Genomic DNA, 69632 nt, shown 5'->3' on the forward strand with positions numbered 1-69632 from the left:
TGTAATGTTAAATTGAACTGTAAAATTAGCTGACCTAAAATTTGAATTTTGATTTTTAGATAATATCACATTAAAAGTTAATAATAAAAAACATGTTATACCTTGTTCAAACAATTTTTAAGCTATTTTTATGTACATACTCAAACCGAGTCTGTGATTTGGCTTTGATTAATGTTTCCGAGGAATCATCCTTTCTCCAGCTCGTTTTACGTGACGACTTATAACAAACTGATACTTACATAACAGCATTTATTTAAATTTCGAATGGTCTTCGAATATGAATAAGAATATTGATACCGAATCAATAATTTCGAATAAAATGCCGTTAATCATTATTTAAAGTCCATCAAATTTTTGTCTTCTTTCTTGTTCTTTGATAATCAGCTATAAATGTGGACCATTTGAATAAACTAATGTAAAATATATCAGCTAACCTAGATTTTGGCAAGTGATCTACGTTTTTGTCCTGTATTGTATAGTAATGACATTTAGACCATTTGATCAGTTTGTAATGTAAAATTGAACTATAATATTTGCTCACCTATATTTTAAAGATGTGGCATACTTCCTTGTCGACCAAATGTACATAATTTAGAAGTATGATTATGATGAAGTATTCGACGGCTTTTTATATTGAGCTTTCACATATTTCACCATGTGCACAAAATCATAATTGAAATTTGAAATCAAATGACCTTAATATTGATCTAGTGACCTACTTTCTTGTTTTATATACAACCATGAAATAAGGATCACGTATATAATATGATTAAAACATACAATTTACATGATGATTGTCTAGTGACCAACTTTTTTCAAAATAATGTAATGAACACTTAATGTCACTGCTTTCACACAAATAACAGTCTATCATCAGACGAGTGTTTTTGGGGAAAATGACTCCTTTGTTTATTTTTTCACCAACATTCACGAGTACACAACATGATCAATGTCAAATTGACAATCATGTTCTTTAGTTCAGGTGCAGTACATAAAATAGCAAAACTTTTTTTTCTTACAAAAAACTTACATTTACAGACATGTTATACTTATCAGAAAACTATCACATGACATAAATGTAGTTTAAGGTCAAATTGACATTCATGTACTCTAGATAAGCAGATGAAGACAGAATCGCTAACGCTAATCACTGCAAATACAAGAATTAAAAGCACACGTACATTTTAAAACACATTATATAGAAACGTTTAGAATTACAAACGTTCATTTCACATAATATGATTTGCTGAGATTTGAAACACTTCACACCAGCATTGACTTCTATTTTCTAAAAGGCAAACCTTATATGAATCATGACATTATAAAGCTATTTAGATATAATGCTAATACGGACCGTTTCTGAAACTTTTATGGTCACAATAATCCACAGTTGTGTTTTAAAGATATAGTGTGTTCTCCCTTATGCCTTAGTCACAAATGACAAACGGGGGCCGGCTGACGTCTATTTTCCCCAAAAAATCGTTATATTCGCCGATGTCTGCCCGCCACAGTGAAAATCGGCGGCAGCTTCTGAAAATTGTGGTCATCGGACGGGCAACTTTGAGTTTTAAGTACTACTTAAAACGGTATCCAGACAAACATTTTGGGTCAATAAGTTGAGAAAGTCATCTTGGGGCGATTCCACGTCGCGTGGCGGCGCACGGTTAATGTTGTTTTTTTTTCATTAGACGATTGTTTTTTATATAAAAACATTGTCCGATTTTTAAGGCAACCGGGTGGACATCGCCCGGGCCCTGTCCGGATATCACCCGGCGCCCGAATAGAAAGTTTGCGAACGAGTATTGCGCGGCTTGTGTGTAGTTTTTTATATTCCGGCGTGAGATGTTTTTAGTTGCCTAAAAATGTATCTGTGATTTCTTTTGGATTTAACATGAACTTTATGGTCGAGCGATAACGTTTTGGCGGATAAGTATTAAGTTCAAGGCAAACAACAGTTGTTGCATTCTTTGCTTGGTCTTCTTTTGTCTGTATCATCTGTTTTCTTTGGTGGCATTTTAACCACTGACAGATATTTAAAGAATATCATCAAATGCCGAGGCTTTACCGCCTGGCGGCCACGCGGCAACCATCCGATCCCTTTATAAACTAAACAGACGCCGTTCGGACATCGAAGGACGACCGCCCGGTGTAAGCATGCTTCTGTTACATTAAAACGGCAAACAATCGGTCGCGATAGGTCAATTTATAACCACGCAATGTATCAGATTAAAAATCACCCGGCGTTTGCGAAAACGTCAATGCCGCCAATCTTGTAAAAATCGTTAGATCGGGCGGCGGCCGTTTTCTGTGTGACCTAGGCATTCATGATAGTCAGAGTTGTGGGCAATGTTTTTCTTTGTAGACATATTTCATTATAAAAAATAATGACATGAATGCCATTATGAAATTACATTTGATTAACATTACATGTATTTCTCATTTGTCACAGTTAGCATTGTAACAAAAATTGATTTAATAAGTTAAGCATACTTGTTTATGTTATCAGTTTTATTCCTTATTTATACAAGTAACATAGCTACATACTTAGATAAGTATGTTTTTTATCTGTTTGATCAGGATTAATATCACTTAATTAGTGTGAATAAAAAAAAACGAAACGACATCACATTAACTGTAGTTGAAACAAATGGCACCTCAGTTGTATATGTAGTAATCTAATTTAGTTCTTGCTTTTTTCAGGACAGAAAAAAGCAGAAGGAATTGGTAAGTTAGACCTTTTTTTAAATCTCCAATTTCAAAAACAATTTTTTATTAAAGAAAATAAGAAAAGGAAAGATGTATGACATATTTACATAAAGTAAAATTTGGTGTTTCTTCTTTTTTTTTACTTAATTTAAGAATCTTAAGAATTTACGAAGAAGAACTAATATTTCATGTATTTTAAATGTTTAACTTTTGTAAGATTACTTGCTAGGATGTGGAAAGTATGTATCTCAATGGCAATCGTTTGTCATAGTCTTTGTTAAAGCAGAGAGCCTCCAGAATCATGCAAATCTTCATGAAAATTTTGAAAATGTATTGACAGTAAATATTGTGAAGTGAATTAATTGTTTGCAGGATTTCGACGCAATCGATACTAACGCTGTCTTGTTCATATCGCCGTGTGCACAAAATTGCCACAAAATATGTAATGTTAATCCAAAGTTTATGTTTGAATATTTTCTTTTAATTTCAGAGGTCAAGAGATCCATATGTAAGTTTGAATATTTTATCTGAATAGGACTTTCTTGACTAAATTAAAATGAGAAAAAGGCAGATTTCGAGGTTACATGTAAGGAAATATATTCAGTCATGATCCCCTTTTTGTTGACAAATGATTATATGGATTTCATATCTGTCAGTTTTGTGCAGGATAAGTCTGGAAGAAAGAAATACAAAAAAGCTTATAAACTTCCTAAAATATTCGAGGTTATCTCATGAGTGTTTTACTTGATCGCACGTTTTTATCTAGTCAATGTTTAAAACTCTACAGGAGTTCAATATTGATACCGAATCAGTAATTTCGAGAAATATGCCGTAAAACATTGTTTTAAGTTCATCAAATTCTTGTCTTCTTTTTTGTTCTTTGATAATCAGCTATAAAATTTGGATTATTTGCATTAATTAATGTAAAATATATCAGTTGACCTAGATTTTGACAAGTGATCTACGTGTTTGTCCTTAGTTGTATAGCCATGACATTTGGACCATTTGATCAGTTTGTAATATAAAATTGAACTGTAAAATTAGCTGACCTAAATTTTGAATTTTGATTTTTAGATAATATCTCCCTAACCGATTTGCTTCTTTAAACATAAATCTGTTGATATTGGCACATTAAAAGTATATGCTACAAAAAATGTTATACCTTTATCAAACAATTTTTGAGCTATTTTTATGTACATACTCAAACCGAGTCTGTGATTTGGCTTTGATTAATGATTTCGAGGATTCATCCTTTCTCCAGCTCGTTTTACGTGAGGACTTATAACAAACTGTTACTTACATAACGGAATTTATTTGAATTTCGAATGGTCTTTGACTATGAATACGAATATTGATACCGAATCAATTATTTCGAATAATATGCCGTTAAACATTATTTAAAGTCCATCAAATTTTTGTTTTCTTTCTTGTTATTTGATAATCAGCTATAAATGTGGACCATTTGAATAAATTAATGTAAAATATATCAGATGACCTAGAATTTGACAAGTGATCTACGTTTTTGTCCTTTATTGTATAGCCATGACATTTAGACCATATGAACAGTTTGTAATGTAAGATTGAACTATAATATTTGCTCACCTATATTTTAAAGATGTGGCATACTTCCTTGTCGACCAAATGCACATATTTAGAAGTATGATTATGATGAAGTATTCTACGACTTTTTTATATTCAGCTTTCACATGTTTCACCATGTGCACAAAATCATAATTGAAATTTGAAATCAAATGACCTTAATATTGATCTAGTGACCTACTTTCTTGTTTAATGCATAACCATGAAATAAGGATCATGTATATAATATGATTAAAACATACAATTTTCATGATGATTGTTTAGTGGCCAACTATTTTCAAAATCATGTAATGAACACTTACTTTCACTGCTTTCACACATACAAATAACAGTCTATCATCAGACGAGCGTTTTTGGGGCAAATGACTCCTTTGTTTACTTTTTCAATATAAACTTTGCCTTTGCCTTGTTGATCTTTATTCCTGTTTTTGTCCGGGACATTATCTGAAAGTACAAGAGGTACCAACAAGAATTAGTAGACAGATAGATCACATTGTGTAGAGGTGCAGTGCATAAGAAAGGAATATCTGCCTTGTCTAATCTTAGAGTTATTGCCCTTTTTCATTTTTTACACATTGAACTTCTTTTTATTATTTTATACACTTTGAACTGTGTCTGGCATATAACTACGAAAGTACAGGACATATCAACACGAACCTTATTATGTCTAAAACCTATCCGGGTTGCATCACCCTGTTCGACTGTCTCGTTATATACTTTCATGTAAAAACGTGGCATATATAGTTTCCTATATTACTTCGACAATACTTCAACGTACACATGTGCTACGAATATCCGCTGTTAAAAAACATTTTTCTTTACCGTCATAAAAGGCTTCTTCTTTGGTCGTCAAAAGCACTGCAATTGTATTTTGCAAGTACACAACATGATCAACGTCAAATTGACAATCATGTACTTTAGTTCATGTGCAGTAGGTAAAATAGCAAAACATTTTTTTCTTACAGAAAACGTACATTTACAGACATGTTATACTTATCAGTAAACTATCCCATGACATAAATGTAGGTCAAATTAACATTCATGTACTCTAGTTAAGCAGAGGAAAACAGAATCGCTAACGCTAATCCCTGCATATACAAGACAATTAAAAGGACACGTACACTTAAAGACACATATAGAAACGTTTAGAATTACAAACGTTCATTTCACATAATATGATTTGCTGAGATTTGGAACACTTCACACCAGCATTGTCTTCTATTTACTAAAAGGCAAACATTATATGAATCATGACATTATAAAGCTATTTAGATATAATGCTAATACGGACCGTTTCTGAAACTTTTAAGGTCACAATAACGCACGGTTAATGTTGTTTTTTTGTTTTTTTTGATTGGACGATTGTTTTTTAAATAAAAAAACATTGTCTGATTTTAAGGCAACCGGGCGGACATCGCCCGGGCCCTGTCCGGATATCATCCGGCGCCCAGTTGAGACAAATGGCACCCTCAGTTGTATATGTAGTAATCTAATTTAGTTCTTGCTTTTTTTTCAGGAAAGACGAAAGCTTAGGGAATTGGTAAGTTAGACTTTACTTTAACTCTCCAATTTCAAAAACACATTTTTTATTAAAGAAAATAAGAAAAGAAAAGATGTATGACATATTTACATTAAGTAAATTTTGGTGTTTCTTTTTTTTCTTTCTTAATTTAAGAATCTTAAGAATTTACGAAAGAGAAATAATATTTCATGTATTTTAAATGTTTAAATTTTGTAAGATTACTTGCTAGGATGTGGAAAGCATGTATCTCAATGGCAAACGTTTGTCATAGTCTTTGTTAAAACAGAGAGCCTCCATTATCATGCAAATCTTCATGAAAATTTTGAAAATGTATTAACAGTAAATATTGTGAAGTACAAAAGACCGTTAGGGCCATTTCGACTTCAGGAATTCCCGATTTCAACTTCATGAATTCACATATTTAACTTCGTGAATTATCGTTTTCAACATACGGAATTCATGAATTCACGATTTCAGCTTCATGAATTCAGGATTTCAACTTCATGAATTCACGATTTCAACTTCATGAATTCACGATTTCAACTTCACGAATTCACGATTTCAACTCCACGAATTCACGATTTCAACTTCATGAATTCACGATTTCAAATTCACAAATTCATTTTCCTGAATTCACGATTTCAACTTCATGAATTAACGATTTTAACTTCATGAATTCACGATTCAAATTCACGAATTCATGATTTCAACTTCATAAATTCACGATTTCAACTCCACGATTTTAACTTCAAGGTATATGCCACGTGATCGTAACGTCATTAGTTGCCATATTGGATAGCTTACAAGTGGCGTGAAAAAATGGTCAGTGATCTTTTACTTATATAAGTTCTAAATATATCATTATTTTCATTATAAACAAGTTAAAAGTATTAATGGGAAAAATCTTCATATTAGTTGGTTTAAAAAGAAAATATATGGGGATCTAGAAACATAAATCTAGCCTATCCTGAATTGGACCCGGGGTCTAAACCAAAAGTTTTTATTTTAAAATACTCGTTAAACTTTACATCAGGGCTCAATCTGCGCATCTGTTTGTCAGAATTTCATTTGCGTGTACAAGATATAATAAAGAAGGTTATTGTATTGTTTCATCTAATTGCAAATACTGGTGCTATCTTTCATCATTATTTCTATGGCGTTGACTGCATTGGCAATAGGAGAACGTTTGTAAATAAAGAAACGATGATGGATTTGAAAGTTCATTATTATTCGGTGCGATATAAATACAACGAGGTATTAGCTTGTGTTCTGTTGATTCATGGAATAAAAGTTAGTTATCGTCACTTAAAAGTCATAATAAAGAAACTAAGTTTTGATAGTCGAACAGTAGAATCGAATAATGAAGATATGTTTTCGGGCAATTCTTGCAGAACTATCTTGGAGTGGTAAATGTTTTGGTTTTAAAGCAATGTACATCGTTCAAAAGGGATAAGATTCATGCGGATGGCAGATCAATAATACATGGAAAGAAGAAAACGGAAGCGGCGTCTGCAGAGAAAGTATTCGTGTCCGGGTCCAGACCGCGTATGGCACATCGATGGATACGATAAAAACCTTTTGGGTTTGCAATTCATGGGGCCGTAGAAAAATACAGCCGTAAAACTCTATGTCTTGAAGGTGAAACCAGTAAAAAAGATCCACAGGTTATTGCAAAATGCTACTTGGACACCATAACCAGCTTATGCGGGATCGTTCAAACAATAATGAGTGCTCGAGGAACTTATAATGTCACTGTCACTGATAAGGACATGATGTGGACCATGCAGCGGAGGGAACTTATGTCACCACTCAGCTGGTTCAACGTCAAGTTTACAATTTGAGATCAAACAAGTTAAATGCTCTTCAGTACTTCTTTTAAAATTTGAAAAATTTCTTCAACCTTGACATAATTGCTCAAATTGATAAGGTGTTATACAAAACTCATACCACTTTGTGCTGACTTTGGGTCAAGGTCACCCTTAATGGTCAAAGGTCTAATATCATCCAATTTTGTGTTTGCTCTGAAAATATTTTGCCTCATCATGGGTTTCCATAAAATTTGGATCATACTTATGCATTGCAATGGGTAGAACCTATGTCACGGCCTTGCAGGCTCAATGTTAACGCAAAGTTTAATTATCAGACAATAACTGTAGAAATAATTTTATTCTGAAGAATTTTTAACTTGATTTTAATGTAAAAGTTAATAAGACAATAGGCAGAACCCATGCCATTTCTGTGCAAAATTAAGGTCACCTTTGAAGTAAATGTTTTCATTTGAAAATATTTTTAAATTCTTTTAGCAAATAAGCTGTGTCAAAAAGATCATATGGGTGTGTCTATTCGTCGCTCCTGTTGCAGCTCCAGATTATAAATGGACTGTCTTCATATTTGCACTCAGCATCTTTTAGGACAAAATATTTATGAAGATCAAACTAACTTTGACTTAACATTCTCACTTTTTTTGCTGTGATTGACAATAAAACTATGTAATTAGTAAATGAACAATATAAATACCTGGACAAAAATGGCATTTCAATATAAAATTGCAATGCATCTGTCTGTGTGTGTGCGTGTGCGTGCCTATGCGTGTGTGCGTGTAAAGTAAGTTTCATAACTCTGACAGTTAAAGTTAGTTAGTTAGTCATTTATATGAATTTTATAGGTTAGAAAATATCACAAAAAATCTACCTAAGTGGCTATAGCTAAGTTATCTATTAATGAATTTGTCTATATACATTGACACAACATTCTTTGAGGATATATATTCAAGTTGACTTACAGTCACCCTGCTTCATAAATAACTTTTTTTCAGGTCAAGTTTTTCTCAAAACATTGATGTGACTTGCTACACGTTTATTATTGTATGTCCTATCCAATATCATTCTGTCTCAGGAACCGGTAGATAAAATTAACATGAACTTGAAATAACAATGCAATGTAACGATGCACTTTTTTTAAGGTTTGTAACTTTGAAAGGTAGGTTAAGTCTATTTGGTCTTTTTAATCAATTTGACGTCAGAAGATAATTGTTTCCTTAGTTATCTGACCTTTTGTTTTTACCAAAATCAAGTTTGGCATATTATTATACTCTTCTTTTATCAAGGCAATAAATTGTAATTATTATTGATTCACTGATACAACACAATAAAATATAGGTTTAGATCAATTTTGACATCAGAAAACTCCATTTTCAAATAGTTCGTAGTAGTGTATGAGAATATGAATCACCTTCAGTGGAAATTTTGAATATGACTTATATTAATTATGTCACATGAATGATTTAATACGTATAAAATTATACTTTAGTATAGACGTATGTACAAAAGTGCATCCTATTGTACAAGATACTTATCTTTAACAATTATTGACTACTTACAAAATTAGAATTTAGAAAAGGACAAATACACTCGTTTTAGACATGTATATTATACTCCTAATAGAGATAGGGTGTACATACTGGTCACCTTGTCCATTCATCTTTCACTCATATTCCGAGACAAAGGGGAAATAATTTAATTTAACTGAAAAAAGATGTAAAGATCACTCTGAGGAATTGCAGTAACCGAGAACCATAACTCTGCTTTGTTTAATTTTTCAAATTGTTTCCCCATTGGTTATGGATTTTTTTTTCAATTTTGTTCAAAGATTTTATTTAATGTTGATGTGCATCAAACATTGTACATATACCTCGTTGATCGTCCTTTAATTATGCCTCTCAGAGTGGGGTCATTTTATATTTGCACTTGTTCGTCCAGCTGTCTGTCCGTCCGTTCAAAAATGTTGTGTCGTCTGTATCTGAAGTACTGAAGGTAAAGTCAAGAAACTTCACAGGAATGTTGATCAGCGTGTGGTGTTGTGCACCCAGGGTTTCAAATGTGGATTAATTTGGAATTGTTAGAGTAATGGCCCCTCACTTAGTCAAGATTTGCAATTTCAACTTGTGTCGCCTTTATATTTATAACTGCTGGAGCTAGAGTTAAAAAAAAAACTTCACATGAATGTTGATCAGCATGTTAAGCTAAACACCTAAGTTTTCACGTGTAGATTTATATATAATTGTTAGAGTTATGGTCCTTGAATTATGTCAAATTTTCAATATCATAATTGTACCGCACATAACTAAAAAAACCTAGAGATAGTCAAAAAACTTTATAGGAATGTTGATGAGCATGTGCACCTAGGTAATACATCAGATTTTTACCTTCACTCTGTTATGACAAGTTTTATTTTCTGAAAATCATTTTTTATCTAATATCCTTTTTACACACATGGCGTCTTTGATTAACTTTAATCTTACTCCATTGGTTCATTTTGTTTTATCCTCTCTTTTAGATCATGCCTGTACACTTGAACAATTGAAGCGTTTATTTATCATTGGGTTTGTCATTTTTATAACAAAATAAAAGAGAGATACATGGAAATAATTTCAGCACTTCAGAAATGTAGTGTCTAGGCATATAATTGCATCTAGAAGCATTGGATGAATGGGGGCATCTGTGTCCTATAGACACATTTCTAGTTTTGTCTTACTTTTTAATGGGTCATTTTGGTCTGAACTTGTACTAATATAGATTTTAACAGTTTATCATACAATCTCAACTTATTCATATCAATGCATTGAAATAAATGACAGATGTTGAGCGATTATATCATCGAGCCGTATTTTTTCTTTAGTTCCTTAATTTGTTATGTTTGTTTTAATTTTCAGGATTTATTCAAACTATTCAAAAATTGTCTTCTTACGTCTGTGAATAACTGTTACCTTCCATGTATATTTAGTGCAGCTGCATTATACAGTGTCCTGTTTTGTGACAGTTATATGACATCTATTGAAATGCAATTTTTTTTCTCCGGAAGTCTTGTGTCACCATTCTGTATTTTTATAGATAAAAATAGCGAGATTTTTGCATTATCGAATGAAAGTTTTTGGCGCCATTCAACGTTAAATGTGTCGCATGCTTAACTAAATCCTTGTGAGAATCAAAATGTAAAAACATTCGCGATTATAAACATTAATTCTCGTATGATTCTTGTTTACAGCACCAGTGACTACAATAAATGTTTTTATTTAAAGAGAATGTATTATATATAGCTACTTATTAGCTATTAACAAGAGCAGTGCACTCGACTATTCTTAGTGCTTGGTAGGAAAATAAGAGTCTGGATGATGTGGAATTTTCTAAGGCCAAATAGGGCCATAGTTCTTTCAAAATCCATATAAGAGTAACGGGTCTTGGATGCAGCACATTGTGCTTCAAAATACGTTTCAATTCTTCCTCTTAGTAGTTTGAGAGAAAACAACTTGGACGCAAATACTTAACCAAAGTGTGACGTCTACACTGACGTCTGAGTGAGTAAAATAGCGCTACCTAATCTTCTAGTCGACCAATTACAAGAGATATAGTCAATCTTAAAACTTGATAGGCGATATTATAACTGCCTCAAACAGGACACCATAGAAACGGATTGAAATTTGTAGCGAGCTTGATAGCGTAATTCGGGAGTTTTAGTTGATAGAAAAACGAATTTAATAAATAAATTTGATGGCCATTTCCAGGAACAAAGCTACTCTTAACTATCGACGAAACAATTGTTTGTTGGATGAAGCTTGTTTACCGTCTGTTATTCTATCAGGATAATACAACAATGATATGACATTTACTGTCGTCCCCCCGCCCCACCACTGAAAATTAGATATAAAACGTAAACGACCATTGTGTTAAGAATGTAAATAAGAAAACTTTACAACTAAGTGGTCCACAACATTTATCCATATAAGATTGACGCAATACATGTTGATCGACATAATCAATTTAAGTTAATATGACACTCTTTTAAATGCATCCATTTAACATTGTTTGTTAGTGAATGAAAGTCCATATTGTCCGGTTAAAATATAGTTATCAGTTTATGTGTTAATTAATTTTAATGTTCTTTACACTAAATCTTCGTATAAGTCGGTTCCCTTTCTTCAAAAGTGTCTTAAATTTACAGATATGAAGAAGGCGGTTTGCTTAGAAAAGCAATTTATCAACGGCTTCGCCTCGAACAACTTGTTGTTTATCCTAGCAAACTGGTTTACGTTTGTAAGAAGACACTTTCGAAGAAAAACTCTTACTGTATCCATTACGAAATTGAAGAAATTGTGAAAAATCCTGAAGGAATGAACTGACCGTTAATTTATAAGCAACCTTCTCACCCAAAACGGGTTTAAAACATCAACAGTTATAAAATATGCATGGGGGAAAAATGTAGTTTCCACGAGGTTCTATAATTGATATTTCTGTAAGCAGCGATCCGATATTATACTAGACCATGCAGCTGCACCAACTATTATATAGAATAGTCAAAAAGAGTGCTCTATTAGAAATAAAAAAGAAATTAAAAATGTTTTGGCAATCGGCTGAAGATTCAAAAATCACAATTTGAACTAAAAATGTAAATAAAAAATAAAGTTTTTATTCAAATCAAATTCAAATGACCTACTATATAATAAGTAATACTTTTACAGTTTCAGTTTGATTTAACACATGCACGTAGATCACGCGTAACAACGCGTTCTTATCAATAATTATTCGTATAATAACAGTATCAGGAAAATCACAGTAAATATTAAATCATATGAAAAAAAATATCAATTAGAAAATCATATTCTGATGACTTAACATGTTTTTATGCCACCGAAGCATCTGCGATGCGGTGGTATATAGCAATTCACCTGTGTGTGTGTGTGTGTGTGTGTGTGTGTGTGTGTGTGTGTGCGTGTGTGTGCGTGTGTGTGTGCGTGTGTGTTTGTGTGTGCGTATTGGTGTGTGTGTTTGTGTGTGTGTTATATAGATTATATAGTGAACTTAAAAACTCTTCTTGTGAAAAACCACTTGTCCAATTTCAACAAAAATTGGCAGGATTGATCTTTGGGCAAAGGGCGTCCAAACTTGTTAAAAAGATTTCATTCAATGCAGAAATCTGGTTGCCATGGCAACCAAAAGGTATTATAAGAATAAATTTAAAAAATCTTCTCGTAAAGACCCAATGGCCTAGAGCTTAGATATTTTGCATAAGGCATTGTCTGGTAGACCTCTAACAAGATTGTTCAAATTATAGCCCTGGGGTCAAAACTGGCCCCGCCCCGGGGTCATTAATTTTCACTATATGTACATATAGTAAAACCTTAAAATACCTTCTTGTAAAGACCAAAAGGCCTAGAGCTTAGATATTTTGCATAAGGCATTGTCTGGTAGACACTTACCAAGATTGTTCAAATTATAGCCCTGGGGTCAAAATCGGCCCCGCCCCGGGGTCAATGATTTTCACTATATGTACATATAGTAAAACCTTAAAATACCCTCTTGTAAAGACCCAAAGGCCTAGAGCTTAGATATTTTGCATAAGGCATTGTCTGGAAGACCTCTACCCAGATTGTTCAAATTATAGCCCTGGGGTTAAAATCGGCCCAGCCCCGGGGGTCATTGATTTTCCTTATATGTATAAGGTAAAAACTTGTAGTAAAAACTTTAAAAAAATTCTTCTAGCAATTGACAAATGCTTGATGTTAGACATTTTGCATGACACATTGTGTAGTAAACCTCTAGCAAATTATAGCCCTGGGGTCAAAATTGCCCCGCCCTGGGAATCATTGATTTTAATAAAAGCATAAAGTAAAAATTAAAAAAAAATCTTATTGTCTGAAGGTACAAGGCTTAGAGCTTTAATATTTGTTAAATTATGTCATCTATAGGTACTCTACCAAAGTTGTTCAAATTTTGCCTCTAGTGTCAAAATTAGCCCCGCCCCGGGGCCATAGGTTTTCCTCATATGTACATAAGTAAAACTTAAAAAAATCATCTTCTCTAAATTTACAAAGGCTAGAGTTAAGATATTTTGCATGAAACATTGTGTAGTGAATCTCTAGCAAGATTGTACAAATTATAGCCCTGGGCTAAAAATTAGCCCCACCCCCAGAGGTCATTGATTTTCACTATGTACATATATTAAAAAAAAAATTAAAAAAATCTTGTCTGAAGGTACAAGGCTTAGAGTCTTGATATTTGGTATATAATATCATTTATGGGTCTTCTACTAGAGTTGTTTTAATTATGCCCCTAGTGTAAAAATTGCCCTGCCCCAGAGGTGATAGTTTTCCTTATCTGTTCAAAGTAAAAACTTGAAAACCTTCTTCTTTGAATTGACAAAGGCTAGAGGTTAAATATATGGCATGAGTTTTTGCCAAGTGAACCTCTACCAAGATTGTTCAAATTATAGCCCTGGGGTCAAAATATGTTCCGCCCCGGGTGTCATTGATTTTCATTTTGTACATATAGTGAAAAAAATAAAAAAAATGTTTTTGTACGAAGGTACAAGGCGTAGAGTTTTGATGTTTGATATATAATATCATTTATAGGTCCTCTCTCAAAGTTGTTCATATTTTTCCCCTGGTGTATAACTTGGCCCTGCCCGGAGGCAGTGATTCTCATTATGTATACATAGTAAAACAAATCTTTTCTGAATTAGAGAAAGCTCTTGCTTAGATATTTGACTTGAAATGTTGTTTGGTGGACCTGTATCAAGATTGTTTTGAATATAACCCTTGGGTCAAAATTTTGCCTTGCCCAAGGGAAGAGTGACCTACTTGTTTGTCCTTTGATGTACAGCAATGAAATTTTGACCATGTGCACAACTTTAGTTGTAAAATTGAAGTTAAGATTTTGATGACGTGACCTACTTTCTTGTCATTTGATGTACAGCTCTGAAATTTTAACCATGCGGTGGCATAGCATTTTTCTCAAATGCAATCTTGTTTTTCTTTAAAAACGTATTGCTAGCAAATTTATGAATTCCAGTGGAATTAAGAGGAAAATATATTTCACTGGTTCTTGTTCAAGTTGTTTTCATCATAACTAATTAAATTGAACCATTTGTATAATTAAGAGAAATATACAGTTTGTAAACTAATGGGTACCATCAACATCTTCTTATCAGCACAAGTACCCTCAAACTATTAGAGTGACCTTGACCTTGGAGGTAGGAACATGTGTCTTACAAAAACACGTCATCGTGATGTTGTCAACATTTGCGCCAAGTTTTTTTAACTCTTCAAAAATGCATGACAAACTTATTGTCCGGATACGAATGTGTGTACCTATAATATCTAATTGTGATAGCGCGAACCTTCAAAATATAAGTGTGACCTTGACCTTTGAAGAAGGGACCTGGTTCTTGGACGCGTCACAACGTTGTAATGTGATAGACATTTGTGCCCAAGTCCCTCAAAACATGACAAAGTTACAGTCTGAACATGATTGTTGTGAAAGTGGGGACGGGACGCACGAACAGACACGAGCCTTAAAAGTAACACATCGTCTGGATGTGGTAGACATTTGTGCCAAGTTATATTAAAATCCCTCCATGCATGACAAGATTACAGTCGGACTTGAATGTTTATCTGCAAACTCTTCTCAGAAAATGAGTACCTTCAAACAATTAGACTATAAGTGTGGCCTTGTGGGTAGGGACATGAGTCTTAGGCGCCACATGTAGTCTTGATGAGGTAGACGTTTATGCCTAGTTATTTTAAAATCCTGCGATGCATGGCAAATGTACAGTCCGGACACGATTGTGTAATTATTAACACTAATTGTGATAAAGTGAAATTTCAAATTGTTAGTGTGACATTAACCTTACAGGTTGGGCCGTGATTCTTGGACGCGACCCATCGTCTTGATGGATGCGGTAGACATTTGTGCCAATTTATTTCAAAATCCCTCAATGTAAGACAAAGTTACAGACCGGACATGATTGTGTGTACTTTTTAACTCTTATTGTGATAATGTGAAACTTCAAAATGTGACCTTGACCGTTGAGAAAGGGACGTTATTCTTGGACGCGAAACATCGTCTTGATGTGGTAGACATTTATGCCTTGTTATTTTAAAATCCTTATATGCATGGCAAAGTTACAGTCCGGACACGAATGTGTGTACCTATGTACCTATAAAATCTAATTGTGATAATGCGAAATTTCAAAACGTTAGCGTGACATTGACCTTTAAGGAAGGGACGAGATTCTTAGACGCGACACATCGTCTTAACGTGGTAGACAGTTGTGCCAAGTTATTTTAAAATCCCCCAATGTAAGGCAAGGTTACAGATCGGACAGGAATATAGGAGGGGCGCACAGACAGACAGAAGATGCGATTTCAATATGCGCCCTTCAGGGGCATAAAAACTTGCATTTTCTTTTACCGTTCAAGAACAGGCTCTTGTATTTTTAGCTCACCTGTCACAAAGTGACAGGGTGAGCTTTTGTGATCGCTTTTCGTCCGGCGTCCGTCCGTCCGGCGTCCGTCCGTCGTCCGTCCGTCCGTCCGTCCGTAAACTTTTACTTTAAATGACATCTCCTCATAAACCAATAAGCCAATTTCATCCAAACTTCACATGAATGTTCCTTTGGTGGTCACCTTTAAAAATTGTTCAAAGAATTTAATTCCATGCAGAACTCTGGTTGCCATGGCAACCGAAAGAAAAAACTTTAAATATCTTCTTTTAAAAAACCATAAGAGCTAGAGCTTAGATATTTTGCATGAAACATCTTCTAGTGAGTGTCTACCAAGTTTGTTCAAATAAAAGCCCTGGGGTTAAAATTGGCCCCGCCCCAGGGGGTCATTGATTTTCCCTATATGCATATAGTAAAAACTTGAAAAATTTTCTTTTAAAGAACCCAAAGAGCTAGAGCTAAGATATTTAGCATGAAACATCTTCTAATGATTGTCTACAAAGTTTGTTCAAATAAAAGCCCTGGGGTCAAAATTGGCCCCGCCCCGGGGGGTCATTGATTTTCCCTATATGCATATAGTAAAAACTTAAAAAATCTTCTTTTAAAGAACTCAAAGAGCTATGGCTAAGATATTGAGCATCAAACATGTTCTAATAGGTGTCTACCAATTTGTTCAAATAAAAGCCCTGGGGTCAAAATTGGCCCTGCCCCAGGGGGTCATTGATTTTCCCTATATGCATATAGTAAAAACTTAAAAAATCTTCTTTTAAAGAACCAAAAGAGTTAGAGCTGAGATATTTAGCATCAAACATGTTCTTATAAGTGTCTACCAAGTTTGTTCAAATAAAAGCCCTGGGGTCAAAATTGGCCCCGCCCCGGGGGGTCATTGATTTTCCCTATATGCATATAGTAAAAACTTAAAAAATCTTCTTTTAAAGAACTCAAAGAGCTATGGCTAAGATATTTAGCATCAAACATGTTCTAATAGGTGTCTACCAAGTTTGTTCAAATAAAAGCCCTGGGGTCAAAATTGGCACCGCCCCGGGGGTCATTGATTTTCCTTATATGTGTATAGCAAAAACTTAAAAAATCTTCTTTGAAAAAACCCAAATAGCTAGAGTTAAGATATTTAGCATGAAACATCTTTTAGTGAGTGTCTACAAAGTTTGTTCAAATAAAAGACCTGGGGTCAAAATTGGCCCCGCCCCGGAGGTCATTGATTTTCTTTATATGTGTATAGCAAAAACTTAAAATCTTCTTTGAAAAAACCCAAATAGCTAGAGTTTAGATATTAAGCATGAAACATCTTCTAGTAAGTGTCTACAAAGTTTGTTCAAATAAAAGCCCTGGGGTCAAAACTGGCCCGGCCCCAGGGGTGTCATTGTTTTAACTATATGTGTATAGTAAAAACTTTAAAAAAATCTTCTTTAAAAAAGCACAATGAGCTAGAGCTTAGATGTTTAGCATGAAACATCTTCTTATGGGTGTCTACCAAGTTTGTGCAAATAAAAGCCCTTGGGTTAAATTGGCCCAGCAACGTTGGGGGGGTTGGGGGGGGGGGGCTATATACAGGTGAGCGACTTCAGGGCCATCATGGCCCTCTTGTTTTAATTTTGGTGTCTATATCATCATTGAAACATTTACTGGAAAATTTACCAATTGTAGACCAATCAACATTAAAGAAAATAAAAACTATTAAACCAGGTAATAATAACGTCTACCATTTTATGCTTCTTAATTAAAAAGACAAATTGGCAAGGCGCAAAAGTCAAATTTTCTATAATATTAAAATTCATTATGTAATATGAACCGAAATTAATGAATAATAAAAGAAAAGTTCAATACAAGCAACGTAATGAACAATTCTATTACGATGAAATGAACAATTATTCTATTACGATGAAATATACATATACTGATTAAAGGCACCCTCTGAACTCCAAACTTCTCTTTTGCTTGAAGTAATTAGATCAAACAACTTCATGAACTCTGGAAGGCAACCCCGCCTGTTCTAATTACTTGAATACAATAAGCAAACGCTGTCTTTGAAAACTATTTCCATCATAGTATAAGTCTGTATGATTTGAACAAATGTATAAAGAAGTCTGCGCATTTCCGTCGAAGCATACTCCACAATGATTCGATCCGTTGATTAGACGTGCTTTTTCAAACGATAACACTTCAGTCCACTGCATGGCCGTCCGTATATTCTAATCTCCTAAGCTGGTTATGGTGTCCAAGTAGTATTTTGCAATAATCTGCGGGTCATTATTACAGAATTTTACGACTGTATCCGTCTACGGCCACATGGATAGCAAACCCAAAAGGTTTTAGTTTATCGTATCGATCGATGTGCCATACGAAGTTTGGACGCGGGCACGAATACTTCCTCCGAAGAAGCCGCTTGCTTTTTCTTCTTTCCATGCCATTTTGATCTGCTATCCATATGAATCTTATCACTGTTGACCGATGTACAGTCAGGCCATATTTCCATATTTCGTAAAGTTGAAATCGTGAATTTGTGAAATTGAAATCGTGAGTTCACGAAGTTTAATTCGTGAAGTTGAAATCGTGAATTCATGAAGTTGAAATCGAGAATTCATGAAGTTGAAATCGTGAATTCATGAAGTTGAAATCGAGAATTCATGAAGTTGAAATCGTGATTTCATGAAGCTGAAATTGTGAATTTGTGAATTCCGTATGTTGAAAACGTGAATTCACGAAGTTTAAAATGTGAATTCTTGAAGATGAAGTCAGGAATTCATGAAGTTGAAATGGCCCTTCCGGTCTTTCGTAGTGGAGTGAATAAACTGCTTGCAGGATTTTGACGCAATCGATACTAACGCTTTCTTGTTCATATCGCCGTATGCACAAAATTGCCACAAAATATGTAATGTTAATCCAAAGTTTATTTTTGAATATTTTTTTTTAATTTCAGAGGTCAAGAGGTCAATATGTAAGTTTGAATATTTTATCTAAATAGGACCTTATGAACTAAATTGAAATGATTAAAAGGCAAATTTCGAGGTCACTTGTAAGGAAATATATTCAGTCATGATCCCCTTTTTGTTGACAAATGATTATATGGATTTCATATCTGTCAGTTTTGTGCAGGATAAGTCTGGAAGAAAGAAATACAAAAAAGCTTACAGACGTCCTAAAATATTCAAGGTTATCTAATGAGTGTTTTACTTGATCGCACGTTTTTATATAGTCAATGTTTAAAATGTAGGTGCTCACATTGGAACCAACGGTAATAATTTCTTTCAACGTTGGAACTCCAATTATTCATATGGTTGTACTCGTAAGTGTCTAATGGTAACTCTTCTTATTTTATTTATTAAATACAAAATTTAAATTATCTAAAACAATATCTGCTTTCCTAGAAATAATAAGAGAAACGTGTTTTTAAATCATCAATCAATTAAAGTTCATATTTGTTAAGTTTATACTAGTCATATTATCATCAAGAAACTACTTTGCATGTGAACTTAAATGACTGACGACATATTTGAGAATGCCTCTGCAACACACATGTTGAATCCCCGGCTTTAAGGCAGCCTTTTAATAACAGCAATGTCAGTAGTACATTATATGGACTGATAAGAACATAAATCTTGCAAAAGATAGAACGCTCGAGAACGATGTTGACGAGCCATGAATTGTTTTATTTAGTAACGTTTTTGGGTGGCTTCGGAAATAATCGAAAATGATAAAGAACGCATATTTACGTTTTTTAAAACTTGGGAATGAACATTAATAGTTTAATCTTGTAATGGCTTCATATGTAAAACTTCATGTGTGATTTCGACTAATGTTACTCATGTACAGACTCAATCAAGACGAGTCTGCAATTCTTATATAATTTTGTTGTGATAAATACTTCCGAGGGATCATTTTCTTTCAAGATTTTTATACTTCACAGGTATTCCAGCGTCCCTAAAATTCCTAAAAAAAAACCTAATTGTTTTCAGTTTGGCTAAAATTCCTAAAAAAATGAAACGTTCTAAGGTAATTCCTAAAAATGCCCAAATTTTTCACTAAAATTCCTATTTTTTATCTTTGTGATAAACAGATCCCGAAACAACCATTTTTCAATCACAACCTTAATTCAAACAAATTGGTGTCTGACTAAAGTGCATAAAATCACATGTTGTATAAATTACTTGAACTCCTGCAGTAATGCTATTATACAGCCTCCGGAATAAGTCTGAAAATCCGGAATTTTCGCAAACTCAACTACCCTTTTTAACATAGTCTCGATACAAAAAGTTAAATCAAACAATAATTTGGATAAAAATAGACGATTATTGACCGATTACACAAAGATAGCGCAATAACTAAACGCTGTGTGAGCGTTCAAAGTGTGACCTCCCATGGGTTTTTTCAATTCTCCCACGGGTTTTTACGTATCCCACTGGGGCTTTAGTGGGGTTGAAACCCCATTTATTAAAGTGGGAGAATAAAACTGTGGGAGGAAAAATATTTTTACATGTGTTGAATATATGATACTTATACTAAACTTATAAGTATTCGAGGAATATATTTAAAGAATTTTGCAATTCTCCCATTGGCTGAACTAACCCATTTAGTAAATGGGAGAAATCTCCCAAAATTAAAATGGTGCGGAAACCTCCCAAAATTAAAACGGGAGAAAACTCCCATGATGAAAATAAATAATTAAATTAACATATTGATAAATCAATATATTAATAAACAAATAAATTAATACACTTATTAATTAATTAAATAAAGAAATCAATAAATAAATAAATTAATCAATAAATTAATAGATTGATAAATTGAGGAATTAATAAATAAATAAATTATTTTTAAAAAAAAAGATTAAATAAATAAATTAATTAATTGGTTTATGTATTTAACTCAGTCATTAATGTTACAAATGTCCAATTAGTCTGATAATGAATTAAAAATATCTGAAATATTATGATTTCGCTTGGATTATTATCTTAAGTTTCATTAACATTAATAGCGACTGTCTTTTTTTTAATCATATAAATATATAAATGTATATTTCTTTCCATTAATTTATAGTATTTGTTCTGTGTAGTTAGTTATTATTTATAGTAGGATATAATTTTTTGATTAGTATGGTATTTTATCGTGTTATTATAATTTTTTTACTAGTCTCTTATAATTCAATGATTGAATGGTCATGTACTTTTCTGTGTTTTATGTTTTCTTATGAATTTTATTTGTGTATGTGCATGAATGAGACTTAAATAAATAAATATTATTATACATTGTAGAAATACTAAAAAATTGTTTAAACAGTATAACAGTCAATTTAATTAGTTAATTCTAAATAAATAAATTCATTCATTCATTCATTCATTCAATTAATTATAAATATATAAATAAATAGAAAAATAAATAATTAAATAAAAAAAATCAATAAATAAATTAATAGATTGATAAATTGATGAATTAATAAATAAATATTTTTATAATAAAGTGATTAAATAAATAAATTAATTAATTGTATGACAGTCAACTGTACAGTAAATTCGGGCGGTGTGTGGTCAGTGCAGTCCTAATTACTAATGAGATCAATTATCTTTTTTTAACCCTTCATGATGGGGCTTTTTCTTAACAGCATACTTATAAGAGAGACACACACACACAAAAAAGGAAAAAAACACGGTTTAAAAGAATAATAAAAAATGAAAAAAGAAGAACAAAAGGATGTTGATCATTTGAAAATGAATAGTTCATATATAATTATGTAACTTAACAAATTATATATACATGTACGCCGTAAATTGCATAGTTTGTAAAAGAAATAAGAGCGTTTAGGATGTTTTTCGTCTGCTTCATTGATCTCTTTCTTTCTTTGTTTACAATCCAGTTGAATAATTGAATGGCTATTTGTGTAAAAAGTGGCGTATTTGAAAATCGTGTAGGCACGTTTATTTAGAGCACTTAAATAACAAATCATTTTTACATAAATTTAACTTGTACAACACGCCAAAAGAAACAAAACAGCATATATGTTAATGTATTAGCGAGGAAAAGAAATACACATAAGTAAACTGACATGAAGGTTAAGAAAATAAGGTAGTGATTAACCTATGTCATCAATTAATATGGAGGCAGAAACTACCGATTACTTATTTATTTATTATTTATTTTTTATATATTATCTCATTTATTCATTCATCCATTCAATCAATTATAAATAGATTGATAGATAGATAAATGAATAAATTAATTGATTAATCAATTAATTAATTAATTATTATTGTTACCAATGTCCAATTAGTCTGATATTGAATTAGAATAGAACTTAAATATTATGATTTCGATTGAATGATTACCTTAATGACAGTCACCTGTACACGTAGGACACAAAATGGGCGCAATTTAACGAAACTATTGCCATTTGTTACAAGCGTAACACTAAGTAACTCCTACGTAACGCATGTGAATTCAGTAACATTTGTAACATTAAGTTTTGGCGGGGTGTGGTCAGTGCAGTTCTTATCACCAATGTAAACAAACGAATTATCTTTTGGATAATAACTTGATTGGATTGCAACATAAATGACTGGCAGGTCAAAATGTTTAACGAGACATTTATACAAATTTAGATCAGACTACAATTACTAAACAATATCAACATATATATTATATATTATTTAATTATATGCATATTTTGCCTTAGAAACAATTTTTTTTTAATTTTTAAGAAAGTGCAATCTTGAATTTTACAACATTTAAATATTGCTTGAACAGAATGTAAGATATTCATTACTTGGAGAAAGTAGCTATAAATATGATCTTATTTGTCATAAAAGTTGTAAAATAAATAAAGTAGTATTTTAACTTCCATACAAAGTAGCAATTTACTATACATGAAACTGGAAAACTATCAATGCTATATAAGAGACACACACAAACCCACATAAAAAAGAAAAGAAAAGAAAAAAATCACTGTTAGAATGATAAAAAATAAAGAAAGAAGAAACTGAGGATGTTTGGTCATTTGACAATGAATAGTTCATATATAATAATGTAATTTAACAAATTATATATACATGTACGCCGTACATCGCTTAGTATGTAACAGAAATTAGAGCGTTTAGGATGTTTTTTTTTGTCTGTTTTATTGATCTCTTTCTTTCTTTTTTACAAACCAGTTGAATAATTGAATGGCTATTTGTGTAAAAAAACGGCGTGTTTGAAATTACAAATCGGGTGACGGAAAACCCGACTTTCCAAAACCTGTTTTTTTATTTCATCAAAGGACTTCTTTAAACACTTTTTTGTTGTGTGTCATTGTAATCTACGTACGTAAAATCTATTTAAAACAGAAAAATACATGGCAATTCTTTACCTCAGACCTTTAAGCCGTTCCTAGGGGCGGGCAGTAACTTGCACTTTCCAGTACCGTACGTAAACAGACTCAATAATTTGCTATTTTCAGGCGTATGGATTCCATTTGCTTCCGGCAATTTGATCAGATATGTAGCGCTTACGGTACCATTCTCTATCGAATCACTAAACTTTTATCATCGAATTCCATACAAAGTTCTCAAAGGACCATACACTTTTTTGACTTGCATTATGATCAAAAATACTTGTCAATTTTCTTTAATTTTCTAATTGTATATTAATTGTGAGATTTTGGGGATGTGTGTTTGTTGGTTGGGTTTTACGTCGCACAAACCAAGTAAAGGTTACATGGCGGCTTTCCATCTTTTCTGGTGCATTTCGAGCATTATTTCAGGCCTATGCAGACAACTGCTTACCTATTCCCTCTCCACGGGAAGGGAGCTATCAAAGTTACAAAAATCATATATTTATTTGCTCTCCCCGAAACCCAAAACTCGACGCCTTCTACAATAAAACACGGGTATTTATATGCATAGACAATTCCATTACAGGTTATATCACTCATCTATACTTTTAAAAAGCGTCTTAAACTATATGAAACCGATAATGAACGTAAATCGAACATTTTAATGAAAAGCTATTATAAATGGTTGTGCTTATCGACAAATGTTTACATTTCATTTTAATTTACAAAAACTTAAAATAAATGTAGCTAAATTTATAAGTGTTAAAACCTTTGACCTGATATTTATATTTTTATTCATAACACCCCCACCCCTCCAAAAAAAAGTGAAGTGTAAATGACGATCATTTTTCAAAGGGGAGTAACTATGCATGGTCATTTATTTACAATACGCCATTTCTGTAACCTTATCTCGTACAATAGTATTTAAATGGACGAAAAACCATCTGACAGAGCTAAGAATTCAGGGTACCTTGCGATATTTGAGCTGCGTCATGACAAAACCAACATAATGGGTTTGCGACCAGCAAAGATCCAGACCAGCCTGCGCATCCGCGCAGACTGATCAGGATCCATACTGTTCGCTATCAGTTTCTCTACTTGTTATAGAGTTTGTAAGCGAACAACATGGATCCTGATCAGACTGCGCGGATGCGCAGGCTGGTCTGGATCCATGCTGGTCGCAAACCCATCATGTTGGTTTTGTCGTGACGCGGCTCAAAAAACGCAAGGTAGTAGTAATTAAACTATACTATAGTATTGCTAAAAAAAGTCGTCTGCTAACTACCGACATTAAATGGAGAAGGTGAGATATTATTACTTTCTTTCATTAAAAGGCATAACGATATCGCTTTCAAATATAGCCGATATTGTAGGAAAATATGTATATCTTATATTCAAAGATATATCTGTCCGTTTGCCAATAATCGTTTTTACACAAACATGATGTATAGATCAAAATGCGCGAGGCGAATAAAAGCAGTATTTTTTATCATGTCCTTCAATTATTATACAAAACGTTATTTATAATTTAGAGTATTTGTATGAAATATTCACTTTACTGTAGGGATGAATGTATACTTCAGGATACAAATGCATTTAAGGTGCCTTTCCTGTTTATAATGTATGCTTTAGAAAATTCGGACAAAAACAAATAAAATTGGTGTTTTTATAATGTTTAATTGTTAAGAGTAGCCCTATTTGCTAGATTATCTATATGAAAACATAGATAGTATTGTAGGGACACATGTATAGTTTACGATAAATAAATGTATTCATAGATATATCTGTGACTTTATTCGTTAGAGTGAACATAATACATACCTTACTAGGTGAAAAGTGCGCGGTAATGAAATGTTCAATTCTTACACTGGACGTTAGTCACTAAGATATATCTATAAGATATTCACTACAGTGTAGAGACGAACATAAACTTAAAGATAACTTTTTGACACCTCAGGCCGGTTGTCAGTCATAAAAAATACAAGTACATGTATATCTAAGACAATACAAAAAAGTCGGTTTTGCTGCATTCATTAAGATATTTTTATCAAAACAAAATTAAACCATATAGTAGGGACACGGGCATATTTTAAGATAAACATATACCTGTCCGTTTATCAGTGATGGTCCCGTCGTCTACTGTTTATCGGTATATTATCTGATTGTACAACTAATGTAAAATGTCAATTCTAATGTATTCCTTAAACAATATAAATTATATATATTTCAACGTTCCGTTTTGCTTTGTTGTTTTTTTAATGAAGTAACTGAAAACAGACAGTCTGACAGGCGGACAGACAACTTTATTTCCACTCAAGGTAATAAAAATACAACATGAGGATATGCCGAGCAATATATGCTTTTGGGAGTGATCTAGAAAAGAAAAAAGTAAATTCAGCATCATGTATCACCAGGGAATACACTACATAAATAGAAAATCATACCCGCTTGAATAAAGGAGTATAATCTTCTCTTGTATCATAGAAATAGTTGTTGGTGTTTTAAATGCTGATAGACTTTAACTGCTTATTCTGGTATTTAAAAGAAAAGTATGATATTATAATTTACAAGATTTATTTTATTTCGCGGAATAAAATGCAAATTCGTATTATTTCAGGAACACCGCATTTTGGCTGATACATCGAAGCGCACATTAAACTTTCAACGGCGAAGACTGCGCAAATAAAACTTTTTCAGTCTTTATTTTGATTAGATATGCATAAAACAATACGCAGTAATAAATATTATGTAAATTAAGGAATAATAAAAGTTGAAACGCATGCCAAAAATACGTTACCAATGGCGGTGAAATATTCTGAATATATGCCTTTTTGTGCGATATGGATTTTTTGTACCGATAAAGTCCTGCATATTACAAATTAGCAAAGAATAAATGAATGACATTCGAGGTACAATACATCGGAATTTTGTAAATTATTGTCTGATTTTTACTATCTAATATTACGTGATATGGAAACTGCTCTCCGTGTAGCTAAAGTAGCATAATGCTCATGTTTTCATTATCAAGATTAGCTGTATGGACTGCATAATTCAAAAGATTTATGTTTTGTATTTGTTTGGGTCGTGAGACCAAACAAGTAATGGTAGCGAAATTTCAGACTCTAATGCTGTTAATTGCATTAGACAGACGGACTGTCACATGACAGACGGATTAATTTTCAAGCAAAATAATTCCCGAATGGTCAAAGATTTCTAAAATTGTTTTATTCTTTATAGATATACATGCTTATAGTAAGCGCCATGATTATTTACACAAGTGTTAAACAACAGTTAGCGTCGTTACAAAAATTCAATGAACGCAGCCCCCACCCGGCCCAGCAGATACAAACCCTAACTAAGAATAATATGGTTTTCTTCAGGCCGTTAACATATAAAATCACCGTGGCCGAGGGGTTTCTGCGCTCGCTTAGGAAGCGAGAGGTCTTCAGTTCAAATCCCAGTTAAGGCAACTCTTTTTTTCAAATCGTTTAAGTCAAATAAACATTGAATTGAATATCAGTGTTGCAATTAGTCTTATAGCCAATTTACTATAATTAAAACGCTGGAAAGCATTGGTGGCACTATACAAAAACAAATTGTTTTATAATCTCACAAGCTGCACCTTTCTGACATTCTGAGACCCAAACAAATTCAGCGCCTTCTGTGCTTTGATTATACTAATTGTGACTGATTTGAAAATGTTTAGGATAAGATATAAATCTGCCGAAATATAACAAGACTGCCCCACTCTTTTTATAAATTGGGCGATACGGGTAAATTCCAAATTATATTTACAGGATTTTCTTGATTGGAATTCCAGTATTTCAACACAACAGTTATTGAGAAATACTTAAGCGCTTAGGGTAATAGATAAAGTTTATCTTTATACATTAGTTGATATTAATCGTTTTTTCGACAATTATCTTATCGACAATGTTTTCGCATTTTCCTCCTATCTTTCGTGACCTTTAAATCAATAGATATGTATTCAATATATATCAAATCTCATGGCAACAATATAGTTCATTGCTATGATATCTAAGCGCACTTATAAAAGACTCTTTTTCACAACGTAATATTGCATAACAACCTTAGGATGTGCCGCACCGGATACGTACCGATAGCACCTTGGGGCTCTTTAACATAAATTAGAGTGGGCGTTCATTATACATACTTTAACATGTTTATTAGTTTGATCTTTTTTTTCTGTACGGTGTCTTATTAAATAATCTAACCTTTTGTTTATTCTCCAGGTTAAAAAAAAATTACAGCATTATTCAATATTCTTTATCTAATATCAGCCACGATATCACAATTGAATTAAAATTCACTGCTGAATAATTTTGAAAATGATATAACACATATATATCTTATTCGTCGTTGCTCATTGTCGTTAAACAATAGAACAAAGCATACATGGAATGACTTGGCAGAAAATTCAAAAACATAAATAAAACTTACACATTCGAGGGGGGCTATTACTAATTTAACTTGCACATGTATTTCGATCTACTTTAAGAGTTCTTAAGCTTAACTACTCAGTATCATTTAGACGCTTAATATGCCTCTTCACTGACCAAGAGTTATCTATGAAAGCGTCTGCATGACCTGAGTCAAAAACATTATGTTGAAAAAATCCTAAAGACATACAGTGTTTTTACTGACAGGAAACTCGGCAGGGGTCCAGGCTCAAATATACATGGACTAAGTGACGTACATTTATCTTAAGCCAGTTTTTGCCAATACGCCGTCTTTGATAGAATTTTTCTATTTAGGTCAGGCTGTCTATGGGGCTTCAGTCCTATATGCTCCACCCCGCTAGGCGATGGTTATATCGCAAACAAACGTTTATATAAAGCCATCTAAATAAAAATGAAGTTTATTAGTAAGTTTGTATAATTGATTTTAATGTAATATAATATATTATTTTTGTAAGTTTGTATAATGTTATAAAATATAAGTAAATATTCAACATGTTTATTCATTTAAATAAATGAATAAAATACTTTCAATGCATTTATAGACATGTGTATGACAAATCACACTGCCATAAATATGATCAATAGTTGTTACTCTAGTTTTAGCTGTTCTTGTATGAGTTTCAATGAATTGCCTGAATTGGACCATTTTGTATTATTAAACTTATTCCTCAAATATATAACTCAGAATATTAAGAATAAATTTCATCGAATTGCTGTTCGTATTCATCAATCCATGATTGATGTACTTTTGGAGGGCGATATACATAGTTTACTGGAAACGTTTTTGTATTAGGGTAGTTATCTTTACCCAAAGAGATTCTTTTTTTTTTCAATTGCTATCCTTTCTTTCAAAAACAAAGTTTTCTATTTTCAAATTCAATTATTATAAATATTGTCATATGGATATTATATAAAAATGTCAAAATGTGAATAATGCATATGTCTATATAGTTCAGTTTTTCCATCTCGTCGGCCAGGGGGTTGATTCAATCCATAATCGTCTGCTATCTATAACATCATTTGTAAGTCTGCACTGAGCCGTCATGTGATTATTGCGTCCACAGTTGTCGCAATGAATTCTGCCGTAGAGCTTATGGCGCCGACCCATGTGCCTGTCCGACTCCCATATTGGTGTATTGGTGTATGTCGGTATTCACTCTCGGTCGGTTGATCTTTGTCCTCTTTGTTTGTCGGTTTCATTAAAAGCTAGTCATAAAACCTCTGGCAACCCCTATTAATTGAAATAAAGAAAGAAAACCCTAAATTATAAGGCGAAAATATATATAGTGATTCAACTGTATTAATTTTACATATGAGTTCAATATAATTATGATTATGTCTTAGGAAGTTAAATGATTGAATAGAATAAGAACACATACATTGTAACTATATCAATATCTGATAAAAAGTGATCCCTCGGAAGCATTAAAAGCAGCAAAATACGTGTATTCGAGTTGTAGTTTAATGTAACGCAAATTAATACGTAAGATCTACTTACGCTAAAACTTACGTTCAAACTCAAGTTACGATAACGTTAGAACGTTTAACTTAGTGAACGCACTCCAGGCTTATAACTGCATCATCAAGTATGACCGAATCGTTGCCTTATATGAAACAATAATATAGCATTAGGTTCAAAATACACATATTTACTTAGCAATTTACCCTCTAAATTTCAGCAAAATATATTCCAGTTTATACAGTTTTTCATTAATTATCTCTATAAATGCAGTTTTCAATTTTTAACACACAAAAATCATAATTGAGATTGTAACTGTTAAGTTCCTACAGATGTTTAACTAACTGTTTAACAGGTTTGTTATGGCCTTTTTGAATGGTAAAGATGAAACTTAATGACTCAGTCCGGATCTACCGAGGGGTAGGGGCTTAAGAGGCTAACCCCCCCCCTCCCCCGACACCCTGGTTTAATATTTTTTTTATCAAAAATGGCATATTGAGGGTAAAATATTACCAAAGTCTGAAGTTTCCTAAAAGTGGTGTAGGAAAAGTTTTAAATTGATTTGTTTAAATTTTGTCGTATGCAATCGCGGTAGATTGGAAAAAAGTATATTATATAAAACATATATATTTACATAATAAAGTCTGATTGAAATAATATAATTATATTTTAGGCAGGAAAATATAGGCTCAACAAAAGTATTAAAGGGAAGCACCAGAAAAGTTGGGTTTTTAAAATTAAATCGCTATATAAAGGGCAGAGCTGCATCAATACTAAGGGTGTAGTACTTAAGTACCAGTAACAGTACTTGGGAAATTATGCAGTACTATTACAAGTACCAGTACTAGATTTTAGCTCGGTACTGCAATACCAGTACTTTTTTTCATGAAGTAATTAAGTATCAGTACCATTACTTTTATATATTCATCAAAGTTTGAATAAATACAGTGTCAAACAAATAATTGCAAATATTATTCAGCAAATAAATAGAATCATAATCAACTTTAAAGCTGCGCCATGCCTCAAGATGACCAAAAATATTTCAAGAAAATTAAACTTGGAAAAAAAATACTAAAACTTTGAGAAAAGTAAACAAATTAAAGATTCAAGTGATAATTTATATCTTATGTTCAATTAATGTCTGTACTTTGTCGTATTTATCACCATATTTCTACTGTGTTACTAACGCAGTAGGGGCTATTAATGCAAGTTTCGACCTCTTTTTGGTAATTTACATGGATTTTTTGTGCCGATTGTAATGCGTCAAGTACTTTCTTTGTTCATTTAACAATATTTTACCTTTAAATACATTTTCAAAATTTTCATGAAAATTAGGATGAATCTGGAGGCGTGCTACTTTACAGTTAACATAGCATATTTACAACTTTATAGTTTTAACATACTTTTTACAAACAATATTTACAACATATATTCATGTCATATCTAATTGTTTAGTAACCAGTCAACTGTAATACAATGCAATCATCTTTCATTTACAACAAAACAGTCTTCTGTTGCCCTTCACACCTTCACACCTCTGTTCAATTTATACCAAAGTAAATTACAACTTTTTATGGTGCTAACAATATTACTTTTTTCACTTGAAATGCGAATTTTTAGAATAGAAGAAATTAATTAGTGTTTATTTTGCTCTTTTACTAGTAAATACAAAGTAATAAAATATTTTAATAAGGTTATTTTAGGGTAAAGAGTTATTGAGTCTTTTTTATCTTAATTACATTTTTACTTAAAGTCTTTGGTGCTTTTTATGATGAATACTATGTTAATATTTGAAGGAATATTGCAGCAAATTATCTTTAGATTTGATAACATACTTTTTCACAAAAATAAAATATAGTAATGTAATTTACAGCTTTATTTTATGAGAAAAATTGATGTTACTTTAAATTTTTATCAAAACCAAAAGTACTGGGTAATGCAGTAGTAGCAGTACCACTTTTTAAGACAGTAATGCAGTACCAGTACCAGTAGTAGCAAAATTTTGTAAGAGTAATTCAATTTCTGTACCAGTACTTGCAAAATCGCTGCAGTACATACTGCAGTACCAGTACCAGTACCAGTAATGCAGCTCTGATAAAGGGTTCCGAATTAATTAATATATATTATTGAACAAATGACGAAGTTAAACTGATTTAATTGTATACGAGTCTTTACCGAGTATTTCATACTTTTAAAGACACTGGCTTCCAGAATGGTAAAATGAATAAAACACGAAATAAAATTTCAAGTGAAAGATAAAGACTGATGAACAATATTGGTTCATAAATAAAACATTCTAAAGATTATCATACATCAAAAGCTTGCAAATAATATAAACGTCACAGCGAAACTCAAAATAATGGTAGACTTGCCTGAAATACAGAAAAATAAACCTCTTAAGAGAGTCCGAAACGACAAAATTGAAAATGTTGCAGGCTGGGTTTGATTGGGTCTGTTCATGGACGGTACTGTAAAGAGCAAACCCTCCTAGAACCGTTTTAAGCAGCATTCAACATTTAATATGAAATGGTAGAATTCAGAATTTATTTAAACATCCATAGATGTGTTTATATGGCGGTTATCATGGGACTTTAGAAGTGACACGCTTGTGCCATTCCATGAAAAGCGACATTTGGTCCCCAAATAGAATAACGCTTGTGCCTAATACCCAATATTAATTTGTAATTTTGTTGGACAACCCCTTCTGCATTTTAACTACCATTTCACTTTTTTGAATAAACCTACAGCAAGATATTTCACTTAAATTGCAATAAAATACTATTTTAATCTACTTTAACCCTGATTCTCATATGTGTGTATATCTGCACTTAAAAACAAGGGAAGTTTCTTTTTTTGTTCAGTATACATACGTTTCAATAAAAACAGCATCATGTTTCTTTAAATCGAATGGTAAACAAACGTTTGTTCATTTCTTTTATATTAAAATTATAAATTTATTATGAAGCCAACATGTTTAAGTAGTCTTTTATATATCTTCATGATTTATCTTTCAATCATAGTTTTACAACAGATACAGAAATCAGCTAGTTTAACACTTTGTTATAAACTATGTAATGTATAGATGTCTGTTCTAGGTAAGATCCATTTAGGTTAAAGGTAGTTTGTGCAACTGCTGTCTTTTATTCCTTTTTTACAGGCAAACAGACAGTTTGCTCAGAAAATTATGTATAATTATTATTTAATTAACTGAAAAGATACATGTACATTATAAAGTATTGATTTTTAGAACGCAATATATATAATATATGTTCATTTTAATCAGATCCTCTATCACTTAATTCCTCTGTTCCCATTTAAACACACTATTATACTTTATAATCTTGATTGTAATTTTTGTTCTTCAATCAGTTTGCTATAAAACCTGTGACAAATGCAAATTGAACTGGAACGTAAACGGTAATATATTGTTCTTTTGAAGAAAATTTTAAGCATGCACTTTATTTATTTATTGTGTATACCGTTGTATGAAATAAAAGTGTTAAAATTTATTTATTCTTTTGATAAGGGATTGAAAGCACTTTGATGCTATTTATTATGAAACAAAAATATGTAACATTTACTGTTAAAAATTGTCTTGCTTTTATAATTATAATATATCGTTAGTTTATTTTTATACGTAGAATGGCAGCCGTTTTAAATCTTAGTTTGTTTTGTAAAAGTATATGATTCTATTTTTTTTTTATTTCAGAAACCTTCAGGGGTAAGATTGTGTTTTTTTAAACCTTAATTTTTAATAGGACATCATTGATTGAAAAATTAGAAAAGCAAAAACAAATAAACTATTTAAAATGATACGTAAATTTTAATGTTGTTCAATATGCCCCAGCACATTTATTAATTTCAATTTATGTCACCTAATAATATTACATATTTAAAATTAAAACTGTTATAAAACTTGGTAGATTGGTCAGAAACGACTTTTAAATGACTACTCAGATTTCCCCTACATAACGTTAGCAATAATAGTCGTATTGAAAAAAAAATCTATGGGAAAAGGAAGAACTTACCGTAGACGAAATAACAAGAAGTGACACAATAGTGTCATCACAAATGTATGTAACAATAAACAGAACATATATCTGAGGAATACAGAGGAACGCCGCCTTAGAACAGTCGGACGCATAAGTACTGATGGGGAGTTTAAACCGAATAATGGTGCACAAAACCTCACTCTTAACCCCAATATGTACCTTTTAAAAATAAAGTGTAAATAAAGTAAATCCCCGCAAAGAGAAATTTTAAAAGTTGGTATGGTTATCATCTACAAAGGACCGTGGAAGTAAGACGTAAGAAAACGAAAATTTAGAAAATTCAGTCCCAAGGGTTTTAAGAACTGTCTATCATAGTCTTCGACATGATTCGTCAGATGTAATCAGGAAAGCGTCACGTTCAATTTTCAAAGGGTTTAACACCAAGGATGCAGTGTGTTTTAAGAGAGTAGCTCATAACCTCTTTTCATTAAACGTTTAATTATTTTAGAAAGTGCTGAAAAAATAGGATAATGCAATATCCCACCAAAATTGTAAATCAAATTGCCATATAAATCAAGATAACCCCTATTTGTTGAAGAGCTTTAAAATAAGTATAACATTTTGATACTAAATCGAAATAATTACTATTAAAGAATTTAGTAAACTATGTCCGTTATTTATGATATCTAAAGCCCTGTTTGAAAGGTTTGCAAGAGATGAAATTAAATCGTTTGTTAAAATTGTTGTTTTAATGGCTTCAAGCCCTTGTGAATTTTATTTATTGAGATATATATACCGCTTAAAATGTTGCATGGGGTACATCTCCATCTAAATAAGGATATTTGGCTATCATAATAAGATCACAGTCATCTCTCTTATCAAAGAGTTTTTTTCAACTGTAAAATGTAGATACAAAAATGATGTGATAAAATTTCAAGAATTCGTTTCAGTAAATTCTTTTGGATAGACTTTAGACTTTCCTATCTTATTATTTTTAATGCATGTAGGCAAGGAATTCCAATCATTAATTGGTTTTGAAAAAAAGTAACATTATCCTTTCCATAAATTCTTGGGACACTAAAATTATACTGATTCGCCCGAGTTGAATAAAGAATGAATGTCTCTTATAGGTACACAATCTTCTTTCATATATGAAGGGCACTGGTTATTAACAATTTTAAAAACATGATCCAGACGTAATTGCTTATTTCTGTTTACTACATTAAATAAAAACATTTTAGCAAGAATAACATAATTGACGCCATCTCTAGGTCCAATACCATGTATAAATCTAACAGTTTTATTTTGAAAAATTTGAAGCTTATTTTTAAAACACTCGTTTATAAATCGGCTGATTTAACAGACTGATAATGTTTGAATCGGGAGACCAACGCACTATACTCCCATTCCGACATTATATAAGCATGCCTATAAAAAGCAAACCTACAAGACGTTATTCCTTTGTATTTAGAAAGGTTTATTAAAGTAAATGACCAGATGAACCTATTTTCCTGTTCTTCAAATGCGTTTCAAAATGAAAGTAATGTCATAGTATAGAGCGAAGTGAAATGTGCAAGGTTATTGCATAGACCTTGTGATTTATATCTATTTTCGTGTCGCCTTAAAAAAAGACATATAGGGGTTATTTTTGTCAGCGGTGTCGGCGTTGTCCGAAGCATAATTCTGTCACTAGAAGTCGGATTGACTTCAAACTTGATATGCAGGCTTCTTTTAATAACTCGAAGTGCAGTACACAAAGACCAGTACTCTGCATTTCTTAATCTTTGAGTTATTGCCCTTCATACATTCATACTTTAATTTTGTCCGGGCCATTTCTTTTCAACTATAAAAGCTATTGACTTGAAACTTCATAGGATGATATATCTCATTCAGAAGTGCAGTGAAAAGAACCGGAAATCTGCACTTCTTATTTTTTTTAATTATTGCCCTTTGTTAATTTTCATATTTTATTTTTGTCCAAGCCATTTCTCATTATTTATAAAGGCTATGGGCTTGAAACTTCATATGATGATAGATCTCATTAATAAAAAATGAAGTGCACAAGAACTGGCACTCTGTTTTTCTTGTTTTTTTAAGTTATAGCCCTTTGTTAATTTTCATACTTTATTTTTGTCCGAGCCATTTCTCCTAAACAATAAAAGCTATTTACTTGAAACTTATCATTAAGAAGAAGTGCAGTGCACAAGAACCGGTATTCTGCACATCTTAATTTTTTAATTATTGCCCTTTTTTATTTTTCATACTTTATTTTTGTCTGGGCAATTTCTCCTAAACTATAAAAGCTTTGGACACGAAACTTCATAGGATGATAGGTCTAATTAAGATGAAGTGGAGTACACAAAAACCGGTACTCCATGATTTTTGAGTTATTGCCCTTATTTGATTTTCTTACTTTATTTTTATCCCGACCATTTCACCTAAACTATAAAAGCATTGGACTGGAATCTTCATAGGATGAGAGATCTCATTAAGAAGAGGTGCAGTACAAAAGAATTATTATTTTTTTAGTTATTGCCCTTTGCAGTGTTTATAAATAACCTATATTTAAGACGAAAATGCTTAAGTGAGTGGCAACTATACTATTTACAAGGCGACACATCGAACATACAGAGTTCTAGTTATATATACTAGTTAAATGTATGAATAACACAAATACTTAAATTTCAACTCAACTGGTGAGCGTATTTGCCCGATGGCTATTTGTCCGTCTGTCGTACGTGTACATATGTGTCCAACCTCATCCGGTTGCTTCGTTACCACTTGGCAAATGTGATGAAATATACAAGGTCGCCGACTTCAAATCATCTTTTCTTTACTGCTGTGATTAAATTCCAATCATGGTGTTAGCTTTTTTGTATTGAGATAGTTTACGGATGGACCCGTGGTTCTAGTCAGATGCCTGCTCAGTGTCTGAAATGTTTCCCAAAGGGGTATCTGGAGTTTTTCTTTACAGTAAAGCAAACATGTTTTCACATTACCTTTATGTTGGTGAAACTGAAAATCCAAGAAAACCAAAAGTAACATACCCCTTTTTAAATACTAAAAAAAATACATTATTGAAGATGGAAAGTCCAACTTAAAATAAATTTTATGGTTTGCAGTATTTCTCACTTGAATACTGTTTACTAAAACATATTTTATTTATCAATTTTTACAAGCATGTAACATTTTTACATCACAATATATATGGATTGGAAAACAAGCATAACACTTATATATATTCCTTTCCATGATGGAATTTCGTCTTTATTATTTCACTTTATATGATCAGTTCATGTTTTAAGGTTCAAATTTGATCTAAATTAATAAATTTTCGAAAAGTATTACTTTGTTGTTTTGTTTATTCATTTTCCCTTTTAATGAAAAAAGAAGAAATAACAATAAAAAAATGTGTCACACACTTTGTCATAGAAATACGATGTTTAGGACGCTGAGTCGGGAATTATGAATCGAAACGCTTTGATGCTTCAATGAAGCTCTGGACAAGTGTGAACAAATTCTGATTTATGTCCATATATAGGCGATCATTGCCGAAAAGAAGATTATTAGGGGTTGGTGCACAGAGTAGGTCGTTAAAGCAATGCTGACGTATGATATGGTACTTAGGACAACTGAGCAGAAAGAGGGAGACAGTTTCTATACCACCACATGTACACAAAGGAGACGAGATTAAATTTCTCCTATGTAATTCGAAATTAAAAGAGCTGCATCCAAGTATGAGACGTGTATAGTTTACTTTTTTTTTTCCTGCTGCCAAAATCATACAGGTGTTTTGTCTTTTTAGACGACATATTTCTGTAGTTGAGCTTGTGTTTGAAAGTGCTAACAGTGGATGCATTTTTAATATGTCCAGGTAAAGAATTCCACTGGCGAAAAGTATACGGAAGAAAAGAAATAGCATATGAATAGGAGTTGCAGTGTATTAATGGGATAATTATTGGTGTTAGAGCGAAGAGTGTAGGGTTGATTAAAATGTTCTGATATCAGACCAGAGAGATAATCAGGAGCGAGACCATTTTTCATTTTATACAGAAGTACGAGACGGTGTTTTCTTCTCCTTTCTGCAAGAGTATCATATCTGAGGTGGCTCATAAAAATGTTGATGTTGCAAAACTTAGTATCTCCTGTGACGATTCTTACTGCTTCATGCTGAACTGATTCAATATCATTTTTAGTTGATTGCTACAGTTATCCCACATCACGTCGGCATACTCAAGCAAAGATCTAATGAAGGCTACATATAATTTCTCCAATCCTGCTCTAGAAATAAAAAAATTCAGACTTCTAAGAATACCCTAAGCTTTATTAACATTTAATGTTATATGTGATGTCCATTAACCATTTTCAGAAAAGATGACACCAAGGTGCTTGTGTTCTTTAACGCTAGAAATATTCACATTATCACAGACTAGACAAGGGTGTTGGGTTTTGTTTCGTTTTCTTGATAAAAGGACATGTTCTGTTTTTGAGGGATTAAATGAGACAAGCCAAGTTTTAGAGCACAAAGAAATTTTGGAAAGCTCGCAATTCAATATTGCAGCAGAAGAGTTGGGATCTTCGACAATGATGTAGAGACTAGTGTCGTCAGCAAAATGTCGAATGTTTGCTTCAATATCAGTGACTATGTCATTAATGTATATTAGAAACAGGAGAGGGCCTAAGATGGACCCCTGAAGTACTCCAGCATTGATTTTTAAAAATATTGAAGAAGAATTTGATACGATGACTATTTGTTTTCTGTCAGCAAGATAAGATGAGAACCATTGAAGAAAAGAACCTTGTATGCCTATAGAAGAAAGTTTATAGAGGAGTCTTTGGTGCCAAACCCTAATGCCCGCGTCACACTGTCCCGAAATTGGAACCAGATGGACACACGAATAAAGAAATGTTCAAATTCGGATCTGATCGTAATAACATCGGGTCATTCGTAAGGGCATCTTTTGTCATCGTATAACCCCCGGCTAAATTTTCAGGCTCCTGCAGCAACTTCGTGAGCGTTCCTAAATTTTTTGGCATGCCAAAAAATTGCCGGAGGACATTGCGAAGGTTCATTTTCGTGTTCAGTTCGTATGCCAATTTTGCGCTTCGTAAGGCCTTCGTGAAGCCATCTTGTCAAATCGTATAGTATTCGTCTTTACTTCGTGTAATCATCGTTGCCATCTGGCAATTTTCGCCTCAAGAAGACAATACGAAGGAAATACGAAGATGCCCGAATGTCTTAGGAAGGCAACACGACTACGTGAAGCCCCCTGCACTACCGCCATGTCGCCATCGTACTTTGGTACGATGCCATCGAATCGGACCACGATGTGGGCGGAAAAAATAAATTTGAGTGGCTCGATCAAATGTATCATGGTGGACGTATAAAAGACTTGCCTCAAACCATCTTCCTCATCAGTCAGTACTGAACAACTCTATAGACAATACAAAAAAGTTCCATTATTTACAGTAATAAACAACAATTTTCACAATGACATATTTTGACGAAAAAACAAGAAAAAGAAGGAAGCAAAATTGCTACTATTTATACACCTATGGAACCATGATAAGCAGCTGTTACAGGTCCAACACCGCCTCTTACAGGTAAAACAATACTGAATTATTTAGTTTTGTCATTTCTTGCTATTTGCCTTCCCAGCATTCGACAATGTACTTATGTTATTTTGTTTTTATGTTTTAGATCAGGGGCAAACCAAGGCGAAGGAAGAATCCGAGATATGTGTGGCTCAGGAAATTGCTATCTGAGAAAAGAAGAGAAAAGTATGGCCACTACAGCACTCTACTAAAGGAGTTGAAGATAGAAGATGAGAATTCCTTCTTTAACTATACAAGACTTCCCAGAGGTCTATACGATTAGGTCCTGCAAAGGATAGAAGGCAGAATACAGAAAAAGGACACATGGTGCAGAAAGTCTCTTTCTCCTAGTCTCAAGCTGTCTATCACTCTACGACACCTGGCCTGTGGTGACAGTTATAAAAGCCTGTCCTACAACTTCAGAGTAGCTCCAAACATCATCTCCCTTATAATAAATGAAGTTTGAGATGCCATCAAAGCCGAGTTTGCTGCTGAGGTGATCCAGTGTCCTACTACAAAGGAAGAATGGACTGCCATTGCTGAGCAGTTTGAAAAAAGGTGGCAATTTCCACACTGCTGTGGTGCTCTAGATGGCAAGCATGTGGCGGTGACATGTCTTTGGAATACTGGTTCTATGTACAGAAACTACAAGGGCTTCTTTTCCATTGTACTTATGGCCTTGGTCGATGCCGACTATATGTTTCTTTGGATTGATGTCGGCTATGATGGTTCAAGCAACGATGCCAGTATTTACAACGGGTCAGAACTGAAGGAAGGCCTGGAGAGTCCGGACAACATATTCAATCTCCCTGAAGAGAAGTCCTTACCTGGTGACGACGTTCCTGTACCATACTACATAGTAGGGGACAATGCTTTTGGAATCAACAAGAGCCTGATGAACCCGTTCTCTATCAGGAACATGGAGTATCATGAGAGAATATTTAACTATAGACTCTCAAGTGCCAGGCGGGTTGTAGAAAATACCTTTGGTATTCTGGCGCACAAGTTTCGAGTTTGGCTCAGGACCATGAACCAGAGGCCAGAGACATGCAGAAAAATAATCACAACCTGTGTGATCCTTCACAATCTGATCAGGCTGAGATATCCAGCTATCCACAAGAACCTGATGGACTTGGAGGACCAGAACCAAGATGTCATCCAAGGGGCATGGAGAAATGACAAAGTACTTCTGGATTTTTACCACGAGAGGGCAAGGAACACTGGAACCTAGGAGGGGAGGCAAATTAGAAGATACCTTGGTCACTACTTTACCTTAAAGGCAGGTTCGGTGCCATTGCAAGATAAGATGATTTTGTAATTTTCCTGCAAAACATTGACAGTAAAGTGAAACAAAGCAGTGATAGTAAAATTGTTAAAGAGACATCCTAACATTGTGATGACGAATATATTACTTTCACATTTTGCATTGTATTTGAAGTAAATCTTGTATGAAATTATTAATGCTGTTTTTGAATCTTTTATTAAAATGTATTAATTTTACTTATTTTCCCCTCCATTATAATAAAACAAAGGCCAAACATTAGATAATATAAAATCTCAAGTTTCCGAAATGTACAGTCTCATATTTCTTTAACATAAAAATGTAACTTTTATGTTATGTTATATTTTACATTTCTTTGTTAAAGTAGTATTTGACTTTACAGTTTGAAAACTTGAGCTTTTCAAATTAAAAAATATCAAAAATTAACAAAGTCTGAAAATATCGGTAACAAGTTTTATTATATGCAAATTACAGTATGAATTTGCTTTTCGGATTATTCCTAGAACTGTCTCTGATTATTTTCATGGACCTCTCTCTGGGATTCTGGTTACTGTCTTTGATTATTATTGTCGACAAGTTGCACTTAATCTGAGGGTTCGATGTTTTTGTGCTGGGTCTGCTGCGCTGGAACTGGAGGCGTAGGAGACTGACGGCTGCAGTGTTAGCTGCAATGAACCTCCTGTTTGCTGCTGTGAAGAAAGTTGGACGAATGCAGTTTGTAGAGGAGAAGGTATGTAACCCTGAGGGGAGGTGCTTGCTGGCTGGAGTGTATGGTACTGCTGCTGTTGCTGTTGGTCTGAGTTGTACTGTTTGTTTGCCTGCGCTATGTAGCCACACTCCTGGGGTCTCCAGACTGATGCCGAAGGTGGATTCACAGGCCACTGTCTGGGACCTGGCTGGTACTCTGCTGAGGGTGAGGATGCAGCTTTACTTGCAGAGTAGTAGGTACCGCTGGAGAGGGTACCCTCCTGTTGAAGTTGGTTGACTCTTGGATAGGTCGCAGATGTGGCGACTGGGATCACAGTAACTGCCCTCTGCTGCTGTGGTTGCTGCGACTGAAAAGCTGACGGTACATCTTCTAAGTGACTGATCTGGTCACCAGCCGCTTCTCTCATCCTGAACTGTCTAGACACCTTCCGGTAACTGGAAAAAGAAAAATAAACAGATAAATACAAACTGAAATTAAACATGCAACAAGAACACTGTACAATCAGCAAGGACCCCTGTAAAGGGCATAATGCTTTACTGAAACATTATTTACATCATGTTCACCTTAAAGTCATGACAAACCTACATAGTTATCAAACCTCTGCATTAATTTTTAAGAGAATTGGCTCAAACATTTAAGAATATTTCAGCAAAACTTCCTTTTACATTGGAAGTTACTCTGGCCTTGATCTAAAAGGTACTAATTCGTTAATTGCCAACTATCAAAGTTTTAAAATCATATTCTACAATATAAAATGGCTCTTAATTTTCTTTAGGCTCAGCAAGTGCTATAAGCAACCTACTAATCAAGTATCAGTATATATGGGCAAAAATGTCTGTACCTAAAATGTTACAAGGTCATATAACCTTTGACCTACTGACATAAAGAAGTCAAAAACATTATCAACCTCCCTATCAAACCAAAGGTTAGTTTTTCAGCAAAACCTTTTTCTATTGTAAGATCATTGTTACATTGACCTTTGACCTTAATCTGCATTTGGGAGCAACCGATTTTTCTAACTAACCTCCAAATCAAGCCTGAAGGTTATAGGCTCAAAACACCTAAGCTTTGTGGCAAAAACTATTTTAAAATAAAAACTTTATGTGACTATGTCCTTTGACCTGCTGACCTTAATATTAACATGAACTTTGTACTTGCAAAGGGAAACTTGTGTATGATATTTAAAGAATGTAGACCCTAAGGTTTTCAAGTCATTGCGTCTTAAAAAATTGAGTGAACATTTTAAATTAAAGGTTACTGTGGCCTTGACCTTTAAAATAGTGACATAAATATTTTTAATGGACCTTATGCAATTTCACGTAACTTGTTATGGACAACCTGTGTATGAAGTCTGATCGCCATAGTCTTTCAAATATTTGTAGCGTTCTACATTAAAGAACACCTTGACCTTTGACCAACTGACCTAAATATGACAAGTGGACATCTACGTGTTATGTACAACCATTGTATGAAGTTTGGAGACTGAGGGTTATCAAGTTATTGAGTGGTAACACAAATGTTGACGGACAGACAGATGGACAGGGACAGACACAATGATTATATAGAGTACGCGCACTTGCAGTGCGACGCCCTTATAAAATATGTGACATCAAATAAATGAATTTTAGATTTATGAAATATCATATCCTTACTGGTAAAGGACTGTGGTTATCTCATCATACGCAGGTTCCAGGCAGGCATCATGTAGGCGATCCAATTCCGCTTCTAAGTATTTGCAGAAAGGAGTGGCTCTGCTGACTTGGTGTTCTCGAGTGATATACTCAACCAGCTTATCTTGGAGATCATGGGATGCTCCGGCAACTCCCATATCCATGGTAGGAGACTCGGGTCTGTCCCCATTAGCTTTTCTGGTCCTGGAAGGAAGTCTCGGTGTAGGATAGCTGGTGAACATCTAGGTATGCTCACGGGGTTTATCTGCAAGACTGTCTGTCATGGTACTTTCGTCACTCAGAGGTACTTCACCTGTCTCAGCCAGGGCCAGTTTGTCCTTAAACTGCAAATACAAAAATAGAAAAGACAATAGAAAATAAGATTTAGGGATTCCGTATTTATCTATCTTGCAAGTTATATTTGAAAGCAAAAAGTTGAGAAATGGACAATTTGAAAATTCATTTCAGTTTGAATTTCAATTTTAATGATTTACTTAAACTAGCCGGTGTATCCTTCTTGTGACGTCTGATATGTGGCTTCAGGAACCCAAAGACCCGGCGGATGAACCTGTCACGGTCACTGTCATTCTCACTGGCCTCCTCGACAAGGATGGGGTCTTCCTCATCACCACTCGATACACCATCACCTGACCTCTTCTGTGATTTTTTGATGGGTTGACCCTCACGTAGCTTCGAGAATCGAGTCCTCTGTGTGTGATACCATTTCAGAAGTGCATCATCTGCAATGACAGAAATCAAAATAAATGATTAGTGCAATCATTCAAATTGTCATTGAGAGCAATATAACGAAAGTATCAATAATATATTTCAAATATTTCAGAATAATTGAAATGTTAATGTTTTTTACTTACAATTTAACCTGTACTCAGCAGCCTTTCCTTCCCATAACTGTCTCCTCAATGCCTTGTCTTTGTACTGTCTGTATTACATGTCATACAGTATTTTATTTCTCTCGATCCAGCGAGCGATTACCTCCTCTTGCTCCTCTGTAAAACTGTAAGGTGGGTTCTCATTTTGGGCCTTGCCTTTCCCTTTGTCACTCTTGCCATTGCCCACTTGAGGCTTGGACTTAGCCTTGTCTGCAGGAAGTGCGAGGGAAGCTGGCTCATCTGAAAGGATATAAAATGGAAAAAATGAATACTTGCATAACAACAATGTATGGGAACAGATAACAAAGTCAATTACCCTACTTCCCCATTCAGACAAAATATAGTTTGTAAATATTTCAACATTTACGAATTCGGGATGTATGTTAAAAGGTGGAGAGGGAGAAGCTGGTTGGGACTGCTGAGGCGAACTTTCAAATTGCTGAGGTGATCTGGAGGCCGCTCTAAAATTGTACTTGGACCGACATCTTTCTTGGATTTCACCACTCGCCTCTCTCTAGTTGGAGATTTAGAACTGTTTGCTTGGTCCTTTAAATCTTCTGTTTTCTCTGCTTTCCTCTTCTTGGTACTGTATTTTCTAGCGAGACTCTTACCATTGCCTCTCCCTGCCTTAGGTGGCATGATAAATGATATAATTCAAACAAATTTTGAACAGTAGACGTAGTTGTGCTCCTTAAACTATACTATCAACAACTGAAATTTGCCGCGTTTTGCCGACGGATTTATACCATCCTGAGGTCATGTGACACCTTCGTGACCAGTTCGAACGCATCGTACTCACAATACGACGTCGTGTTCCCATCGCGTGGCCTTCGTGTGTCTTGCGTGTTAACTATTTGGTAAAAAATTGCATCTTTTAGGTTTCTTCGTGTGCGAATCGGATGCAATCGCGTAACCTTCGGTAAGAAACGTGTGTTGATCGTATGCGATCGCGTGACCTTCTGTAGGAATCGTACTTGCTTCGGCATTTGATTGACTGTCGACTTCTTTCGGGGCCAACTTCGCGCGAAATTAAAAATTCCTTATTCGTATGCACATCTGGTGTCAAATTCGGGACAGTGTGACGCAGGCATAACGAAAGCTTTTGATGTATCACAAAATACTGCGCAAACTTCTTTTCCTTCATCTAGGGCTTTGCTGATGTCATTGTAGAGAAAGGTTAGCTGATTTATGGTTGAATCCCCTTTATTGAACCCTGATTGAAAAGGTTTTAATACTTAATTTGAAATGACATGGTTATAAAAGTTCTATGGATGCTTCTTTCCATAACTTTTCCGAGACAGCTTAATAGCGATATAGGTCTGTAATTACATGTTTTAGAAGGATCGGACTTTTTATAAACATTGGCAAGTTTCCAGGAGGAGGGAAATACAGATTTTAAAAGAAGTTTGTTGAAAAACCTTGCAAGTGGTGCAGCCAGTTCATCCTTACCTTCCTTAATGAGCCTTTGGCTAATTAAGTCCGGACCAGATGCTTTAGCTGAGTCTATAGAGTTGATAGAGTCCTTAACGTCTTGAGTAGTGACTGTTACACACCAGAAATGAGGACTTTTGTAATGATTTCAAGATGTGGAAGGGGATGGTGTGGGTTTTCGATGGTTGATTGTTTGTTAAAATAGGTGTTTAGAAGCTCAGCTTTCTCTTTGTTTGATTCTGCTATTGCTGAACCATCTAGAAATATTGGTATTGTTGATGCACTTTCTTTTTTTGTTTTCTTTTTTTGCAAGTTTAAACCAGGTTTTTGTTATGATGTTGTCTGAATTTATCTGTGTAGTTAAGTTTTAATGATAATCTGATTTAGTTTTTAGTCCCCTACCGGTTTAACCGGAAGGGACTTTAGGTTTACCCTCTGTCCGTCTGTCTGTCTGTCTGTCTGTCTGTCCGTCTGTCAGTCTGTCTGTTAGTCCGTCAGTCCGTCCGTCCACAAAACTGGATCCCGCGATAACGTAAAAAGTACTGAAAATACTTTTATGAAACTTGATATATGGATAGATGGCAGTATGGAGATTATGCACGTCTTTTTTTTCTTCCTATGTTGAAAATTCTGGTTGCTATGGCAACAAATAGTCTGAAAATATGGCAAATTTAACACATAAACTGGATCCAGTGATAACTCAAAAAGTACTGAAAATATTTTTATGAAACTTGAAATATGGGTAGATGGCAGTCTGGAGATTATGCACATTTTTTTCTTTTCTTTCTATGTTGAAAATTCTGGTTGCTATGGCAACAAATAGCCTGATTTTCAAGATTTCTGATTTAAATTTTTCACTATATGTTCTTTATTTTATTAAGGTGTTTACTTCAAACTTTAAATATAAGTTTCTGGTCATCAACCACATCATATGTGACAAGGTTTATAACTCTAGCACAAAAATTATCAGTATTACCACCCTTGAACTTAGATTTTTTAGGGGAAAAAATGTTGTCTTTTTTAAATAATTTCTTTATTTCCTAATGTATCTACTTCAAACTTCATATATATGTTTCTTATTATCACTCGACATTTTTTAGAAGGTTAAATACTCTAGCAAGACTATTTCTAGAATAATGTCCCCGTTGAAGTTAGATTTTTTTTCGAGAAACTGGTATTTTCACTCCAACTTCTTCATTCCTTATAGGATTTACTTTAAAATCCCACATCGTAATAATATGACACGGTTGTATAAACATAATTTCCTTACTAGGCATGGAAACTTAACACATTACTGTGATATAGACAAACTTAGAACTCAAAAGATTTAAGTTTATTCATGTCATTCATTCACTGGTAAAATTGAATGGCAAATGGCCCATCAGAATGTTGCTGGGGTTCTAACCGGTAGGGGACTTATGGATTGCTTGCAATACTATGATAATTGCTTGTTTTATATGTTTTGTGGTTTCATTCCTAATTTTTCGAAAGTTAGCCCAGGCATTTTCAATATTAAGTAATTTAGCTCTTTGATGAAGTTACGTTTTCTTATTTGTTTTTTGACATCATTCAAGGTAAGTCATTTGGCCGGATAGTTACTATTCTGTTTGGGATGCTTTCAGATGCTGCGTTAAGAATGTTTTTGGCGATACAATCTGCAATATTATCTGTGTTTTGATCGTTGTCAATAAATGACCAGTCAATTGAACTAAGTTTTTCGTTATATTTTTGATTACTTACCTTTATCGTAGATCCAAATTTTACGACGAAACAGTTTTGTTGTGGTTTGTAAAATTAAGTACTGACACTATTGGACAGTGAAACCTTACTAGGTCAGGAGGAATGGGTCAGCAACAAAAGACGTGATAACATGATGAGAATTATTAATGAACATAAGATCAAAACGTGAATTAGAACTTTCACTTTCTGTGTAATGTGTAGGGGATTTTATTAGTTGTTTTCAATTGAAAGAATGTATAAGTCTTGTAATTTTGTTTGAAGGGTTGGCAAGTACGTTAATATTCAAGTCACCAGCTTACTAAGATATTATCAACGTGTTGATTAAGTGCCTGATCAAGCAAGTATTTCCATTTTTTTAACCATTGTGTATTATTTGAACTTCGGACTGGTCGATATTATACCCCTGAACAATTAATTTACGTTACATATTTGTATTTCAGTTCCAGAGGGCTTCTACACCCTTGCACTGCAGATCTTTCCGTTTCAATAGCGTGTAAAATCACGACATAAATAGCTTACACCACCGCCTATACGATCAATTCTGCACAACAGAAGTGCTTACTAAAGGTTAGGAATTAAAGTCTGTGTCTGTAACATTGTTAGCAAGCCACGTTTCTCGTGAAAATAAAGATGTCATTAGGTTGGGCCTCCACAGCTAAAATATCAATCTTTGGCTTCAGGTTTGGGATACTCAAATGCATGATGCTCAGACCTCGATTTAAGGAGAGCAAAGCATAAATTTCAAAGATGAATTTGAAGATTGAGTGTGTAGCGATTACAGGAACCAGGATTACCATTCCCCGGGATTTTTTAATAAAAAGAAAAAAACTAAATATAAATGTTTTAAAGGAAAGGGGGTTAATCGAAGGGAAATGTCCAGGGGTTTAAGAAACGGAAACGGAAATATTAATAAAAGTGTCATTTTCGTTACAATAAATAGGTTAGGGAGACGATTGGTTGCATTGTACAAAAAGCGTCCGATATCATGTCCGGAACATCAATGAATCTCATTTCCATAGACAGACAAGTGTGTGACAAAAAAGAAAAGAAAACAATTAAAATGGTAATCAACATTGTAAAAGATCATCGGAAATTAACCAAAACATTGTGCAATGAGAACATTTTTGTAAGATTTTACTGACATTATACGGTTGCTATGGATTTATTTACATAAGTTATGTGTATGGATACCAGTTCATGTGTTTGTAATCTATTTATCGGTGTTAAAGGACTTGATAACGATTACCTCAATCATGCAAAACAAGAGCTGTCGGTAGGACAGCAACGCTCGACTATTCTTAATGCTTGATAGTAAAAAAAATGTTTGATACAATTACCTCCTCCTGTTTAAAGGTTGGGGTCATGATGGTGAGCAAGTGTGCAAAGTTTGAAAGCCATATGTCAATGGACTTTGAAAATATTTGAACTATTACAAAAACTTTAACATAAATTCTAAGTCAAAAAAGGGGCATAATTACGTCAAAATGCTTGATACGGTTACCTCCTCATGTCTACAGTTTTTGGTCATAATGGTGAACAAGTGTGCAAAGTTTCAAAGCCATATGTCAATGGACTTTGAAAATATTTGAGGCATTACAAAAACTTTAACGCAAATTCTAAGTCGAAAAAGGGGCATAATTCTGTCAAAATGCTTGATAGAGTTACCTCCTCCTGTCTACAGGTTGGGGTTATGATGGTGAACAAGTGTGAAAAGTTTCAAAGCCATATGTCAATGAACTTTGAAAATATTTGAACTATTACAAAAACATTAACCTAAGTGGTTACGCCGACGCAGACGCCGACGCTCGGGTGACTACAATAGCTCTACTTATTCTTATCGAATAGTCGAGCTAAAAATGTACAACAAAATAATATCAAACATTAGAAGTTTCTACAGATGTAAAATACGACCTTGAGATAATTAAAGTGTACACTGAGTAACAAATATGCCTACCATAATAAAATATGAAGTATACCACAGACAGTACATTCTAAATAGAAATATTTAAAATCGTAAATTTTAATTGCTTTTGTAAAAAACACTGTAACTTAAATGTGTTATACGTTGCTGTATCACTTGAAACGAATGTATTCAAATACATTATATTAAAAAGTAACATAATAAGTCTTCTAATTTAAATGTAAAGAATAAAGTCATGGTCCCGTTACATAGTGTACTGCAGACCTATGTAGATAATACAATGTGTAACTAATATGGTCATATTAACATAATGTAATGCAGACTAATATATAGATAGTAACACAATGTACTTCACTCCCATAAGTTATGTAAGTGCAACTGATATACAAGAAGTTACATAATTTACTGCTGTCCGATGCAAATAATGAATTGTTTAATTAATAAACATTTAAATAATCCATTGTGTAACGAAAAAAAATCTTATAGTTACATACTGTACTGCAGTCCCATTAAAAAAGAAGAAAAAAAAGGTTAAATGTATAATTAAAATATTTATACATGTAGTTACATAACGATTGCAGTCCCATGTAAAAATAAAGGATGAAAAAGAAAAAAAGTTCAATGTATAACTAAAACACTAATAGTTACATAAAAATCTGCAGTCTTATGTGTTACTAATTTACTAGTAAAGTAATGTTCTGAAGTCGCATGTAAATAATAAGATGTGTAACCAATATACCAAAAGTAACATAATGTAATGTAGACTAATGTATAGATAGAAACATAATGTATTGCAGTCCCATAAGTTATGTAAGTGCAACTGATATACAAGTAGTCACATAATTTACTGCAGTCTGATGCAAATAATGAATTATTTAATTAATATACATTTGAATAATCCATATAATAATCTTATAGTTACATACTATACTGCAGTTCCATTAAAAAAAGAAAAATAGGTTAAATGTATAATTAAAATACTCAGACTCAACTCAACTCAACTCAAATCATTTATTTGTACATTAAGGCCTCCGGCCCAAAATACATCATAAGGTATAACATATAATAAAATGTCAAGTAGTTGTATATTGTGAAATTTAAGTATCATTAATTATATTCATAAGTTGATAGATGTAAATAGATATATTTTTAACAATGTCAGGGTTTGAGAAGACAAAAAAGTGAAGTTTGCCACTTTCCTGGTGGTGCAAAGATTTTCCGGTGGCTGTTTATATTTGTTTGCTAAATCTAAACTTAAATATATTCTATGATTGTATAATAGTATCTTAGATAACTATTTATCTACTATGTCTACCATTGTCTATCATAAGATTATGACAAGGACAACGCCAATCTTCATCTATATGATATGCTTCATCGCACTTTTAGGTCCCATCTACTTTCGAATTGGACCCCAAAGTGCGATAAATTTTATATGGCAATTTGGTTTGCACGCTTTGATATAAAATTCGAGAAATTGACCCAAAAATGCGTTTATATGCTACATATCAACGTAATTTGGGTTCAAGAAGGTGTCAACACAGTTCTGCTGAATTACGGAGTATTGCCTTTTTCGATCCTCAACCTTGATTTATTTAAGTTGGAGTTCCATATGGCGGTCAATACATGTGCTAAGATAAATCATTGTGCCATTTTTTTACGTCCAATTTTAAATTCTGATGCAGCAGTAATAAAAATATATATATTGTTGCTTAAGATATGGTTAATGTACTATCAAAAAAATGTGGCTGTTTAACAAACAAGTAGTACTAAAATTTTGAACGTTTTTTTTTTATTACGAAATAAAACTCGTTTTCTGTCAGCTATTTGCTTAATAAGTGTTTGTGCCATATTGAACCACGTTTTTAAATAGGATGGGCATGTTAAAATGCAGTAAATATCAACATTTCAATTTTTGTTGAATGACTTCAACAAAAGTTTAAATTTGTCATGTGCCAATCATGCTATTTCTTGAAAAGAAGTGCTGCTATTTGTTAATTTAAACTTTTCTTAAATAACTCTATTATGTCCGAAATGACTGTTTTCTACTTTCTTGCCATTTTGAACGCCATTTTGAGACTAAAATGAACTGAATCGATTGAAATTAAATAAGAATGTTATTTAACAGCACGAGATAATTAATATTCTAAATCAATAAGTATCAAAGACTATTTCGGGACTGTTGACGTATCAGATTCTGCGTTATGTTCCACCATAACCACTTCTATTTGAAGAGACCGCTACATCAGAAGAGATTTTCTTTCGAAAATTAACATATACGTGATCAAAATAATTCCTGGAATAAATAGTCGTGAATGCTATCTCAATATGCACTTATAAATAATCTTAATCAGTATGTATTTCATTATTATATTTTTTATGATAATTTCAATATGATTATATCAACCAACCCAACCAGTATGACTTAACAATGCATTATAATAAGCATTGTGATGTAAAGAAATGTTTTACTTGTCAAGGAAGAAAACTAGAATATTATGACCATCACAATCTAACACGGTCATATTAAAGATGAACTAGAACATTCAGTACCAATATGTTTTAAGTTATTCGCAGTCAAAATAACACATGGATTCATATCTTAATGAAACATTTTCAACACCAAAAATAATAATAATAAAATAAAAAATATAAACCTTGGAATTAAGAATATCTCTAGCTCTGCTTTTGAAAATTTCCTTTTCCAACAAAAATTGTTCATTCTAAAAGAGGTAAAAAACATTGCAGTACATGCACATACATAATTACAGATGTTTCAGTTTATAAAATGCAAAACGTTTGCATACAGAAAATTCTAATACTGGTATTTCATTAAAAAGCACGATGAGTTAAAACCAAACTTAAGATAACGAGCAGATTCAGTAACACTGTTTAAGTTTGATCAAAAAGTGACCATAACACATAACGTACAGGTTGATAAATAAAATGTATCGTTACCATATAAGTAATTCGTTATGCAAAACATGCTGATAGCCATAAATATAACACCAAATAATTATCGTCTTTATTTTCTGCTTGCTTGAGAAGATGCAAAGGAATCTACTAAAATGAAACTGAAAAATTAATAAGTGTGATAGCCTAGGATACGCCAAAGATAAAAGTCACTGGAATCATGTATCTATTTGAAAAGTGTTAAATTGCATCCATTCAGAAACAATTATGTCGAAATTAATCCAACACAAATAAACATCTTCTGTATTTTAGCGGAGATAAAGATTTATCTAAATGAGTGAGAATGTCGAATGAGCTGCACATATTCGGGCGAACGATTATGTGTCCGATAAATCAAATTTTTACTCGATTTTAATTCGTTTTGCAGGAGAAAGATAAACACACACACACACTTAAAGCGATTTTCACGTGCATGCATAGACAAGTAGATTTGTGTATATTTTATGAAACCTGTCAGTGTAATGTGTAATAGACTTTCATGTCAAAAAACCAGTTGAATTGTTATCAGTTTTTTTATTTATTTTTGAAATGCCAAGAGTTCCACAAAATTAAACGAACGTGCAATTGACATGCTTAATGCTGGTATGACGATGAATGTCGTAGCTATGAACATTGGATGCTCTGCGCATGCTTTTCGACACCTTAGACAACGTTTTCATGGATCAGGGCGTACAGGATATCATCAGGAGACGCAGGCCCAATACTGCTATATACAGACATTCACATTTGCAATCGCTTCTAAACTACCACAACTACACATAACTACCGTATATCTGCCAATACTGAGCGCAATCACTTGTGCGAGGGTAGGCTACATTAACGTCGACCATACGTTGTTTTTTTGTTGTTTTTTTTTTTTGGGGGGGGGGGGGGTAACATCAAAGCGTACATCGTACTAATTGGGCATGTACACACCAACGCGGGCTTACATAACAATGGAATAGCATTATTTTCTTTCTTGCAAGAAATAAATCAACAGGATACACAATTTTCAGTTATGTAGAATAAGGATTTAATTAATTGTTAAGATACATGTACATTATAAAGAACACAATATATGTAATATATGCTCATTTTGATCAAGGCCTCTATCACTTGATTCCTCTGTTCCAATTTAAACACACAATTATACTTCAAAGTCTCAATTGTAGTTTTCGGTCTTCAATCATTTTGCTCTAAAACCTATAAATAACGCAAATTTTATTGGGACGTGAGCGGGAATACACTGCTACTTTGACGAAATTTTTAGTATGCACATGATTTGTTTCATCATTATGTGATATGTTTTGTATATAACCTTGTAAAAATACTTATATAAAACATAATTCCATTCGTTTAATAAGGGATTGATAGAACTTTGATGCTATTTATTATGAAACAAAAATATGTAACATTAACTGTTAAAGATGTTTGTAGTTTTAATAAAAAATAAATCATTACTTTAGTTTAATATGTAGAATGACAGCCCTTTTATATCTTTATTTGTTTTGTAATGGTTTATAATTCTTATATTGTTAATTTTATTTCATTTCAGAAAAGTACATCGATTCCAGAGGTAAGTTTGTGCTTGAATTTCACTAGGATATCATTGCTAATCAAAATAAGAAAAAGAAAATCAAATAAACTATTAAAAAATGATACGTAAATTTTAATGATGTTCAATTTGCCCTATCACATTTATTACATTAAAAGTCATGCTACCTAATAATATTACTTAGCTAAAATTAAAGTGTTATAACATTTGGTAGATTGGTCAGAAACGACTTTTAAATGACTACTCAGATTTGCAATAATAGTCGTATTGAAAAAAAAATCTATGGGAAAAGGAAGAACTTACCGTAGACGAAATAACAAGAAGTGACACAATAGTGTCACCACAATGGTATGTAACAATAAACAGAACATATATCTGAGGAATACAGAGGAACGCCGCCTTAAAACAGTCAGACGCATAAGTATTGATGGGGAGTTTAAACCGGATAATGGTGCACAAAACCTCACTCTAAACCCCAATATGTTCCTGTAAAACAAGAAAGTGTAAATAAAGTGAATCCCCGCAAAGCGAAATTTTAACAGTTGTTATGGTTACAAAAGGTGTAATAAATAATTCACAAAAACACTCATTTAGATATCATATATAAATGGTCAACCAAATGAAAAAAGTATTCAATGTCTGAAAGGAAGACAGGGCAGCAAGAATATCACCTTCAAAGGACCGAAACAGAAGAAAACGAAAATTTAGAAAATTCAGTCCCAAGGGTTTTAGGAACTGTCCATCATAGTCTTCGACATGATTCGTCAGGTGTAATCAAAAGAGTATAACGTAACGTCCAACTTTCAAAGGGTTGAACACTAAGGATGCAGTGTGTTTTAAGAGAGTAGCTCATAACCTATTTTCATTAAACGTTTAATTATTTTAGAAAGTTCAGAAATAATACGATGATCCAATATCCCACAAAAATTGTAAATCACATTTCCATTAAAATCAAGGTAATCCTTAGTCGATGAAGAGTTTTAAAAAAGCTATTGATTTGTGATACTTAATGGAAACAATAACTGTTAACGAACTTAGTAAACTATGTCCGTTATTCATGATATCTATAGCCCTGTTTGAAATGTTTGCAAGTGATGAAAACGAATCGCTCGTTAAAATTGTTTTAATGGGTAAAAGCCCTGGTGAATCTTATAAACTGATAAACATATACCCCTTAAAATGTTGCATAGGGTACATCTCTATCTAAATAAGGATATTTGACTATTATAATACAATCAAAGTCATCCCTCTTACCATAGATTGTTTTTCAAAATATTATTGTTATCGACTGTAAAATGTTGATACAAAAATGATGTGATTAAATTTCGAGAATTAATTTCAGTAAGTTTTTGGATAGATTTAAGATACTATTTGATCAATGTAAGAATTATCTAAAGTAAAATTACCATCAAGGTATCGGGAAGTGTTATAAAATGATAGTATCATATCTTGCTGTGTGTCTTCAGAGAGGCTTTGGAACACGTCTTATTCATAGCAATAAAAAACAAATTAGGGAACAGAGGTGAACAATTAGTACCAGTAGGAATTCCTTACAAAGAGATATTGTGTAAAACTTAAAATCGTGTTACATATACTGCTTGACAATGATCGTGCTTGTGGGATTTGCTCATAAAAAGTTTTGATACAAATTTAATGAAACTTAATAGTTAGAAAACTCAATCAAACAATTTGTATCAAACAACGGAATATCAATTTAAGATATATGTCTGTATCTACTGACCATTTTGTCTTAATTAAATTCAATATTTTAACATGTTTTGTTGTAATTTCAGCAAAAACAGGTTATGCCCGTGTATTGATATCCGTCAAATTTTGAGAGTAGGGTGGTCGGAGAACTATCCCCACTGCCCCTTACAAAAACTCTTTGCAAACAATTTTATACACTTTAATATCACTCGTATAGAAGTGTTGTTTAAAATTTGAAGTACTTTCATAGCGTTTCTTTTTTTAAAACATAGAGGAGAAATACAACCAAATTTATACAGCATATTCATAATGCAAACATTTTCCAAAGACTTTCTAAAACATAAAATAAAATAGAAAGGTTTTGTCTAAATACTTCATTTTGAAAAAAAAGATAACCAATGTTTTGTTTCAACTTATCCTCTTGAGTGTTGCTTCCTTTTGATCTTCTAATATTTGTTGGAACAACAAATATTTTCAACAAAGTGGTATTCTTTCTCATTCAATGTCACGAAAAATGTTTGAAACATGATTTATGTTTAGGAAAATTGTTACATTTACCAAAACTGTTGTTTTCTTAAAAGTATGTACAACAATTAACTGAGTCTTTACAAAAGACTGAGCTGGTCTCAAAATAATATTATCATTCTACTTACATGTTCAATAGGATTGAAACATGTTATCTTTTTAGTTTCAACAAATTTTGTTTTTCTATAATTCTATAATTAACAAGATTCATATTTACATGGCCATTCCACGCCGAATGTGTTCGCTTCTTGAAAGAATGAATATGTAGTAGAGCAGAACAATTCAATTTTAAGAGGTCTTTTGGTAATGAGAACTGATGGCTGAAGTGATTACATATTTGAAACCTATATGAATATAGACTGGTTTGATTTTGGGAAAATGTTCATCCTAACGGCATTTTTTAGTACAAGCAGGTAGTTGGGCTTACTTACCTATTTCGAGTACGCTGAATTCATTTTTTGCTCTACCACGGCTGTATTTTTAGTCCTTGACCTTTAAAAATCAAATTCAAAATGGCCGCCATTGATTTTTTTAATTTTACTTTTATTTTCCCATGGGCGAGATATATACATATTTTTTGGCATTTTAATTTAAGGTTTTGTTAATTTTAGTCTGCTGAAGTGTGGACGAGAAGAATAGATGCAAAAACAATAAAATTTATTGTGGCAGCCATCTTGGAATTCAAAATGGCTGACAATTTCCTATGTTTTATACACTGTATTATATTTAAAGTTAACAAGCACAAGAAGGCATTTAACCAGGCATGTTTTCTTTTATAAGAAGTGCAGTGATACTAATTAAGACTTCCAAGTGCAGATTTTGAAAAACATCCATTAAAACTACAAACTTTATGGTGCAAAAAGGTCACAATTTATACCCTAATACAACGTAAATGAGAGTCATATTTGCGTTCACTTTGTCATGGAGATGTTATTTTTATACTTCTTAGAATACAATGCATGTTCTTCAAATTATTGCGATGTTTTTTTAAATTGGATTTGTATCGCCCTGAGGGGGGACCTGCTCAAATGTATGTTCGTCTGTTTATCTGTCCGAGCGTCCTCTTGTGTCAGTTAGAGGTATTTGCGATCACAATTATGCGTTTAGATTAATTCCGTATACCCCCAACCTATAGAATGAATCATTGGTTATGGGAGGCAAAAGGCTGCTTTTGGAGTAAGAAACAAACATGAAGATACAGACATCTTCACAAATATTTCAGTAAGAGCTTGTCCCTGTCTGTCCATTTTTAATCCCGTCAATATCTGTCATTTTTGGATAGATTTTGAAATAAATTGCATTAATGTGTGACACATGGATACAATGTCATAAGAAAGACCCAGGTTTGAAGCTCAATCCCTCAAGAAAGACTTGAAAGTGCTTGAAAAAAGATGTGCATTTAGTATTCTGTCATTAAGAGATGGATTTTGAAAAAGTTGAGCATAAATATACAGCCTATAATGGATTGGGAAATGATGTACTTTATATTATTACTTAATCATTAAACAGGGATACCATGAAAATTGTTTGGTTATTTCTTATGTCAATGTCAATTGCGCAAGAACATGTACTGGGACGTGTAGTGATTGAGAGCCAATTCAACAGTCCAAAGATCAGGGTCATGTCTAGCAAGAAAGACAAGTTTGTAAAAGTTTATTAGTGGGGAACCTGGTCAACAATTGTTCATGCACGACATGATATTTAAAAAAAGTCTTAGTATTTCCAAAAGTAATATAGGAATCGCCATCAAGGCTGGCATTTAAAAAAAAAATTTTTTTTCGTAAAATAGACTACTTTCCTGAATAACAGAGTTAATGTTTCTTCTTGTAAGAGAAATATTCCATATGGTGTTTATCCCATGGAAGCCCCTACATACTAGTTCACAGGTTCGTATTTCATTTGCTTATATAGGTATCCCGACAAGAACATGGTGGTTGAGGCCTCTGTGTTAGGACTTTTGTCGTCTATTTTGTTATCATGTGGTATTAAATCTGTTTTGATTGACCTAGAGCAGGCGGTGTACAGGTAAAAATATTTAAATCTTGTTAATTGTATAGGCCGCCGTCCTGGAACGACAATAACTGCGTAAAGGTGTAATTTGAAAAGGTCGTGTCATGCACAAGCAGGGTTATGTCTACAGTTAAACTTCTATATCATAAATCATGATATAAACGTAACAAGATGGTTGTGTCCGATCTATAACTTTCTCATTAATTGATGCCTTTTGAAATAATAATTCTGCATAAATATATGGCACATTGGGACAATGAGTCACATGTAAACCCATCTGATGATGTAAATCAAAGATCAAAATCATACTTTCACTTCAAACAAAATATTTCCTTAAAGTGTCTAAAAAGTCTGGTTAACGATTTTGTCATTCATGGATGAATTAAAAATCATTTGGGATAAATATGGTGCCTCTTCGTAAGACAACATATAGCGGACAAATGTTTCAAGGTCACACTTGTATTTCAAAAGTCATGGTATGAGAGTGCATTTGTTGCCATGTCCAGTCCATATATGTGTTATTCAGCAAGATCTAAGAATAAATACGTTGTACTTTGAAGCAATTTGTCTTGAGTGAGAAAAGAATTGTCGCATAAAGTAAGATTTCAGACATTAAAGGTCATAGTTTGAAGGTCATGTCCGGTCATAAATTCTGTCATTCATTAGATGGATATTGGCATAACTGGGCATTTGCGGCACATTAGGACTACTTGTTATGCTTAAACACTAGGATGTAAAACAAGATTAACAAGGAAAGTGGCACACCCTTGTTTATCTTTGTTTTACATGATTGTCAGGATAGTGCAAAAATAGTTAGTACACATTTTAGTGACTAAAATTACACTAAGAAATACCAAACTAATTTTATGGAGTGATAGTAGAAAAAATATGAGATTAAATAATTATATCGTTGCAAATGACATCAACATATGTTATATCAAAATGTAATAAGATACTCGTCAATTTCTTGAAAGATAGCCAATACGAGAACATAATCAGTATGAAGATTTGAATATATCTTAGTCACTTGAATGATTTTAAATTATGAGATAGAATAAGGCGCAGCGTCCTTGGCAAAGTGACATAATTATAATGAAGACGTTGATATTAACTTAGACAATGAATGAATAAATATCAATGAATTCAGGTAAAACGCACAAAATCTCGTATTATCAGTTAAGTTAATAAAATTTAAAGACATAGGCTTCGACGGCATATGTTACATGATTTAGTAGCAAAAAAAACCAAAATGCTCTATCAAATCATTCTGTTTATAAAAAAAGGGTAAACAGCAGTGAATCGTCAACATATTAATTGCAGAATTGGTATCAATTATCTGTCTTATCTTCTATGCATGTACCATCATCAAATACCTGCGGTAGACCTATAATGTTTTACTCTATATTATTCATAAACCGTAAGACAGTGCAAGCTCGTAGACCATTTATGGTTCATGTTTGCGAGACTTTTTTACTCAAAGTGAAAGTTGTATCATAGTTTGGAGACCTTTCTGTTGAAAATGTGTCAGGGTTAAATCGTATACATATACATGCACAGTGCGTTAACTGTCCAGAGTGCGGTTATTAGTTACCCGCACTCCAGAGCATGCCCATTGATTGGCTCATATTTGCTGGGGTTTACATATTGTGACGGCAGAGAAAGGGAGAGCGACAGAAATGTCATATTCAGATGTTCGTTCATTGGTTCATTTTTGCCGGGGTTTCATATTGTGACAACAGGGAACGTGCTTTTATGTTTGACTATGATACAAAAGAGAAAAAAAAACACCAAAACACTCGGCAATCTGATTAATACTCGGGGGCTACGCCCCCTCGTACAAATCAGATAGCCTCGTGTTTCGGTGCTCTTTCTATTACATAATAAAGATTAAAATAACTTTACCATTTATTTGAGTTTATTTCAATTTATAAATGGATGATCTGTTTTTAACCATGTCTAGGCATGTTTAAAGTTTGATTGATAAATAAGACCCTTTATAAAGTAGCTATATCAATACAACAATAAAAATATCGTATAAACACATCTGCGGTTGTTTCTAAATTCCAAATTTCGAAATTCCCCGTTTGATATATGAATTTTGTGTAGGCCGGTGCTAGGGTGCTTGGACGGTACCTTGCAATTTCAAGTAATGACCATGTACAGGCTCAGTCAAATCAAAGTCATTTCAATTTTGCCGTTTTGATTGTTTTTAGGGATTCTGTTGTTGGTGTATTTTTTTCTATTTTAAATCGGGTCGTGCAATATATATTGTTGCAAGGACATGCGGGCCCAGAGACATAGTTGCTGACCTGTGAAGATGACAGGCAATATTTTAAATATTTACATTTAGCATGTATAATTATCAGCCAATTATTGCTAAAAGTAATTGAAACTTTATTCCATGTAGATTAACGGACATACGATACGATAAATACCAGAAATAATAATTTTTTAAGTAGATGGTAAAGGACAATGGCGGTCATTTTGATTTGACCTTTAGAAGGTCAAGGACTTTGAGTACAGCCGTGGTAGAGCAAAAAATGGATTCAGCGTACCCTAATTATGTAAAAACGATTGACTACCTGCTTGTACTAAAAAATGCCGTTAGACTCTTAACGGAAGGTCTTTTCTGAAAATCAAACCCGTCTAATACAGCTGGCTGAAAATAACAAAGGGAATAATAATAACTGAAAAAATAATGCAGGATAGGTTATCATTTTTGTGTGCTATGAGATCTATCCACCTGAAATTTCAAGTTGATAACTCTATCACTTTTTTAAAGTTCCGGACAAAAAAATATGAGACAAACATAGAAAAATAACAAAGGGCAATAACTCAAATATTATAAAGGGTAGAGTTATAATTCTTGCACAAAGTATTTCTCCTCAATAAGATAAATCTACCTATGAAGTTTCATGTTAACATCTCAAAGAGAGTTATGCTCCACTCAGGTGAAAACTTAAGTATGAAAAATTACAAAGGGCAATAACTGAAAAATTATAAAAGGTAGAATTATCACTTCTCCTAAATATGATTTATGCACCTATAAAGTTTCAAGTTGATACATGAACTCCTTTTTTTAGGCTCCGGACAAAAAGTATGAACAATAAAAAGGGCAATAACTCATAAATTATAAGGTAGAGTTATCATTCTTGTGCACAGCATTCCTCCTCATTAAGATATATATATTTCATGTTGACGTCTCACATACTTTTTGAGTTATGCTCCACTCAGGTAAAAAAAAAATAAGTATGAAAAATAACAAAGGTCAATAACTCAAAAATTATGAAGTGTAGAGTTATTATTATTGTGCAATGCACATTTCCTGAGTGACATCTCTCCACCTATGAAGTTTCATGTTGATATTTCAAAGGCTTTTTGAGTTACGATCTGGACACAAATTAAGTTTGAAAAATAACAAAGGTCAATAACTGAAAAATTATAAAGGGTAAATTTATCATTCTTGTACACTGCACTCCTTCTTAATATGATTTATCCACCTATGAAGTTTCAAGTTGATACTTGAAATACTTTTTGAGATATGCTCCTGACAAAAATGTCGGGCCGAAGGACGGACGGACGGAAGGTCGGACGGGCGGAGACTATTTCTATATTCAAAAAAAACCAACAAAAACAACAACATATTTGTTTGATAATAAGGCCACCGGCCCATAATATACAAAGCAACATGGATAAACATTTTACGTCCCTCTTATTAATATCGCCAGATTTACAAAGAATATGGTGTATATAAATACATATATTACGTATTGTTGTATCACAACTCGAGTTCATTAATGAGTAGAAATCATTAAAATTTGTTCTTCCATCAAACCAATTTAGTAAGTATAGTTGGCGTACTTCATTTTATTTATAACAATGGAAAAAAACATAAAATTCACACTCTATAATTGAGATATTTCTATTATTTAAACAATATGTACAAAAGCGTTGTTCTCTTGGTATATTGAAATGTCTGCCGATTTCTATTTTAAGTTTGTGGTTAGAACACCAAAACTTAGAAAAAGATTTTTTATAAACAAATGGTAAATCCAATATTAAGTATTTTTCTACATTTAAAAGTGATTTAAAATTTCCATAATGAAATCATCGACTAGAAGTATTAATATCATTATGCCAATTTTGAGTGTAGCAATCAACCAGTCTCTGTTTAAACAAATGGATAAACATATCAGGATTACCACATATTTCTTGCGAAATCCAGTCAAACCAAAAACCATACTCAAATAATATTTTTTTTATCTTACTAGCCCAATTATTATCCCTCTATCATCATGATTTTTCAACATAAGATAACATTGTGGCGGATATCTTGATTGTTGCATAGTCAATAACTTGCACCAATATTTTATACAGTTAGTCATATAAAATATGCATAATGGTAACCTGCCACATTCTCCTAGTGACATTGCGTTATTTGTAGTTCTATTAAAATTAAGGTACCTTTTACAAAAATCATTATGAACAGTTTCAATAGTATTTACATAACAATAACCCCATACTTTTGAGGCATAATATAATATTGGTTTCACAAAAGCATCAAATAATTTAAAGTATTCTTTGACCGGAAAATATCCTAATGACTTTTGATACTGTTTGATGGCTAGAATAGATTTCTTGGCCCGAATATACAATTTATTGTGGGTTGATGACCAAGATATAGTAGGTGTAAATAAACACCCATATATTTATAAATTGATACTACATTAACAGGAGATCCACGATAGAACCAAGATTCATAATTTCTAAGACCACCTCCATTACGGAATACCATTATCTCTCTTGTTTTTAAATTCAATTCCATACCCGTATCTTGACAAAATACGTCTATTATATCAATTTGTTGCTGTAATTTGACAGCGGTTTCTGTGCAATTAGCAATGTCGTCCGCAAACATAAGACAGTTAATGTCATGTATGTCGTTAGTTATAAAAAATCCTGTTCCACATTAGAGACGTAGTAACTCTGCTAATTCATTAATAAAAAGTATGAATATAGTTGTGCTGCTTACGTCTCCCATTTTGTTCCAACATTACAGGGGAAATAATCAGTAGATTAAATTAAAATTTTGTCTATTTTAGCATGATTACAGTCGAGTTTAACACACGATAATAGATCGGTATACATAGTCTTGAGCATGCGTAAAAAAAATTGCCGCGGAGGCCTCTACGATATAATATTTCAAAAAGCTTCGCGTGATTTAATTTGTCGAATGCTTTCTTAAAATCAACATAAATTCAATAGAATCTACCACCTTTTCTTGTTAAATATTTCTGAGCCATTGCCTGTAAACAAAATATGTTATCTACCGTTGAGTACCCGTGTCGGAAGCAGGCTTGTGACTCGTCGATTTTATTATTATTTTCGGCCCAATTATAAAGTCGAGTATTGATAAGTCTAGAAAATACTTTATACAGAGTATTCGTTACAGAAATCACTCTATAGTTACTAGGGTCATTAATCGACCCGCTTTTATGGATTGCCGTTACCAAGCTTTTACCCCAAATTTTAGGAAAGACGCACGTGTTAAGTATTCTGTTAAACAACGCTTCGATAACGTCAATACTGTCATTTAATGTATATTTATAAAACTCAGATGGTATGCCATCAGTTCCGGGACTTTTGCCATTAGACAAATTATTAATGGCTGATTCGATTTCAGCACGAGTAAACGGTTGATCTAGCTCAACACACTGTTCATTATTTAGTTCATTCAAATTATCCGTGTTAAGTGATATGGCGGAATCATCGAACAAAAGATCTTTTGGCTGAAATATTACACATTGTCTTTTTCGGAGGACGTGAACGCTTAATAAGTGACCACATATCCTTAGGATTATTACTAACATTAGTGTGTTTTTGTCTTTGGTCGCGCTGAAAAAGTAGCTGTTTTCTACGACAATACGCCTTAAACTTATTACGTTTTACCTTATATACTCATAAATCATGTATTAAGTTTGATGTTCTAAACCTATGTAGCGCGTTATATTTCTCGCGTTTATATAAATCGCATTTTCCACCCCACCATTCGGGCTGTGACTGTTTGTATCTAAAGGATCTTATTCGCATATTAGATCCTGCCTCTTTGCAAACGGCTGTCAATATAGACAATGCGCTATCAATATTAGTCGTTATCTCAGACATAATTCTACCTTGTTTCTGACGTAACAGACTAACAAACTGACTTAAAAAATTAGCTCCATGGACTTCATTCCAACGAAATTTTTCGTGTTCAATTGTACACGTTACATCATTATTATTAGAAACGGCATTAATTACCAAGTCCTTGTATGGTAAAGACAAAGAACATGATATAGGGAGATGATCAGATACATCATTTTCTAAAATTTGAAATTTACAATATATTCAACTAAATTTGAACTAGCTATTATATAGTCGACAACGCTGACACCCTCATTTGCGTAGCATGTATACTCCCCTAGTGTGTCATTTGGATATCTCCCGTTTAAAATGTGAATATTATACAAACAACATAAATTAAGCAGATATTTTCCAAAATTATTACAAACGCCATCTTTTTTGTTACGAGGTAAACAAAATGTATTACCGTTATAATCAGAGTCACGTTAAAGTATCATCATAAATAAAATCAGGTAAATTTTTTGTTCTAGCATTTGTATCTCCAGCAAACAGAATATATGAATTAGGAAAGTTTAGTTTAATCATTTCAATATCACCCTGAAGTTTAATAATTCCATCATTTTCTTCTAAATTATCATAAACAGAAGATCCCTCCGGTGAAACATACGCAAAATAAAAAACAATATCTTCCACTGTAAACAACTAAGAAGACTTAAGTAACAGCACTACACAATCTGTCATGTTATAAAAAATACGTTCAATCAAATGTAAACATTTTAAACTAGATTTATAAATACACTTACCCCTCCACTACGAAAAAGTTTGGTAAAAATCGCACGGTAAACGTTAAAATGCGACGTCATTATTAACCATTGACTTTTTGTAAAAATGAACAAAAGTGGGCCGGTAATCGCTACATGTGGTTACCATAACGACCGTTTGTTTACATATGATTCATGCCAGACCGGCAATATTTGCTGTATATTTTCAAAATATGTTTGTCTCTATTACGGTATAAGTTTTATTCAGCTAACTTGGAAAATAAGGAAATAGCGACACTTTTCCGCGTATTTATTGAACAGACCTCGTATTTCTGATGTGAGCATTATTTTATGGTCTTACATAATCATAATGAATATAACCCTCTAAAAAACTGTCAAACTCTCCTTTAAATTTTGACCATGTCTCATTTAAGCATAAAATATCAAATGTTTTAAGAAACTCTTTGGTTAAAGTACAATTATCTAACCGGTTTAAACCACAAATGTTCCATGACAGTATATTAAAGTCAAATAATGGGCTTTGGCCACTTTCCTAGCTAAATTGGTCTACTTCGGATCTTTCCGTATCCATCCCGGCTTGCTGCGATTGGTTATTTATAAAAGTTTCGTTCTGTTCAGCTAACACAGACGGTCGTCTGCTATCTTGCGATTGTCGTCTGCCTATGTACACTGTGGATTGTGTATTGTCACTATATTTATACACCCCATCATTTATAATGAGTTTATCATACCGCACACTTGATAAGTTTCCATGTTGACGCTCTTCGATCATTCTTTCCCCGAGAATTTTTCGGTATCTGCGTACGCGATCCGTGTAGTCATACTGAATGTATCATTACTATCACGCTGCAAATTACTTCTGGCCAATTGCATAATAGTAGTGCAATCCACAAAATTACAAAAAGTCAGCAATATTGTTGGTGTAGACGAATTTGACGATTTCACTCTCCGTATATCATCAATCTGAACAGTACTGGTAGTCTCACATTTAAGGTTATTTTGCAAGAATTCCCTGGCTTTTTGCTCTGTAACAGAACGTGGTTCGCGCATTTGACCTGAGATACCTTGAATCCTTAATTTTTCCGTTTCATGATGCCTTCTTGGCGATCAACATAAGTTGAAGGTCTGATATTTGCATTTTCAATTGTGAGTTTTCTCTTCTAAGGGATTCAATATCAGCCCTTAATTCACGCACTGTGACTGAGATAGTGTCAATTTTCGAATGCACTTGTTTCAAATCTGTTATAATTCTGTTATTGTTTTTATTCATATCTGATTTCATAGTCATTAAAACATCATAAATATCATCATTTACTGACCTGTAGCCGCTTTCGTTATTGCTTGATGATGGGCTACTAACAACGTTAGCATATGAGGAGATTTTCCGCTGCCGTGTGGTAACACCCTCCGTATTTCTACCGGTTGGCGGTTCCGCGTGTCTTGTCACTGCTGATGCCGACGACGACCCTAGTGGGGCCGACTGTGATAGATTTAGCCGCTGATTGCACATGAGACTGTCGCCGACTCTCATTTTGCTTGGTTTTTTAAGGGCCGGGATTCTCCTCTACGTCACCACAAACGACCAAAAGTACGAGCAAACACGTGCACAAACGAAAAGTTAATCTAAACCGTCCAATAGAGGTTTTAAATCCTTGAAATTTACATCCAACCTTTAACTTTTGTAAAAACACACCTATACGTAACCTCAAAGTGCTGATATCTATCCCCATTTTACTAATAACTAAGAAATTAATCACTACCAAAAATGTACCTCATGATATACCAAGGGACGTAACTACTGCGAGTTCACTTATATTCGTGGGCATGAAATTTCGTGGTTTTATCAAAACGGGCATTTTCGTTGGTTCTTAAGTTCGTGGATTTTCATTTTTATGTAAAAAAATCAAAAAAATTCTGTAACCTAATGCAAAGTAATCTTAAACTTAATCGCCGAACATTTTTACTTACAGCATGTACATATCTTTACGTATCACACAGTGCTGGTCAATAAAATTAATCCTTGCCTCTGGGCATAACTCTTATATAGCACAGTTACTGCCGATAATTGATTGCAATTAACACATTTATGTGACATGATATGCCCCTCCATGACATGATATGCCCCTCCATTTCCCACACTGCCCCTGTAATTCGCCGATATAAACATCGCATAATTTATACGACACCTGACACGTTTTAACCAGCCAGCTAAAAAGGTTTACACCCTGAATTGGTCTTACCATATTTGACAGTAATTACACGCAACGTCACAGCGACTGTGTAAATTTACATGCATATAAATTAATCCGAGTTAATAACACGAGTATGTGTGGATCTATTAAAAGTCGGTGGCGTCTATGATGGCTATGGAATAGCATTCGCACAAATACAATTTAAAATTCATTTAAACAGGATCATTTAAAAACGACAAAAGAATGAACAAGCGATCGTATTTTTATAGTGTTGTGTACTTACGACATTAAATTAATATTAATATCAAAGACTTTTTTAAATCAATAAGAGCAAACTTACAATATTGTAAGCGCTAATTATTGTATTGCATGGGTTCTCATATTTACTCGATTATGTCAAGTATTCTTGTTAACACAATGAAGTAGACTACACTGATTAAGTGTGTATGTGCGACCGACATTTCTGACAGTAAATTGAGTACATATAATTGAGGTTTCTTTCAAGTTTCTTAAATATTGCAAACGGATTTAATCTGTCACTAACCTGATTATCTGTATTTATACATGTCCATTTCGCGTTAATCGGCCAGCAAAGAGCCGACGCATGGTTGTAATATATAGAACAGAGACAGGGTTAGAAGTATTTGCTGGGATAAAATTTCGTCGGATCTTAAATTCGTGGATTGACCTACCCACGAAAACCACGAAAATTTGTGCCCCACGAATAAAAATGATTTTACTATTAAGACGGCGGGGATAGTGTGTATTTCAAAATGGTGAACACATAATTATGGCACTTTAAAAAACACTTTTCCAAAATAATACCTTGGCTTACTTTCTTCATGTAAGTGTTAAAACTATCATGCAATACTTATCTGAAAATTTAAAAGATACTGACTTGGTCAAATGGACTTAACCATTTTGCAACTATTTCGCAACCATTTTGCATTAAGAAAAGAGAACTGTCACAAAAATCTATGCACTTAGCTATAACGTTAACAGTTTTTTTTCTACGATGAGCAACAATTAGTCAGTGTGTTTTTGTAAAATCATGACAATCACTTTTAATTTGAATGTCCCTTTAACTTACAAGAGTGAAATCTACTCAAGACAACTTAGACATTTAATTGTAAAGAGGTCATTTTAACTAATCATTACTGTTTCTTAAACATAATAAACAAAACAGAGTCAACAATTTGCTTTAAACTATGATATACTACCAGAAAGGAGGAAGGATCAATGTCGGGGACGGGGAATTGAGAGGGGGAGGAAGGAGGTGTAAAATAGGGAAAATATCAAATAAAAAGTTATTGGTGTAAACTACTTGGCTTTCGTCTCTGCTGTTAAAATACATATCTTTAATTTAAAAATGTGTTTTGAGTTTATTGAAGGCTCTATGTATTGGACTTCTATATACATAAATGAGGTTCAAAAAAATTAATATTCTGAATTATATTGAAAGACTGAATTATCATACTTCTCCCGTGTCTTTTAAAAAAAAAACTCATACTTTGAAGTTTGTTTTGCATATTGTTTTCAATCTTAAAGTTGACTTCGAATTGATTCTTAAAATTTTCGAGATTAGGCCTTGTTTTCTTAATCCTACTGTAATATATATATGACTTTCTGCAATCAAAATTATTTTGTTAAAACAATATCTACTTTTGTACAGCCAAATAAAATATATGTTGCCAGCCAATTATGGAAATCAAAAAAACATTACATTTCTCTTTAACATATTTTTGAACTTGTAACCAGAATTGTTTTATTATTGGGCAATCACAAAACAGGCGGAACAAAGTTTCTGATTCTTTTATTTACAAAATGTACAGGTATCATCATCGATAATATTCTTTTTTTAAGCAAATAGTTTGTTGCAAGGATTCGATGGTTGATTCTTAATTGTAACCATATGATCTGTTGATCTTTCGTATATCTATGAAGCATATCGAATTATTTTGAAAAATAAAGAAAGGTCCGAAAAAGCCGTCAAATTATCTTTCCAGTTTTGTAAAGAGTTTGGATACTGGTTTGTATTTTGCAGTGCTTGATAAATAGATCTACAACCTTTTTTAACTTTGTAGCGTGAACAAAAATTGAAACCGAAAACCATCTTCTTCATATTAATATAAATATTTAAGTTTGAATATAATGTAAGCATCTCAACAACATGATTGTATTTTTGGATATTTGACCGTATAAGAGTATTCTTTATCTTATTTGTGTAATAGTATTTTATATTTTGTCCTATTTCCGTTAACATAGAAGGAATAGAAAACAATTCATGCTTGTATTTATCTATTAAAATGGAATAATGATAACGAAAGATATATTGTCAATGTGTTTGAAAACTTTGAGTTTACTTGCAGGGAAATATGTATAATCATGACATTTTGAAAAAGCAACTGCTCATTCTATAAATATAATTTGTATCAGTCTTCTGTAGGATCAGACACCAAAAGATTTCAAAATATAACGTGACAACTCAGATTACTCATACACGGTTTGGCGAACAACGGCAATATCAAATATAGTCGGCGCTTATATATATGCAAATTTGATTTCAGAAAAGAAGAAAGATTATACATCCCCTAACTATAAATAAGTAAATCCTTTCTTACTTCAATACTTTACATTAGATAAATAATAATTTAATTCAATATTATCATGATCTCCATCCTATATATTGCATAATATTAATTTTTGTATTTGTACAATTAATTATAAGTTTGTTTTGTAATATTTCTTCCATTTTCTATCAAACTATAATGACTGAGTATGACATGAGCACATAAAATAAGAACAGTCTTACCTTTATTCATATGCTTAATCTAAGCATTATCAACCAGTAGATGGATGAAACCTCACGTTATGATTTAAGAAATTCGAACGATAAAGCCATTCACACAAGAAAGTCTCTATACTATACATGAAAATAATAACAATTATTTAATAGGCTGTCATGTATTATAGAACATAGTAATAATTCCCGTAATTTATCGATGGAAAGAACATCAAGTATTTTGTGACACAAACTATTATTAAGCAGATTTATATTGACCTAAGTATACAAATATAACGATAGACACATGATATACAAGTACTTTTATCGATTAAAAAAATAAAACATGTCAACTCGATTTATATGACCGCTTTGTTCTCTTTGAAAAATAATTACAATTACAGAAGCTTT

At 33.0% G+C, this 69632-nt stretch overlaps 1 protein-coding gene across 1 annotated transcript; it reads left to right on the forward strand.

The window, feature by feature from the left end:
* Positions 1–2700: 2700 nt before the first annotated feature.
* Positions 2701–40181, forward strand: LOC132751923 (uncharacterized; the record flags this gene model as incomplete). Its single annotated transcript, XM_060742142.1, has 6 exons — positions 2701–2724; positions 3197–3214; positions 5822–5845; positions 33073–33084; positions 39057–39219; positions 39430–40181. Coding segments are annotated over 6 exons (993 nt in total), but the record flags the coding sequence as incomplete, so codon positions are not given.
* Between the last annotated feature and the right edge of the window lie 29451 nt (positions 40182–69632).

The sequence above is a fragment of the Ruditapes philippinarum genome, unplaced genomic scaffold, assembly GCF_026571515.1.
Source record: "Ruditapes philippinarum isolate M1 unplaced genomic scaffold, ASM2657151v2 ctg2651_1_1_1_1, whole genome shotgun sequence".
Lineage (NCBI taxonomy): Eukaryota > Metazoa > Mollusca > Bivalvia > Venerida > Veneridae > Ruditapes > Ruditapes philippinarum.